Source organism: Urocitellus parryii, unplaced genomic scaffold (assembly GCF_045843805.1).
Source record: "Urocitellus parryii isolate mUroPar1 unplaced genomic scaffold, mUroPar1.hap1 Scaffold_91, whole genome shotgun sequence".
Classification (NCBI taxonomy): Eukaryota; Metazoa; Chordata; class Mammalia; order Rodentia; family Sciuridae; genus Urocitellus; species Urocitellus parryii.
In genome coordinates, this window is record NW_027554225.1 from 283,106 (window position 1) to 344,053 (window position 60,948).

General features: G+C 36.5%; 2 pseudogenes; one reads left to right on the forward strand and one right to left on the reverse strand.

Annotated features, from left to right (window-relative positions):
* Nucleotides 1-19,020, forward strand: part of LOC144253094 (protein Spindly-like) — a 20,646-nt pseudogene extending 1,626 nt beyond the window's left edge.
* Nucleotides 19,021-40,522: 21,502 nt separating this feature from the next.
* LOC144253085 (cadherin-2-like) lies at nucleotides 40,523-60,438 on the reverse strand (annotated as a pseudogene).
* Between the last annotated feature and the right edge of the window lie 510 nt (nucleotides 60,439-60,948).

Sequence of the window (60,948 nt, forward strand, 5' to 3'; positions counted from 1 at the left end):
CAATACCTAATTGTAAAGCAAAGCAAAGAATTAAAAATCTAATAGTAGAAAATAAAACCATGTTATATATAATTATTTGGAGAAATAACTTATCAAAAGTGGAAGTACTTTTGGAGAAATAATGTTACTTGTTTTAGGTCTTTTTTCTAGTTTCATTTTATCTTATACTTCAAAGCTTCATGAAGGAGTTTGAACTAATACTTCTCTGTCAATGCCTTCTACAGGGTAGTGAAGCAATTACCATTTCTCTATCATGGACTTTACCATACACTAGGCCCCCTCCTTATTTCTAGTTTCACTTTTCTTAGTGTGAATTACCTCTGGACAACTGTAGTCTAAAAATATTACATAGACAGTGCCATAACTAAATAATAAATTTTAAATTGCATGCCATTCTGAATAGTGTGAGGAAATCTGGTGCCATCCTACTTTATCCCACCTGCTCCACCTCACTTCCTCTCCTCACCTAGGCATAGTACAATGAGATTTTGAGAGAGATCATATTCACATACTTTTATTACAGCATATTATTATAATCGTTATTAGTTATGTTACCAATCTCTAACTTACCTAATTTAAAATTAAAACTCATCAAGATATGTGTGTGTGTGTGTGTGTGTGTGTGTGTGTATATATATATATATATATATATATATATATATATATATATATATATATATATGGAGTTTGGTTCAATTTGTGGTTTCAGCTATCCACCCAGGGTCTTGGAACATCCCCTGCATATAAAATGCAAATGATATCTGATCATGTGTGGAGCTCAGACACCTGAATGATCTGACTAGTTAAACAGTTATTCACTTTATGATGTTCTCTGCATCAGAACGTAGTATGTAAGCATGTGTCCTAATACTTTAAAAACCAATATAGACATTACTTCCTTCAGGAAGTGTATTCTGAGCTAGCACTTACCAGTTACTGTGACTTAATGTAATTGCTGAATTGTGTGTTTATTGTTCCTTTAGACATTGATCCTCCTTGAAGTCAGGCATCATTTTTTATATTTATCTGAGTTTCTCTGTTACCTGGCATATTTGCTGGGTTCTTAGTAAGTATGTGTGGAATAGATGGAAGGTTGAATGCCTAAGACCTTGTTTCTGGTCTTTTGTTACCAAAAGTCCCCTTACTTTTTCATGTTCTCTCTCAGATGGACTCCAGATTTGAAGGTTGTGCTATCAAACTGTACGAAATAATAAGTAGCTTATTTTCCTAATCGTCAAACAAATGCCTAGTTTTGGGTCAGCATGAGATAAGACATGCTGCTGTGACAGTTGATAATGCAGCCAAAATCAGGGACATTTTAACGTAGCCTGATGGTACTCATCATACAAAGTTTTATTCAGATTTTGGAATCCAGAGAATGCCTCCCCAGTTACATTTTGCATTGCGAGTTACTAGGGCATCAGAGCCCCAGATTGGAAAGTGGTAACCTTGCATCTTTTCTAGAGTTGATGCCTGTGCTAACTTCAGCCTGAGTGTTTTTGACATTACTGTACTTTCAGAATATACCTTAGGGATTCACTAAAACTGATGAGCTACAAAGTTATTCCAGATTTAACATGTGGTTGTACCTCAGAAAGCAGCAAATGTATGAAACAGGAATAAGCCAGTTGAAGGTGAGAACTGATTATATGTAATAGCTTTAAGTGATTTTTTATGTAATTGAATTGTAATTGAATCTATTTTCAGAATTATGAACAAGAAAAATATACTCTTCAGAGAGAAGTTGAGCTCAAGAGTCGCATGTTAGAAAGTTTGAGCTGTGAATGTGAAGCTATTAAGCAACAACAAAAAATGCAGCTAGAACAATTAGAAGAGCAGCTAAACAGAAGCCATGGACAGGAAGTGAATGAACTAAAAAACAAGGTTTGAATATATGTATGTTTTCAGAGCAAAAATACCCCATGTTGATGCAACCATCTGTTAATGTAAGGTGATAAAGATTTTTCTCAAGTACCACTGTGAAAATAGCATAGATCAGTTTTCTGTCATTTTAATGTTGAGAGTAGAAACACTGAGAAACAAAAACTTATAAAATGACTTATAAAAGTGAGACTTGTATCAATATAGCCTTCTAATTACATATAATTTTCCAATTTTGATAACAGCAATTTTCTTATGATCCATTTATTTAGTCACTACTGAGGCATCCTTGGTCATAGTCAAGCAGTCTCCTTTCAGAAAGAGTGGTCCCTTAGCCTTTACTGCAGCTAGTGGTGTGCTTTGTAATTCTGTAGAACAAATCAGTAGTTCCTTATAAATTACTATATATTAGTATTGATACCTTATAATTTATTTTTTGAGGAAAAACATGATCCAGTTCTCAAAATATATTTTTAAGGGAAATCCTATTTTTATCTCCATATTACTGATGAGAAAACCAATGTTTAGGTAGATCAAGCAAATTGGACAAGGTGAGAGCTAGAAATTGTCAGTTGTGAATTGAAGCAAGTCTTCCTCACACCAAATTCTGTGTCACTGAGTGTGTACATAATCTGATGACACATTACATACTAGCTCCACTTCATACATAAACACGAAATAGACAACAGCTGTTCATGAATGCCCATTCCTTTCTAGCACCCCCACCCATCCAGCCTTCAGATTGCTACTTAGGAATCCAGAACTTCACCATGGCTCCTCTTCGTGTGGCATCCAGACTTTTACAAACCCTTTCTTTCAAAACTTGCTTGACTTTTTATTGTCTTCTCAGAAGTCTCTTTCAATTTTTAGATTTTTTTATGTAACTTCTTCTAAGATTTTTTTCCATGTCTGTACTAGCTATACTGCTGCCTTAATTCTTTATTGATTTAGCTCTAAGTGTTTTTCTATTTTTAGTAATGAAATCACATATTTGAGTTGGTTTATTTTTTCCCAATAGATGGTAAAACAAACAAATAATGCTTTTGTGAAATACATAGTCATCCTGCATATTACTGACAAATAGTCTAGCTTGTCTGGAACTAATCTGGTTTTAGACAGTAACCACTGGTAATGATGCATTTTCATTTCTCCTAGTGGGTTTTTTTCCCATGTAGCTTTCATTACATGAACAAATGTAGCAGTATAGGGGATATTTTTTCAGGGCCTGAAGTAAGGACCAATTGTAAAGATGGCTTAGGTGGTAGAGCAAAGAGTATATCAATACAAAATTTTCAGTCTTACTGATGTTCTTAAATCACTTTTGCCAAAAGTTGGGCTTTTTTTTCCCAGTATCTTCTCTTACTTCTCATGTTGAATTCATCAGCCTGTTGTGGGGATTTGGCCAACAGAACCTTGTAGGCTACTGTGGCTCTAGTCCCCCCCATCCCCTCTCCCCTAGACTGTTGTGGTAGCTTTCCAATCAGGCTTCTGCTTCTGCATGGCTGGTCACAGCATCATTTACACAGCTACATAGTGCTTCTGGTAGCTTTAATGCATCCAAACTACTTGGATGGCTAGAATGGACTATTTATAAAACAAGGTGGGTCACTATTGGAGTGTCCTTGGAAGCTCTAGTAGTCTCTTGTACAAGTTTGGATCATTCAGTGATATTTTACAGAAATAAAATACCTTTTGATTTATAAAATTGTGATTTTTTATACTTTAGATAGAAAAACTGAAAGGAGAGTTAGATGAAGCTAGGCTTAGTGAAAAGCAGCTAAAGCACAAAGTAGACCACCAGAAGGAACTCCTGTCTCATAAATCGGAGGAAATACAGATGATGTCTGAGCGAGTCCATGAAAGCATGTCTTCAGAGATGCTGGCTTTTCAGGTTGAGCTGACTGAAATGGAAAGTGTGAAGGTAATTTTTATGGCATGTGTTTTCTTAGATTTTTAAATTTTTCTTTTGCATACATTTTATGTGTTTTTATAATAATTCTAATGAGCTAGTGTGGAGGAAGAAAAGTTTTTTTTACCTACTTTGATCTAACTATCCAAAAAATGTTTTATGTAGTTTAGGAGAATTACTTTATTTTAAAAAATAGTATTAGGTGACCTGATTAAATAAGGCAGACAGTACCTTTAGATTAATGAAAGCTCTGAAAGGACATAGACATTTTCTGATCCTAGTTTGTGTCATAATATAAAATGTTAGTACAGTGGAAGTTGAAATTTGTGTGAACATAGATTTTTCATTTCAGACTATGAGTCATTAAAAATTAAAGCCCTGAATTCACAGTCAGAAAGAGCAGTCTCTAGAGCCTTTTGTTTGGTTCCCTGCTGAAAAATTAAGTAATTTTTAAAATTTTAATAGGTATCTGAAAACTTTGACAGGTTTTTGTAGTTTTAATTTGAATGTGAACCACTACAGATAAGTTAGCTGAGCAGCTGCTAAATGAAAGCATTTTCAAGAGAATTTTGTCTTTCGATTTCTGTTGAATAGAATGCTCTCAAGGAAGAAGTGAATGAACTACAGTACAGACAGGAACAACTTGAACGTCTTAGTACTAACTTAATGCGCCAGGTAGACCGACTTAAAGAAGAAAAAGAAGAGCGGGAGAAAGAAGCAGTTTCATACTATAATGCCTTAGAGGTATTATCATTACAGTAGTATTGTTTCCAGTTTTTAAATTGTTTTCATGCTAATTTAATCTCTACTAGCTAAATTGTTTTCTTTTGAATTTAGAAAGCTCGTGTAGCAAATCAAGATCTGCAGTTGCAATTGGGCCAGGCCCTCCAGCAAGCCTTGGATCCCAATAGTAAGGGCAACTCTTTGTTTGCAGAGGTACTTACAAGTATTCTAATAATTGAATTGGGTAAACTATTATTTCATTTAGTACAAGAACAATTAAACATACCAATGTTTTCCAGGTAGAAGATCGAAGGGCGGCAATGGAACGCCAGCTTATCGGTATGAAAGTCAAGTATCAGTCACTAAAGAAGCAAAATGCATTTAATAGAGAACAGTTGCAAAGAATGAAGGTGTGGAATTACTGCTCTTAAATGTTTGTTAAATCTACTTCATATTAGCATTATATAGGTAAATATATCACAAAATCCATCTTTTCCTTCAAGGGGTACACTTTTATATTTTTTTCTAGAACTGCATGATTTTTTTAAAAATTAGAAATTCCAGGTAGATCATAAGATACTTTTATGTTTTCAAAAAGTTAATCTTGGAAAAACATTAGTGTGTTTAACAACTACTAATTGTTTATTTTAATGATCATTCACTAACCTTGCCAGGGAGGTGTAAATCTTTATAGAATAGGGAAAAGGAATTTAAAAGTGTTTGTTTCTCACTTATTCTGAGTCTTTCTGGGTTCCTGCATCAAATGAGACTAGCTTTTGCCATTTCTAACTTCTCATAAAGGCTTATTTTAGATGGAAATTTGAACTATTTAGGGTTCCCTTTTCTTGCAGCTCCTCAAAGCATGTTATTAACCCCTTTAATTTTAAGGGTTTTGTTGGTTGTTGCTGCACACAAATAAGAAGTAACAGAAAACCTTAGGGCAATTAGAAAGATTCCAAGATTATAGCAGTCCTTAGAATTCCAATGTATGGTCTGTTCTGCCTGATGTTCCTAAGGTGGTGTTTGGAAGAAAGTTTAGATTTTTTTTTTCAAGATGTCAGTTTTACCAGAGAAATGGGAAAGGTCACTGATTGAACTTGGAATTATATGGACTGGATTGAAACATAGTTGTCATTTGCTAGTTGTGTTACCTGGGACATATATTCTGAGAGCATCTAAAAGGCATATCTCATTTACAAAGTAGAGGTGATAGACCTTGCCTCTCAGAACTGTCTTGGGGTTAAAGTGTAGAAAAATACTCATATGGTACTTCCCATTCTTATCATTGTGAATATCATGTTTGTGACTGAGCTGCTTAACAGTTTCCCCTACTTAAGTAAAGCTAATGGAGAATTTTGAGAAATCGCTTTAACAGGAGTTAGTATAGGTGGTGAAAGCAGGCCACATTTGTCCAGGCTTACTTACCAGTTAAATGACACCCTCTGGACCACAGTCATGCTGTTCAATTTTGTATCACAAACTAGGTAAAACTATATTAAAGACTTCAGATATCATTAAAAAGTAGAAGTACTCCAAAGTTATGTCTACAACAAAACTAACTGATGTATATTTTCCAATTATTAGACTAGAAATAACTAATTAGTTTTCAAAACAAGTTCTAAATAGTATTAGTACAAAATACAAATTGTTCCAGAAATATGCTTATCAGAATATCTCAATTTTGTTGTGGTGGGGGGATTCTAGTTACAGATTGCTACATTGCTACAGATGAAAGGATCTCAAACTGAATTTGAGCAGCAGGAACGGTTGTTTTCCATGTTAGAGCAGAAGAACGGTGAAATAAAACATCTTTTAGGTGAAATTAGAAATCTGGAGAAATTTAAGGTACGTATAATATCTTGAAAAGATGTGGCTGGATTTTTATTTGAATATCTTAAATTTTCAGTTTAAATAGGTTTCTCATCGTATAATTAACTTTCAGTTTCAGTACATATTGACCCAATCTTTAAATTATTTTTTTCTTGTCTCTGCTTTTCAGTATTATTGACCATGCTTCTTTTACTAAAGCAAAGACAAACCAATCTATTCTATTTTTGTTGTTATTATCTGGTTATTGTTTGTAAGTACCTATATCTTAGTGTACAACTTAGTGAGTTTTAACATATATATGTTTATACACACACACACACATATTTATATCTGTATATGTATATTCTTACAATTACTATCAGATTACATAAAATATTCCTAGCACTCCAGAAAAGCCCCATTGAAATGAAGTGCTCCCACCTCCTAACTTTGTGTCAACATTATGTGAATATTCTGTTGAACTTCATATAAATTGAATCATGTAATATATATACCCCTGTTTCTGTCTTCTGCTCAGTGTTATGTCAGTGAGATTTCTTGCCTGAATGTCATCAGTAATTATTTTTTAGTGCTATCTGTTCCATTATTTTTAGAGCTTTGTCAATTCAACATTGTATATCCACTGGAATTTATGGATGTCTTAAATAAATTCTAATAAATTTATTTTATTTTGCAATTAGTGCAACCTTCCAGGAAAGTGAAAGTACTCCTACATGCCTTTGACTCAGAGCTCCCTATTTCTTATTTGTATGCTTGATTTATAACTTTTTCTGTTTTTATATGTTTTTTCTTAAACTTTGAGAGTGAGTTCCAAACCAGATGTCCTTTTACCCCTAAGCACCATGATGTTATTGGAGATATAAGCAAATGGTCAAAATTACAAATTAACATTGACATGCATTGAACCATGCTATTAACCAAGCTACATTTTACATTTTGCCAGTTATCATTGATACCCTGTTATGGTTTATATGAGATGTCCTTCAAAAGCTCTTGTGTTAGTGCAAGAATTTTTAGAGGAGAAATGTTTGGATTATGAGAGCTTTAACCTGATCTGTGGATTGATCCACTTATATGGATTAACTGAGTAGTGTGACTAGAGGAGTTAAGTTACTGGAGGGGTGATTGGAATTTTGTCCCTGGTGAGCAGAGAGCTCTCTCTCTCTGCTTCCTGATTACCATTTTCTAAGCTACTTTCCTCCCCCACACCCTTTCACTATGATATTCTACCTCACCTTGGGCCCAGAGCAATAGAGTTGGCCATCTGTGGATTGAGACCTGAAACCATGAACCCCAAGTAAACTTCTCCTTACATTCTTCTTGTTAGATCTTTTGGTCACAGAGACAAAAAAAAGCTGATGAAAACATACCCTAAGCAAATTTTAAAAGAAAAAAAAATCTAGTGTTTTCAATTCTAGGGCCTAATCCAAGGTTGCATGTTTTACCATGAAGTCTCTTCAGTCTTCCTTAATCTGGAACAGTTTCTCTTTCTTTATTTTGACATTTTTGAAGAAAAATTTGTTTATATGACTTTATCTCTGTTTCTTCTAAAAACTATTAAAAGTATTATAATTTTAGCTAAATTTGCAGTGTGTCACTTGGCAGGTATATGTAGTCTATCCCTGGGGCTTTGTGGTATACTTTGAAAATTGTGACCTTAAATTAGGAGGATTTTTAAATGTGCAATCTCTGAAATTCTTTGCAAGTTTTTAAACATCTGCTTTTTTTCCAGTAAAGAAAATATTCAAAGAGTGAATCAGAATATTTAAAGCCTGGATACCAAAAATAACCTCAAGAATCTCCTCTCTTTTTCCTATTTTTCCATTGTATAGCTTTGTCATACCAGAATTCAACCCAAAAAGCATTTGCTTCTCTCATTCTAAAAGCCAGGAGAGTGAAATCCTAAGACAGGTATAGTTGGAGTCAGAGATATGAGTGTGAGTTAGATCTGGATTCACAATCTAGCTCTTGATTTACTTGCCGGTAGTAACTTGAGCCACTTTTCTTACCTGAGGAAGGACTGACTGGTGGTTCTTGTACCTACTGCACTCAGGTAAGTGGGTGGATCTTTGAAGAGTATTTGTCAAAGGATGAGAGATAAACATGTGGCTGCTGCCACTGTTAATAAGCATACAGTAACCTAATTTGTTATGTAAGTAATAAGAATTTTTGCTTTCTTTAGAATTTATATGAAAGTATGGATTCAAAACCTTCAGGCAACTCTGGTGCTCTGGAAGATAACACCTATTATACAGATTTACTTCAGCTAAAGCTTGAGAACTTAAAGTAGGTGTCTGGGTTGGCAGATGGAAGATAAAGACTTTTTATTTATTTTAATAGGTGGTATTCATATAATAACAAATTTTTAAGTTCAAATTGCCAAAAGAAATTTCCACAGTAAAGAAAGTCAATAACATGTCTTTGTGTAATACATGAGTTTTATGCAAGATTTAATAATTACTAATTACTGAAGAATACTTTCAGTAAATAATTTGTGTTTAGCTTTTTAGATTGGTAAGTAAAAAGGACTTTCATATAGAAAATATTCTTATAATCCAAATTTTTCAAGAATAAGTATCTCATAACTTAAAGGGAATTTATGCATGAATCACCTTGGAATAATGCATGAATTTTGGCAGCGGGGGATGCTATTGTTAAACTTTAATTATTTGTTTTTCTTTGTTACTAGAAATCCCAAAGAAATATATTTTTAATCAAGTGTTCAAATATAAAATTAAAGATTCATCCCACTAAGTTATTCACAAAATTATATATTAACATTCCTTGGTTCTTTTCTGTTACTGTAGCAAAGAAAATGAAAGCAGCAAAAGTGAATTGTCCATACAGCGGAGGAAAGCATTGTTTGAGAGCCAGCGGGCCCTGGATATCGAGCGAAAACTTTTTGCAAATGAAAGATGCCTTCAGCTTGCAGAAAGTGAAAATATGAAACAGAGCTAAGCTAGATGAATTAAAGCTGAAGTATGAACCTGAAGGTATGCAAGTTTCCTATGTTTTTGTCTTTTAAGTCCTAAGTAGCTCTGAGAAAGTGTATCAACATTTTTTTCAAACTATAGCTTTTAGCAAATCTCATTACAAACCAATTTTGCAGTTATCAATCTGTAGTTAATAAGGGAAATTTACAGCTGAAAAATTCAAAGGGAACTGGGTATGCATGAATGTGATATGTGGCTTTTTTTGGATGTCTAGGCTTCATCATACTGACACTTGAGGCTTATCCACTTAAAATCGTAGCATGTTGTCATACCAAAAAGTTAAATAAGCAGCTAATGTTGGAAGTTATGCTAATTCAGATTATTTATAGAAGATCTAAACATAGTTTAGGTTTAAGTGCTTGTGATTATTCTTCCACCGATGAAAGTCTGAGGAGGCATTGCAGGATTCAGACTCCTTTTGTGTTTGTCCGCCACCATCCCATTGAGCAGAAAGTTCAGAGTTGATTTATGTGGCCTTGCTGTCACAGCAAGGCAAGATTGAGAAAATTCAATCTTGATTCTCAGGGGCCATGTTCCAACTAAATATTGGGAATTCTATATTTTTTATTGACATATAATAATTGGATATTTATTATGTTTCTATTTATATATACATTGTGTAATGATTAAATGAAGGTAATTAGCATGTGATCACCTTAAATATTCATTCTTCATTGAGAACACTCAACTTCTACAAAATCAACCTAGTTTGGATTCCACAGATGAATAGGAACATGTAGTGTTTGCCTTTTTGTGCCTGACTTATTTCATTTAACACAAGATCCTTAGTTCATTCAAGTTGTCACAAGTGACAGGATTTCATACCTTTTTTATGAATGCATAGTATTCCATTACTTATACATATCACATTTTCTTTCTCCATTTATGGGAGTTCAGATATCTGGAAACACACACACACACACACACACACACACACACACACACCTAGTATTGGGATTGCTGGGTCACATGTTAATTCTATTTTTAATTTTTGAGAAACTTCCATACTATTTTCCATAATGACTACTAATTTATAGACCCACTCACAGTATATGAGAGTTCTCCTTTCTCCATATCCTCACCAGAATTTCTTTTTTTTTCTTTTGGATAATAGTTATTCTAACTTGGGTGAAATAGTTTCTCACTGTGGTTTTAATTTGCATTTTTCCTGATGTTTAGTGATTTAGTAGTGTTGAGAATTTTTTCGTAAACCTCTGTATTCTTAGAAAAATGTCTGTTCAGGTCTTTTGCCCATTTTTAAAATCAGATTATATGAAGGGTTTTTGCTATTGAGTTCTTTTAGTTCCTTATAGATACTACATAGTAATGCTTTGTCAGCCGTATAATTTGCAAGCAATTTCTTCTATTCTGTAGTTTTTCTTCACTTTGTTGATTGTTTTCTTTGCTATAGAAATTTTTTAGTTTGATATTATCTGGTTTGCTTATTTTTGCTTTTGTTTCTCCTGCTTTTGAGGGATTGTCTAAAAAACCTTTGCCCAGACCGAGGTCATGTAGCATTTCCCTACGTTTTCTTCAAGTAATTTTATAGATTTTAGTTGATTTTTGTATATGATAAGAGAGAAGTCTGGCACAAAAAGACAAACACTACACGATCCTATTAATCTGTGAAATTTAAAAAAGGTTGATTTTGTAGAAGTTGAGAATGTTCTCAATGAAGAAACAATGAATATTCATGGTTCTACATGTGGAGATCCAGTTTTCTCAGCACCATTTATTAAAGGACTGTCCTTTGCCCAGTATGTGTTCTGAGCTCCATTGCTCTCTTCACTGTTTTTGTGCCCATACCATGCTATTTTGGTCAGTTTAGCACTGTAGTATATTTTGAAGTCAGGTACTAGCATTGTTCCAGTTTTGTTCTTTCTGCTCTTTAACTATTTGAAATTTTATTGTTTAAGACAGGTTAGGATTATTTTTTTCTTTTTCTGTAAAGAAAATTATGGAATTTTGATGAGAATTGCATTGAATTTGTAAATTGCTTTGGGTAGAATGAATATTTTAACAATATTAATTCTAGTTCATGAATATGAGATATCTTGCCATGTTTTTCTGTCTTTTCAGTTTTCACCAGTGTTTTATGGTTTTCACTGTAGAGCTCATTCATCTCCTTGATTAAATTTTTTCCTAGGTATTTTATTTCACTTTTTTTAAAAAAAAAAAACATAGCTTTTATAAATGGGATTACTTTCTTTATTTCTTTTTCAGATAATTTGCTATTGTTGAATGGAAACACTGCTGACTTTTATATATTGGCTTTAGTATCTTATATCCTTACTGTATTTATTAGTTCTAATAGTTTTTAAGTAGAGTATTCAGAATTTTCTGTAAAAGATTGTATTATCTGAAAACAGGGACGGTTTCCTTTACAATTTGGCTGCCTATTATTTCTTCCTTTTATCTAATTTCTCTGGCTAGGACTTCAAGTTCTGTGTTGAGTCATAACAGTGAATGCTGGTGGCATCCTTGTCTTGTTCCAGATCCTAAAGGAAACTCTTTGATTTTGACCCTGTTGAGTATGATGTCTGTGGGTTTATCATCTATGGCCTTTAATATACTGAGATGTGTTCCTTCTATGCCTAATTTATTCAGAGTTTTTATCAAAAAAGGATGTTAAGTTTTGTCAAATTTTTTCTATTGAAATGATCGTATGGTGTTTGCCCTTTTGTCTGTAATGTGATATATCAGTTTGTTGATTTGTGTTTTAAGCCATTCTTAGATCCTAGGGTTAATTCCATTTGATCGTGGTATTTAATTATTTTGATATGCTGTTGCCTTCTGCTCTCCAGAAATTTTTTTTTCAGGTTTTCCAATTTGTTTGTATTTACTAGTTCTTAAAATTCTTTGTTTCTGTGGGGTCAGTTTATGTTTCCTTTTTCACCTCTGATTTTTTTTAAATTTATTTGAGTTTTTTGTTGTTGTTGTTGTTTTTGTCTGGCTAAAGATTTATTCATTTTGTTTATCTTTTCAAAAACCAATTCTTCATTTATCTTTTATTTTCTTTTTTTCCTCTATTTTGGTTATTTGTGCTCTGATCCTTACCATTTCTTCCTTCTACTAATTTTGGTCTTATTTTTTTCTAGTTTATTGAGATGAGACATTGAGATCTTCCTTCTTTTTAAAAAAAAAATTTAAATTGTTTTTGAACCTTTATTTTGTTTATATGCAGGGCTGAGGATTGAACCCAGTGCATCTCTCGTGGTAGGCAAGCACTACACCACTAAGCTGTTCTATTCCTTCTTTTTTTGAAGTAGGAGTTTATTGCTATAAACTTTCTTCTTAGAACTGCTTTTGCTGAAAGCATAAAGTTTTGGCATATTTGGTATATTTTCATTTTTACTTGTGAAAAGAAATATTTAAATTTATCTTTTAATTTCCTCATTGACTTATTGGTTGCTTCTAAGTATGTTTAATTTTTACATCTTTGTACAGTTTCTGATGTTCTCTTTTGTGGCCTGACATGATACCCTTGAGAACATTTCATGTGCAGTTGAGAGGAATGTGCTGCAGCTGGTACATGGAAAGGTCTGTAACTTCTGTTAGCTCCATTTGGTCTAGAGTACAGTTTAAATCTGATGTTTCTCTGCTGCTTTTCTGGCTAGATGCTCTTCCATTGCTAGAAGTGGGCTGTTAAAGTACCTTATCACTGCAAAAAAATTGCTGCCTATCGCTCTACATTTAATAATGCTTGCTTTATGTATTTAGACATATATTTACAATTGTTGTATACTCTTTTTTTTTGTTTGTTCTGTAATGGCCTTGTCTCCTCAGTTTTTGACTTGAAGCATATTTTATTTAAGTATAACCACTCCTATTCTCTTTTGGTTTCCATTTGAATGGAATATCTTTTTCCATTTGTTCACTCTCTGTCTATATTCCTTACAAGTGAGTGTCTTGTAGGCAGCAGAGTCAGATTTGGGTACTGTCATGTAATTACTTGTTTTCTGGTTGTTTTGTACATCTTTGTTCTTATCTTCCTGTCTTCCTTTGTTAAGTGATTTTTTTCCTATCAACATGTTTTGATCCCATGGATTTTTTTTTCAGTGTATCTATTTAAGGTTTTTGCTCTGTGATTACCATGAGGCTTTCACAGAACATCTTATAATTACAATAGGTTATTTTTAGCTGCAACAACTTAATTTCAAAAGCAAAAAGAAAAAAGCCTTCTACTCTTCAACTCCATTTCTCTCCCATATTTTGAGTTTTTGATGTTAAAATTTACATCTTTTTATATTACATATCCCTTAGCAGATTACTGTATTTGTATTAGTATTGTCCTTTAGGCTTCTTACTAAGGATATAAATGGTTTACATCCCCTAGTTCCCGTGTTATTTTGGTTTTATCTGAATGCTCATTTTTACCTGTGGGTTTTTATACCTTCAGATGTTTTCATATTAGACGTTCTCATCTTTTTTTTTCTCTTTGCATTTGAAGAACTCCCTTCAGCCTTTCTTATAAGATAGGTCTGTTGCCATTAGTGCATTCAGGTTTTGTCTGGGAAGGTCTGTCTTCCCTTTACTTCTGAAGAAGCTTTGGTGAGTACATTATTCTTGGTTGGCAGATGTTTTTCCTTCAGCAGTTTGGATATCATCTCATTCCCTTATGCCTTTTGGGTTTTTGCTGAGAAGTCCACCAGTCATATTGGAATTCCCTTCTGTGTCACTTGCTTCTTTCTTTCCTCTTGCTGCTTTCAAGTCCTCTTTGTCTTTGACCTTTGAGAGTTATTTGGGTTGAATCTGATTGGCAACCTTTGATTATCCTGTAATTGGGTGTTTGTATCTTAGATTTGGAAAGTTTTCTGTTATATTTTTGAATAAACTTAATTCTAACCTTTTGTCATTCTCTAGATCCTCTTGGACACCAATGACATAGATTTGCTCTTTTAATGGTGTCCCAGAGATCTCATGAATTTTCTTCATTCCTTCTCATTCTTTTTTCTCCTCTGTTTTCAAATAGCCTGTTATCAAGCTCACTAATTCTTTCCTCTTCTTGATCAGTTCTGCTATTAATGTCCACCAGTGGCTTTTTTATTTCATTTATTTATCAGCTCCAGAATTTGATTTTTAAAAATTATTTCAATCTGTTAAATGTCTCCTTATAAAATTTTCTTAATTGGTCCTCTGTTTTCTTGAAGTTTCTTGAGTTTTTTTTTTTAAACCAGATATTTTAAATTCTTTGTCTGCCAAATCATGCATATGAAGGTCTTGGGTTTATCTTTGCCAATATGTTTTGTTCATTTGATAAGGACATCTTTCCTTGGCTCTTCTTAGTCCTTGTAACATATATCTTTGTCTCTGCATTGATGAATTAGGTATCTCTTCTTCTTTTTTTTTTTTTGCAGTCTGGACTTGTTTGTGACTATTCTACTCCAGTAGGCTTGTTTAGACATTTTTAGCAGACTGACTATGGTATTCCATTTCAGCATTAGAGGGCACCCTGAGCTCAGGTTAGATGCAGGTTTTTTGACAACTCTGCTGCTGGTGCAGTTTCCAACCTGGATGGACCCATGGGAGATTCATGGAGTACACTCAAGGCATGTGGGAGAGTCAGTCAGTCTCTTGAGTCCAGAGGATCTATGAACCCCGCCTCCAGCAGTAAATATTTCTAAATATTCTGTCTGCTAGCATGTCTCCTCTGACAGGGATGGGGGGCCAGTGCCAAGTTCTGTGTGCTAGTTCGAGCCCTACTTCTCCTTCCTTCTAGCTGGTCTCAGGAGCATCCCACGGAGTATTCTCAGTGTTTGCTGTGAGCCCATACAGTGAGACTCCCACAGAGAGACTCTGGTGGTGAGGAAGTCAAATATCTATTTCTTGCTTACTTTTTTCAGTGTACACACTGAGTTCTGGGGGCTTTCTGCAGGTGGTACCATGAAAGCTTAGGGACAAGGAGTTGCAGTAACAGGGAACCTTTCCCCTTGTGGGCTTCACAGTCTAACTTACCTGTTCTGGTTTTCTGAGTTCTTGTGAATGTATTTTTGTGGCATATAGTTATTTAGCTTGGTTGTTCTGAAGGGTATTTATCACTGGAGATTTCTACCCGACCTCTTCTCTTACTCTAGCCTTTAAGGAAAAATGTTTGGACAGTTATTAGAGCAAGTCACATCACCGAGAAAAAATAGCCCAATACACCCTCTGCCTCTTGTATACTACAAAAAATGAACTTTACTATGTATAAATTTTAAAATAAAAAGCCAAATGTAAAGAAGTCCATGAATGTGATGGTCCTAACTCCCTCCCCTCCCCAAAAGGTATTGTCAACATGTTTTAGGTTAAGGATTCTCAACAGGTTTCTGCCCCCACCCTTTTGACAGGCTGAACTCTGTTCATTCTGGTCAATAGTGTGGAAAATGTCAACAATGAGAAGTTTTTTATATTGTTTTAAAAGACTTCTCTTTCTTTTGTCCTTTATCTCTTCCCTGATCCTAGTAAGCTCCTGTGAGTAAAAATTACCCATTAGGAATTTCAGGGGTAGTGTGCTGAACTGAACACAGCAAAGGGACAGGAGGATGGTTAGTAAATCCAGATGATCTGGTTTCAAAGGAGCAGCAAGGGATAGCCAATATTTAAAGTTTGACTTGTTCTTTTCATTTAATCCTTGTAACAGACAAAGCAAAGTAAGTATTTTTAATCCGCATTTTGCAGATTTAGAAACCTTAAAATGTAGGATGATTAAATACTTTCCTAAGGTCATCCAGCTGCTAAGTGCCAGACTTGATCCTAAACTCCCTGTTTGCCACTGCATCTTTATCTCCATGGCACCAAGGTCTCCCTTAGGAACCATCTCCCCTTAGAATTTTTTATCAAAATACCACAAGAGAACATTTTATTCATTCCTAGAATTCCTGTATTGAGTTCCCAAGGAAAAATTTATGGTCAAAATAACCTATAAAAGCTTTAATTAATGCAGTCTATGGAAAAGAAAGAAAAAGAAATAGATTTCAGTGAGGTGATGAGTGGATTTTGAAAGAATAGAAAAAAGGAAAAGACTTTATGTATAACTGCTCTCCCTTGGTCTGTCTTTTGTTCATTGACTGGATTTTTCTAATGGTTTTCATTCTCAGAGAAAATCGAAGTTCCTATACTCAAAAAGAGGCAGGAGGTGCTACCTCTGGATGTGACCCCTGCTGAAAACGAATGTGCCAGCGGTGCTGCCTGGGAAGGAACTTCTAGATTCCCACCTCACAAGGAGACACAGTCCTGTCCTGACCCTTCAGAAGGTGACTTGCAGTTAGAAAAGTCAGTGTCTGCAAACACTCCCACTGCCCCTCTCTCTCCTCACAAAAATCTGCCCGTGGATGTGCAGCCAAAGAAGGAGAAGAAATGTGTGAAGCTTGCTCAAGCCTTAAGTGAAAGAAGTGAGAACACGCCCAGCTCTCTCAGGTCAGTGTCCTCCTTTCAAGGCAGCCAGCAGCCCTCCCTTCTCTCCCTTCTCGCTGCATGAGCTATGCTCTTTGTCTCTTTATCTGTCTTCTCAATATTGCATGCAGTCTAATGCCCCAGTTTCATCTGCCCGCCTTCAACTTCTCTAAAACTTTGAGAAAGACTAAAATGATTGCAAGGGGAAAGGACTCCTGAAGAAGGGAGTCATTAGAAAGCCACACATCTCTCTTGTTGGTTTGAATAAATGTGCTATTACTTTTCTCCTGGTAAAGGAGTAGCCATGAAGGAACAATCAACTTACCTTCTCAAAGGTTTTCCAGTAGTCTGAAGACAGTTTAGTTAAGAAAATGTAGGTGAAGTTTTCTATGGCTTTTGATGATGTTTATACCAATCCTTCAGACATTACTTTTAATTATTTTGACATTTTTAAATATCCAAGGTAATTTGTTTCCATTTTTTCTAAAACATCAAAGCCTCCAATTTCTGCATAATTGAATTTGTGACTTAAAAGAGAAAGTGTCAGATATGTGTATCTGAAGGACCAGTTGAAGGGCCTTGTCCTTTAAAAGGAATAGAAGTGAGAAGGTAAGAGCAAGTGAACAGAGGGAAGAGGATGTAACTGGCTGCAGTTGGAGTTCTGGGCATGCACAGCAGGATCTGGGAAGGATAAACAGAAGTGAGGGAAATGGAGGGGAAATCAAGATGAAGGTTGTGTAATGCAATGGCAGGTATATTAAAAATAAATACTTTTAGACATGTAAAATTCAAACTTGTTTCTGTGAAAGTAGCCAGCTTGGGTTGTCTCCAGTGAAATGAGGTTTTTAAGGTGCTACTAGGGCTACTTTGTTCTTAGAAAGAAGGGAACAGAGTCAGGCATTTTCTGTGTGCATTTGATCAAAAAAGTAAAACAGTCCATCGTATGTAAAAGAACTTCCTTGTATGTTTTATCTGATTTTTCTTTAAATTTTCAGTGCTACTAAATGTACTCAACAATGATAAAACTCTAGCTGCTGTTGTTATTGTAAGGAAGACTAATTAATTATTTCCTTCCTTGACTTTTTTGTATAATGTTGTAAGTCACATAAAATAAGAGCTTGATATTCTTGAGGGAATGACAAATGGATGCTACCTGACAGTACCCATAGCGCTAACTGTTCTGAGGCGAGTTCCACAGGCCGTGCATGTGTGTGTGTTGCTCACTGTGGGAGTGTGCATATGACCAGTGCGGGTTTCCATGGCTCACGGTGTGTGGCCTGTATGGTCTTCCAGAGGTGGATTTCCAGAACCGATCAGTGCATATCTTGCCAGCTATGTGCCCTTCATTTCTTCTTCTGCCCATTTGTGCTTGAAAAAAATATTGCTTCAATGTATCTAATTAAATTGTTTGACTCAAATTGCATATTGGAAACTATTTGCCTTGCTAGTTAAACAAAAACAAATAAAATACCACAAAACACTTGATTTTTTTTTTTGCGTGTGTGTGAGTCCATCTGCTCACTGCAGACATTTCCAACCTTGTGTCTTGCATGCTTAACTTAGATACACAATCTGAAGATGATTTTATAACAAAAGTGGCTTTTATTGGAAACTTAACTGTTGCATGCTTTATAAATTTAATTGATGCTCTTCTTTAAAGTGTTCCCAGGCCTATTTTATTATCTCCCCACTGTTTATATTTTTCTTTAACTATTCTCCTAGTTGAAACTCAGTTTGAGTGTGTTTTCATTGTCTGAGACAGACATCTGTGCAGCCAGGATCCCATGGTGTTTTCATCTTGTGCATGGGCCTTTTGTGTGTCATGTTATCTTTAAAATACTGCTCCAGCATTTCAATTTTTGTGTTATGTGTACTTATCATGATAGATATCTCATCAGATTTAATTCTTTAATCTAGACCTTAACAGGCCTTTTTTATCAACCTTAACATATTTACTAGACATTTAAAAATTAAGTCTATTGATAAGAATAATTCCTTTCAAGAGTCATTTAGTATTTTAATGGTACTGGAGTCTGCTAATTTTTTTTTCTTATCAAAAAAAATAGCACCATTCCTCCTTAGAGGCTCAATATATTACGGGTTTGTTTCTCTATTTTTTTCCATAACTACATTTGAATTCAGAGTGGATGCTTTAATGCCTGGAGGTTAGCCGCTGAGTCAATGCTTCAAACAGACGTTAATGAAGGGAAAGAACCTGCAAGCAAATTGGAAAAAGAACCTTGTAAGAAATCATACCCTACTGTATACGTGTCCTCCAAATCCACTCCGGAGACCCAGTGTCCTCAGCAGTAAGGACTTCTCTCTGATCAGAGGGAGGTACTACTTGCCCTGAGGTTACTGAGGAGTTTAGTTAAGAGCTAGAGTGGTGCCAGAGTTCTAAATACTCAAGTCTCCTCATTGTATCAAGAGCCGGCATTTCCATGCTTCTCAACCAGGCTTTCAATTTTGATTGTGATTCTAAGGAGAGTTTCTTAAGTGATGACCCTTCATGGATCTTCTGTGATTCACACTGAATAAACTGTTAATGGAAGGAAGACTATACTTAATTTAAATCTACATGCAGTGTAGTGTCTGGATTTTTTTCAAGTGAAGTGAATATTTTAACCTACCTTCAGAGCCATATATTCAGAGAATGAACTAATATACTGTTATATTTTCATATGTAATCTTTTTATGAACTTAGTTTTTCATTATATTGTAAAAATAGGAAATTTGATTTGAAAATATATATTGTTATAGATTTTGTCAGTGTTTAAAGCACCTATATGTATCTTTATTTATATTCACTTTATGACTGAAGCATATGAGACAAATAATTTTTAAATATAAAATAAAATTGCAACAATTTCTCCTCTTTGTGTTTTCTTATTCTGTGTGGATAACAGGATATTATCAAAAAAGAATAAAGGTGTGGTCAAAAAAAGAAACTTCAGGGATTCTCAATTCCTTGATACCTATGATCTTACATATAAATATATGTATTTTATATATAACTTTATATTTTGTGAATATATACCTATATATTAAAAAGATTTAATGCTAAACTTTCTAAATGAATATAGATTGGTTCATAGCAATTTCATGTATATTTTCTATAGGTGGGTGAATTAGGGTTCTTCCATGTACATATACCTACATATTTTCACATTCATTCATATTCACAAGCATTTCTGAATCCAGTGTGCTGAATTAGAAATGTTTCATTTAGTAAATTAAGTCTGAATAGAAATCTAGGAGCAACACCACAAAGGGTTTGGGAAATGTTTTTTACAAAGAGACTTGCACACATATTTAAAGAAATTAAGCAGCCAATTGAAGGTTGAAGAACTGGGCCAACAAGGTAATCTCATACATTAGGCTCTGCCTTAATCCCTAGAAACTGAGGCAATTCTGTTGATCTTGAGTCTTCTAGGAATATATTGAAAAATCACTGCTGTAGATGATGGGAAACAAATAATGGATATAAGCAAAATAGTGTCCTCACTCAATTTATTTTAGTAAAAGCTTTGTGAAGTCATAATGGAAAATGGATTTAGAAAAAGCTAAGAATGGAGGCCAGAAGTGGCAAGGTTTGTCATTGGAGAGTACAGTTAAATACACAATCAGACTGAGGCGGTAGGTCAGTAATATAAAATGAGAGTTGGATTCAAGATACAGTTTAAAAGGAGCAGAATGGTCAGTAAGTGTTGAAAATGAGATGTGGGACTCAGATATTAGTGGATAAATGGTGGTGGTAATAGAATGTAGGAGTTGAGGTATTCAGTTCTGGTGGACACTTTTACTCAAGCACATGCAGGGAGCTGGGCAAAATGGCACACACCTATAATCCCAGCTGCTCAGGAAGCTAAGGCAGCAGGATTATAAGACACCGTCTCAAAAATTAAAGGAGCTTGGGATGTACCTCAGTGGTAGAGCACCCATAGTGTGTATGGTTTGCAAAAGTAAGTTTTTTTTTTATTGAAACTTAATTTTGAAAGGAAAATGTGAACTAACATATATATAGCCTTGTTCTAACAGGCACATTTCTCCCTCATCATTACTCCAAAAAGTAGCCTTGGTTTATTCACTATTAGACAGAACCTGGAGTACAGATGGCAAAACTATTTTGCCTCCTTGAGAAAGGTGTTAGTAGGAGGGAGCTAATGTTTGATTTGCTAGATATTTTATGTTCTGCTTCTCTTAGCATAATAATAAGATTTTAGCATTCTAGGATATCTGAACCCAAATCTCAACTTCTCAGCATAAAGTTAGATTTGGGCAACTTTGTCTCTGGGAACAGTTGCTTTGGGTATTGCTTTTTTTTTTTTTTTTAATAGTTGTAAGTAGACGCATTACATTTATTTTATTTGTTTATGTGGTGCTGAGGATCAAACCCAGCACCTCCTTACGTGCTAGGCAAGCATTCTACCACTGAACTATAACCACAGCTCCTGTGTATTGCTTATTTAATATTTTATTTTTTTATAATTATTTATAATATGTAGATCCATAGTCTACAAAATAAAATATATTTATAAGAAAGGTTGCTTTTATCCTTGTGTATGACTTACTTTTTCTCCCCTAACTTTTATGTAGACAATATAGGTAGACTTTTCACCTCCTTTCTTAGATTAAAAATAGAATACTGAGAGATGTCAGAGAAAAATGGTGTATAGGGAGCTTCAATGAACCACCTGTTCCTCTATAAAATTAGCCAATTAACTAAGGAATTGCAGAAAGCATAATGTGACTGTAGGAACTCTGGAGATTGATAGAGTGTATAGCAGTGAGGGAACAGTCAAGGAAAAAATCAGCCTGAGTGTCGGCATTGAAGGAGATCTCTGATGAGCTCTACCAAATATAAGTAGCAATTTCACAGCACACACTTAAACCACCAGTGGGGTCAAATAATCCCAAAGAAAATACTTTTAAAGATGAATTTTAAATACTTAAGATGAATGAAAGTGAAAATGTAATAGAACTTAGAAGGAGATGTAGCAAAGTCAGAAGGACTCAGCAGGAAATTTATGGCTGTAAATTCCTGTGTTTAAAAAGGATCTCAGGCCAATAACTCAACTTTAAGGAATTAGAAAAAAAGAAGATTGAATCCAAAGCTAGGAGGAAAGAAAAAATCAGAGAGACAATACAAAAATAATAAGATGTATGGAAACAAAACGTTCATTCTTTGAAAAAAATCAATAAAATTGGCAGACTCAATTAGACAAATCAAGGGAAAAGAAGAAAAGACTCTAATTGATGAAATTAGAAATGAAATTGGGACAATACTAACCATTTTATAGACTTAAAAATCATAAAAGAATACTGTAAACAGTTATTAATTAGATATACCAATGAAGTTGTCAAATTCCTAGAAAAACTACCAAAATCTAAGAAGAAACAAAATTATAATATGGCATAACAAAAAAGAGATTGTAACAGTCAATAGTTTAAATAATAATTTTAAAAATAAATAATATATTTTTTAAAACTTTCAGAGTAAGATTCTGGGACCTACTGGCTTCACCAGCAAACTCAAATGTTTTCCAAACGTTGCCAAAAAAGTAGAAGATCATTTCCTAACTCATTTTTTTAGGAGAGTATTAGCCTTATACCAAAACCAAACAAAAACTTTAGAAGAAAACTATAGACCAATATCAATGATGACTGTGGCTGCAGAACTCTGTAAGGTAAAGGAATAGATACCATGGCTGTCAGGGCTTGCATCTGAATTGCCCCCCAAAGGCTCATGGGTTGAAGACTGTCCCCAGTGCAGATGTGGGTCTTTGGGGAAGTAATTGGATCGGGAGAATTCTGACCTTCTATATGGGTTAATCCATAAATCTATAGCTGAATGGGTTATTGGACAGTGGTGGGACCTAGTTGGAGGGAGTGGGTCCTTGGCAGTGTGCCCTTGAGGGCTGTATCTTGTCCAGGGCCTCTTCCTCCTTCTGTGTTTCCCAGCTGCCATGAGGTGAGCAGCTTTGCTGTGTCATACCTTTCTGCCATGATACCCTACCTCACCACAGGCCCAGAACAATGTAGCAAGCTGACCATGGACTAAAACCTCTGAAACTGAGCCAAAGTGACTCTCTTCCCCCAAGTTCTATTTTGTCAGAGCAATGAAAATCTGACTAACACAATGACCAAGTAGGATTTGTTCCAGGAATTCAGATTGGATTAAAGTGAAAATCAATGTAATATAAATAGAAAGCTACCCCATGTTCAGGAATTGAAAATCTCAATATTGCTAAAATGGTAGTACTCACTGTCTTAGTCAGTTTGGGCTACTGAATCCTAGGTGGTTCAAGCAACGTTTTTCACACTTCTGAATGCTTGGAAGTTCAAGACAAAGGTGCTAATAGATGCAGTGTCATGAAGGCCCACTTTCTGGTGTGCAGAGCAATCATTGTATATTCTCATATGGTGAAGAACAGAGAAAGTAAGTGCATGTCTCCTTATAAGGTCACTAGTCCCATTCATGAGGACTCTACCCTCATGACCTGATTACCTCTTGAAGCACCCCCCCAACCCCATACCATGGCAGTAGGGGTTAGCATTTCAACATAGGACTGGGGAGAGGGCACATTCGGTCCATAAGATGACCCAAGTGATCTGCAGAATCAATGCAATTCCTATCAAAATCCCAATGGCCATTTTTTTTTGCAGAAAAGCCAATTCTAAAATTTAAGTGGAATTGAAAGGCATCCCAATAGCTAAATTCAACTTTAAAAAGAAGAAAGTTGGAGGTCTTTCACAAATTTCCATTTCAAAACTCACTGTAGAATTGCAGGAAACAAGACAGATACATGCTGCAATGTGGATGAACCTTGAGAACTGGCACAAAAGACATTTGTTTTATAATTCCATTTGTGTGACATATCTAGATAGGCTCATCCATAGAGAGAACAGCTTCCTGGTTGGCAGAGACAGAGAGGAGAAGGGAAAAGGGAAAAACTGCTTGATGGACACAATTTCAATTTGAAATGAAGAAAATGTTTTAACTAGATGGTGGTGATGGTTTCACAACGTTGAATGTACTTAATTCCACTGAACTGGACACCTTAGAACAGTTAAAATGATGACTTTTATGCTATGTCACAGAAAAATTCCTAAAATCTTGTAGAAAGCAGCTTTCAGAATGTGTAGTATGCAAAAAGAAAGGTTTCAAATTAACAGTTTAAACTTTGAGGAAAGTAAAAGAAAATCTAGCAATTAAACCTTTAAATTTTTTTTGAGAAAGAAAGTACATTAATAAGAAGAAATCAATGAAATAGTGTATAAGTATGTAGTAGAGAATCCACAAAGCCAAAAATTGATTATCTAAAAAGATTATAAAACTGATAAACTCCAAATCAGATTTATGAAGTCAAAAAGAAAATACAAGTTAATAATATCAGGAATAAAGAAAATACATTACAGAATTTACTGATTTTTAAAAGATAACAGGTGGATGATCAGGTTACACCAACAAATCTGACAATCAGGATAAACTGATTAAACTTCTTGAAAAACACTATTTTTAAAAAAACATAAGAAATAAAATTTGAATTACCTGATATTAAATTGACATTTTAACTAAATGCTTTTCCATAAAGAAAACTCTAGGCCCAAAACTTGAATGCATTCTTCTAATCATTTTAAAAACAACACCAACCTTAAAATTATTATTATTTTTTTGTATGTTTGTTATTGGTAGTTACGAGCAGTGCTGAACCACTGAACTACAGCCTTTTTTATTTTTTATTTTGAGACAGGGTCTCACTAAGTTGCTAAAGCTAGCCTTGAGTTTGCAATCCTCTGGTTTCAGACTACTAAATCACTGGGATTACAAGTGTGCACCACCATACCTGGCTTAGAATAGTTTTTGCTTTATATATAACTAATGCAAAAAGGAAAGAAAAAGAAAATTAAAATATACAGCTTTGAAAGGAAGAAGTAAAACGTTTTATAGGTGACATCATTGGGTAGAAAAATCACAAATAATCAACAGAAAAATACATGCTGACAGGGCACCATGGGACACACCTGTAATCCCAGTGAACCAGGAGGCTGAGGCAGGAGGTTCAAGCCCATCCTTACCAATTTATTGAGAACCTGTCTCAAAGTATAAAATAAATAAATAAAAATTAAAAGGCTGAGGATATAGTTCAGTGTTAAAATGCTGCTGGGTTCAACTCCCAGTACCCCCAAACAAAATCTGCTGAATCTAATAAGCAATTATACCAAGTTTATAGGATACTTCGGTTTTTGTAATGGCCCTTTAGATACAACACCAAAGGCACAAGCCATGAAAGAAACAAAAATTTTAATTAAAAATGGGTAAAAGATCTAAATAGACACAAAACTACAGATGATAAATAATAAATAAACATATGAGAAGATGCTCAACATTTGTATCATTAGAGAATTTCAAATTAAAACAACAATGAGATCCCATTAAACTTCTATTAGAATGGTTAAAACCCAATACACTGAAAACAACAAATGCTGGTGACAATTGGGAGCAATAGGAACTCTTATCCATTGCTGACAGAAGTACACAGTGACAAGCTATGTTGGAAGGCAGTTTTCTTACAAAGGTAAATACAGTATTACTACACAATCCAGCAATTGCTCTCCTTTCTTGGCATTTACCCAACTGAATTAAAAAAACAACAACAACAACAAATGTTCACAAAAATGTTTATAGTACACATACACCTACATTCAGTGCATCTACTCAGAACTGTGTTCACAGTAAATTTATAATCGTCCAAACTTGGAAGCAACAAAGATGTCCTTCAGAAGGTGAATGGATAAACAAATGGATATGCCCATACCATCCAGTCTTATTCAGTGGTAAAAAGAAATGTTATCAAGCTACAAAAAGACATGGAGGAACCTTTGACCTAAGGTTTCCTAAGGGAAGGAAGCCAGTCTGAAACTGCTACACACTGTGATTCCAAATGCAAGACATTGTGGAGAAGGCAAAACTACAAAGACAGACATCAGGGGTTGCCAGGAGTGAGGGGAGAGGGTAGGAAGTGGGATGGTGAGGTGGAGCACAGGGAGTTTTTAGGGCAGTGGAACTACTCTGTATGATACTGTGTGGGTGGACTCATGTCTGTCATTTGTTAAAACTCATGGAACTGCACAACATGAAGCTGAGTCCCTAAGGTCAACTGTGGACTCCATGATAATGTATCAGTATGGATTCATTAATTCTAACATGTTCTAACATGCTCCATGTAGCAATTACACAGCACACGCGAATTACGAAGAAAATACTTTTAAAGATGAATGTTAAATACTTAAGATGAATGAAAGTGAAAATGTAATAGGACTTAGGAGGAGGTGTAGCAAAGTCAGAAGGACTCAGCAGGAAATTTATGGCTATAAATTAAAAAGGATCTCAGGCCAATAACTCAACTTTAGGGAATTAGAAAAAAGAAGATTGAACTCAAAGCTAGAAGAAGGAAAGAAAAAATCAGAGAGACAATACAAAAATAATAATACTAACCATTTTATGGACATATAAAGGTCATAAGAGAATACTGTAAACAATCATTAATTAATTAGATATATCAATGAAGTTGGTGGAGGGCACCATTTTATAGGGAAAACTGCTTGTGGGCAAGAACATGTACAGGGGAACTCTATTTTCAGCTTAATTTTCTATAAATTCAAAACCGCTGCAAAAAAAGCAAACTAGTTTAAAAAAAAAGAAACAGTTTCCACCCAATTAAACAAGAGGGGCTTTCTTTTAGATTAGAAATACCCCTCAAAAGCAGATAAATCTTATTTACTCATGAGAACTGTGTACAGTGTTTCCACTTACCCAACAAGTAGAGCTATTTTTTAAATTATTTTTATTTATATATGACAGCGAATGCATTACAATTCTTACTACCACATATAGAGCACAATCTTTCATATATCCAGCTGTATACAAAGTAGATTCACGCAAATTCGTGTCTTCATACATGTACTTTGGTTAATAATGATCATCACACTCCACCATCATTTCTAACCCCATGCCCCTCCCTTCCCCTCCCACCCCTCTGCCCTATCTTGAGTTTGTCTATTCCTCTCATGCTCCCTTTCCTTACCCCACTATGAGTCAGCCTCCTTATATCAGAGAAAACATTCAGCATTTGTTTTTTGGGGATTGGCTAAATTCCCTTAGTACTATCTTCTTATTTTATTCTCTTTTATTGCTGATACACACACACACACACACACACACACACACACACACATGCTTAAACTGTGGAACCAACCTAGATGATGTGGCATATATGCACAATAGAATATTTCTCATCAATTAAAGAGAATAAAATAAGAAGATTATATATATCTCCAAGGATTTCTATATAAAGCCTTGGTATTTTCTTACTTTAAAAGGAAAAGGGGCTGGGGTTGTGGCTCAGTGGTAGAGCACTTGGCTAGCATGTGTGAGGCACTGGATTCAATTGTCAGTGCTACATGTAAATAAATGAATAAAATAAAGGTCCATCAACATCTAAAAAATATATTTTTTAAAAAAAAGTGAAAGGAAAAGAAAAGTGGTAGAACACTCACCCAGTATGTGAAAGGCCCTGGGTTTGATCTCCAGCACTGTAAAAAATAAAAATGTTTATCCTTTAGTTATAAAGGCTATAAGAAAATTATTTTATATATGTTACAAATCAGGGAATTTTGTAACCATAAACCCTCCTTGAGGGATTTCCTAGGATGTAATCATCTTTTGCAATAGGATTGAAAAATTGAAAAATAACTACACGTTATGGATAACAGGAGTCAGAATGTGCAAAGGAGGAAGGCTAAAACAAACTCTGTGGTGTTGAATTGGAATTGAGTTTTATGAACTCCTGGATATGTCTACTGAGAGGTCCTGGCAGCAGTATCACCTGAGTACTGGTGAGTACCCTTGGCACCCAGATCTTGATTTCTTAATATCATTCTCCACCAAAAAGGAACCAGAATTTTTTGAAAATTAGTGGACTCCAGGAGTATGGCTGGGAATGAATGAGATGAGCCTTGAGCATCTTATGCCAAAAAGTAAGAAAGTGCTCAGAGAATGGTGGGGCACATTGAAATGAACTTATCACCTTGAAGTGGCTCCCATTGGCCAAATCTGAGGACATTTTGAGCATGTAAGTTGACAATAGTAAAGGGTCATAACATTGAGTAAAATAAGAAACCACAAGCCCATATAATTATAAAAAAATTAAAATACTAATGAATAAATTAAGAAAACCTTTTGCTCACAGTAGAATTGCATTGCATGAGCTCAGAAGAGATAATAGATTTCAAAAATCTCTGGTACATATACTAGGTCATTTAGACAAGAATCACCAATAAATGCTATAATTAGTGGGATAAAAGTATAATAAGTTATAGGATATTTACTTAGCCTCAGAATATTTACTGAGTAGCATCTTTCCTGGCTTGTATACTTCAAAATGCAGAGCATGAATGATAAGTAAAGGTGGGAAACCTGATTCTGATTAGAGACCTATATCTGATGAATGCAATTTGTGATAGGAATAGTGGAACAACTGGCAAATTTGTACCTTGATTAGCTGATAGTATTATGGGAATGTTCATTCCCTGATTTTGATTCTTATACTGCTTTGTTTTTAAGAAATGTATAATGAAATATTTAGGAGTGAATATTACTTATTCTCATGTCTGCACTTTATTCACAAGTGGTCCAGGAAAAAGAAAGTAGTTTTATATATTGAAGGAGACATGAAAGCAACTATATTGAAATGTTAACATTTGGGAAAGGTACTTAAAGAATCTATAGGCTCCATTGTTCTTGTAACTTTCCTGTAAGTCTGAAACTATGTTAAAATTAGAAGCTTTTCAGTGTTACTATTTGCATATGCTTTGTAGAAAGTCTAAAATACTTTGTAGATAATCTATTAAAATTAATGATGAAATTTATTAAAGTTGCCTATCAAATGCAGGGTGAATTTTAAAAATCAGCTATAGCAGCTCTAAACACATGGAGAAATTTTTATTCAGTTTTATTAATTCTTTTTAGTTATGCATTACATTAGGATCTGTTTTGATGTAACTAGAAAAGTCTGAAATATAATTTGCTTGAAGGCAGTCCCTAGTATTTCCCCTTTTCCCTTCCATCCTCCCGTCTCCCATTCCCTTCCCTCTTCTCTACTGATCTTTCTGCAATTTACTTGTATTTTTTCTTTTCAATTAGTGCCTTATGAATATATGTAATGGTGAGAGTCACTGAGGTATATTCATATATGTACCTAGGAAAGTTGTTCATTCCACTGTTCTTCACTTATCCCATCCCTCCTGCTTCTTCCTAAATCCCCTTCCTGATCTTTCTCCTATTTTGATGAAATCCTTCCCCTTTTCTTTTCTATTTTTCCCTTATTTTTGACTAACTTTTGCATATCAGAGAAAATATTCAGCCTTTGACTTTCTGGGTCTGGCTTATTTCACTTAGTACATTAGTCTCAAATTCCATCTATTTATTGGCAAAGGCCAAAATTCCATTCTTCTTTATGGCTGAGTAATACTCTCATATGTATATAAACCACATTTTCTTTATCCATTCATCTGTTGATGGGCATCTAGGTTGGTTCCATAGCTTGGCTACTGTGAATTGTGCTGCTATAAACACAGATGTGGCTGCATCTCTATAGCATGCAGATTTTAGATCTTTTGGATATACTGAGGAGTGAGATAGCTGGGTTATATATTGGTTCCATTCCTAGTATTTTGAGGGATCTCCATAGTGCTTTCCAGAGTGGTTGTACTAATTTGTAGTCTCACCAACAATATTGGCGTATACCTTTCCTCCTATATCCCCACCAACAGTTCTTATTTGTATTTTTTATAATTGCAATTCTGACTGGAGTGAGATGAAATTTCAATGTAGTTTTAATTTGCATTTCTCTGATTGATAGAGATGTTAAACATTTTTCATATATTTGTGGGCCATTTGTATTTTTTATATTTATTCTTTTGAGAAGAGTCTGTTTAGTTCTTTTGCCAATTTATTGATTGGGCTATTTTTTTGGTGTGTGTGTGTGTGTATGTGTGTTGAGATTTTAAATTTCTTTTTTCTTACTGGATATTAATCCTCTGTCCAGGGAATGGCTGGCAAGATCTTCTCTTATTTTGTAGACTCTCTCTTCACATTCTTCATTGTTTCCTTTGCTGTGGAGAAGCTTTTTAATTTGATGCCATCCCACTTTTTAATTTGTGATTTTATTTATTACACTTTAGGAGTCTTGTTAAGGAAATCAATGCCTGTGCCAATATTTTGGAGTGTTGGGCCTACATTTTTTTCCTAGCAATTGCACATATTCTGGTCTAATTCCTAAGTCTGTGATCAGCTTGATTTGTCTTTTGTGTGGTGTGAGAAATAGGGGTAAATTTTCATTTCTCTGCACATGGAATATCCTGTTATATCAGCCCCATTGGTTTTTTTTTTTCTTCTAGCACCATTGGTTTTAAAAGGCTATCTTTTAACCAATATATATATGTTTTTGGCACCTTTATGTAGTATGAGATAACTGTATAACCAGGCATGGTGGTACATGCCTATAATCCCAGCATCTTGGGAGGTTGAGGCAGGAGGATCACAAGTTCAAAGCCAGTCTCAGCAATTTAGTGAAGCTGTAAACAACCTAGCAAGACCCTGTCTCAAAATAAAAAATAAAAAGGGTGGGAATTTGCTTAGTAGTTAAAGACCCTTGGGTTCAATCCCTGATACAAAAATGAAAAATAAAAAATGACCACTTGTATGTGGGTTTGTGTCTGTGTCTTCTAGTCCATTGGTCTTTGGGTCTATTTTAGTGTCAATGCCATGCTGTTTTTTTTTCTATAACTCTGTAATATAATTTGAGATCTGCTATTAAGATGCCTCCAGCATTGCTCTTCTTTTTTCAGGATTGCTTTGGTTATTCTAGGTCTCTTATTTTTCCAAATAAATTTTAGGACTGTTTTTTTTTTTCTATTTCCATGAAGAAAGTCATTGGGATTTTAACAGGAATTGCATTGAATCTGTATAGCACTTTTGGTAGTGTAGCAATTTTGACAATATTAATTCTGCTTATCCAATAATACAGGTGGTCTTTCCATCTTCTATGGTCTTCTTCAATGCCTTCAGTATTCTATAGTTTTCATTGTAGAGGTCCTTCACCTCCTTCATTAGATTAATTCACAAGCAATTTATTGTATTTTTGAGCTTATTGTGAATGGGATAATTTCCCGAATTTCTTTTTCAGCAGATTCATTATCACTAATGGAGTATATAGGAAAGTGATTGACTTATGTATGTTAATCTTGTATCTTGCTACTTTACTGTATCTTTTTTTTTTTAACTCTAGAAGTCTTCAGATGGAGTTTTTTGGGTCTTCTAAATATAAGATCATGTTATCAGCAACCTGATAATTTGGCCTCTTCTTTTACTATATGTATCCCTTTATTTTCCTTCTCTTGCCTAATTGTTCTGTCTGTGTTTCAAGGACTATGTTGAATAGGGTGATGAGAGTGGGCATTGTTGTCTGGCTCCTCATTTTAGAGGGAAATGCTTTCAGTTTTTCTGTGTTCAGTAAGAGGTTGGCCTTGGGTTTGCTGCAAATAACCAAGAAGAAAAATGTTTGATCATATAATTGTAAATATACCATATGCCTAGAGATAAAGCCAACAGAAAAAAGTATAAGACTTCTCTATTAAGAACTTCAAACATCCCAGGGATAAAGAAGATCTACTTGGTGGTATATATTAAACTAAAAATATCACTTATCTCCAAATTGTTCTAAAGATTCAATACAATTCCAATAAATTCCCAGTAAATCCCCCCTCACACTGGAACACAACAAGTTGATTCTAAAATTTATATGGAAATTCAACAAGCCAAGAATAGGCAAGAAAATCTTGAAGAACAAAGGAGGAGGGCTTATACAAACATACAAAGAACATTAGTGTATAAAGAAAGAAATTGAAGAAGACCTTAGAAGATGGAAAGATCTCCCATGCTCTTGGATAGGCAGCATTAATATTGTCAAAATAGCCATACTACCAAAACTGTCATACAGATTTAATGCATTTCCTGTTAAAATCCCAATGACATTCTAGAAAAAGCAATCATAAAATTCATTTGGAGAAATGAGACCCAGAATAGCCAAAGCAATCCTTAGCAAGTAGAGTAAAGCAGGAGATATCACAACATCAGAACTTGAAGTTTACTACAGAGCCATAGTAACAAAAACAGCATGGTATTGACACCAAAACAGACATGTAGACCAATGGTACAGAAGACATATAAAAAACCCCACATAAATACAGTTATCTCATGTTAGACAAAGGCACCAAAACATTCATTGAAAAAAAGACAGCCTCTTCACCAAATGATGCTGGAAAAACTGGAAATCGATATGTAGCAAAATGAAATTAAATCCTTATCTCTCACCCTGCAAGAAACTCAAAGTGGATCAAAGATTTAAGCACTAGAAAAGAGACCCTGTGTCTAAAAGAAGAAAAAGGAGGCCCTCACCATTTGGCTTAGGAACTGACTTCCTTAATAAGACTCCTAAAGTGCAAGAAGTAAAATCAAGAATCAATAAATGAGATGGATCCAAACTAAAAAGCTTCTCAGCAAGGAAACAATAAATAATGTGGAGAGAAAGCCTACAGATTGGGAGAAAATCTTTACCACATGCACCTCAGATAGAGCATCAATCTCCAGGATATATGAAGAACTCAAAAAACTTAACACTGAAAAAAATAACCCAATTAATATATGGGTTAAGCAACTGAAAAGATAATTCATAGAAGAAATACAATTGATCAACAAATACATGAAAAAATGTTGAACACCTCTAGCAACTAGAGAAATACAAATCAGAAGTATCCTAAGATTTCATCTCACTTTAGTCAGAATAGCAATTATCAAAGATAAAACAAAAAATAATTGTTGGCAAGGATGTAGGGGAAAAGGCACACTATTACATTGCTGGTGGGACTGAAAATCAGTACAACCACTATGGAAAGCAGTTTGGAGATTCCTCAGATAATTTGGAATGGAACCAACTTTGACCCAGCTATCCCACTCTTTGGTTTATACCCAAAGGACTTAAAATCAGCATACTACAGAGATGCAGCCATATCAATGTGTATAGCAGCTCAGTTCGAAATTGTCAAACTATGGAACCAACCTAGATGCCCTTCAACAGATGAATGGGTAAAGAAAATATGGTATATACACACTAATGGAATATTACTGTGTCTTAAAGAAAAATGAAATTATGACATTTGTGGTAAATAGATGGAGCTGGAGAATATCATGCTAGGTGAAATAAGCCAATCCCAGAAAACCAAAGGCCAAATGTTTTCTCTGATATGTGGGTGCTAATTCACAATAAGTGGGTAGGGTCTAGGGATGAGTTGAGGTACTTAGGGTTAGAGAGAGGGGAGTGATGGGAAAGAAGGGAATATGGGAACAGGAAGGACAGCAGAATGAATTGGACATATATGTCCATATATGATTACATGACCAGTGAGATTCTACGTTGTGTACAACCGGAAGAATGAGAAGTTGTACTCCATTTATGTATGATGTGTCAAAATGCATTTTACTGTTATGTATAACATTAGAACAGTAACAAAAAGAACCTTAGTGTAAATAGTAATTGATTCAGCGTGGTTTAAGAGCAAACAGAGACTCAGTCATAAAGAAGAATGTAATTCTGGCATTATTTGCCGGTAAAAGAATGGAACTGGAGACTGTCATGCTAAGTGCAATAAGCCAATCCCCAAAACCCAAAGGCCAGATGTTCTCTCTGATATGTGGATGGTAATACATAATAAGGGAGGGAGAGGGAAGAATAGAAGTTCATTGGATTAGACAAAGGGAAAGGAAGGTAGTGAGAATAGAAAGATAGTAGAATGAATCAGACAGAAGTTTCCTATGTTTGTGTATGAATGCATGATCAGTGCAACTCCATATCATGTACAACCACAGGAATCCTAATTAGAATAAGTTTTACTCCATGTATGTATAATATGCCAAAATACACTCTACTGTCATTTATATCTAAAAAGACCAAATTATATATGTGTGTATATATACACATATACATAATATATACATAATAATATATATGCCCCGTATATATATACATACATATATACATATCTATATATGCATACACAGAAATAAACCAAAGAAAGAATAGAGAACCTGTAAACAGAGTCAAGCATGCATATGCTCTCCTATTTCATAATAGACCACATAGTGCCAGAGGGACATGATAGTCTTTTTGAAAAATTGTGCTGGGGAAATTTGGGTAGTGCATGGAGAAGACCCTTGATCCCCTCTCCACTTAACACAGTTATATGGGTGTTACAAAGGCAAATGTAAGGCCCAGTCAGTTTACTTGAGAGCCTAGGCTGAAATCTAGACTCTCTGGCTCCACATGGACTGTTGCTTTTAGTAATGTTGATACTTCCTGTGAGCCTTGAGGGAAACAAAGAAAAAAGAGAACAAAGAAAAGGCAGTAAGGAAAATATAAAAGAGGCGAGCACACACAAAAACAATTACAAAGAAAATAAGGATAGTGAAATTTAAAACCTAAACAGGCGATTCCACTTAACTGAACAGGTGGCTCTTTGAAACCCTGCTTTTTTCCTATCTGGTTAGAATAATGCTTTACCATGAATCATCTGTTCTTCACATTTCCTCTAGATCTGTTCTTAAACTCATTCTTTGTCTTTCTCTGAAAAATAAATTTATAAGGAAAGGAAAGTTGGCATACCTGTTTTGACTACAAAATGGTTACAACGTTGAGAAATACAGAATCAACTTATGTTTAAATAGTATATTATTTATACTTGCAAATAATGTGTCCCACAAGGGTTGAGCAAGATACTCTTAAATTAATGAGTCTAATTGGCAACCTGGAAAAAAATCATAAAAACAGGGAAAAAGTATGACTGTATATTTTTTAAGATTAACAATTAAACCATTAAATTTAGAGTACTCCATCCCAAAAGGTATCAGAATGATAAAGAATATCATATTGAGTGTGTTATTTTACAAAGCAGGTAACAACTCTTGAACAATGTGCTTATCCTACCTTCAAGGACTTTGTGGACATCTTGTACGGTAAAACACTTTTCCACCTCACCTTTTAGCACTTTTCTACCTCACCTAAGCAGCACCGTGAGTGGTGACTTCAGGTGGCACTGCTGAATATCTATGTGGCCTTCTCTTATTTCATGGTTCTGTTTGCTGTTTGAATGCCGACTGGACACAGGAGCAGGGCAAGGACAAGAGTGGGCGTGAAAATTGCTAAGCCTAGTTCCATAGTGGAGCCCCAGCAAGTATCCATTCATGGAAATGCAGTCTCACTTCTGCCCTCTCATCAATTCTGCAACCCACTTAAAACTCCATAATGCTTGCTTTCCTACGTAAATTGGTTCAAGTAGATCCTGTTCTCTTTATCTGAACTGTCAGCACTGTGATCCTTTTAGAACAAAAACCACTTTAAGTCAATAGAATTCAGATACTAAACTCTACCTGGACATGGAAAAAAAAGAGTCCTTGGAGCAAAGATAATTCCCCTGTGGCGCTAACTGACATAATTGTTTGTATTGCTATTTGTTCAGTGGAAGTGGGCTCTCACAGAGGCCTCCCACTTCTGTTCTGAAAGCTTCTGGCCCTTGACTTACCACTTTTTCATTGTCTATCACAAAAGCCCTCAAGTTTTTCCTTATCTTAGATTCTACTCTCCATAATTAGCCCTTCCCTTCATGCCTGAATACTCTTCTGAATTTCCCTGGGAAGACCCCAATCCAAACTTAAACCCAGCTCTTCTCATGCTCTAGTTTGAGTTTAACTGTCCCCCAGAGGCCCATGGTTACAGGCTGGATCCCCAGCTTGACACAATTGGGAGGCAGTGAAAAGAGGCAGGTCTGCTAGGAGGTCTTCTGGTCACTGGGGTGTGCCCTTGAAGGGGAGAGTGGGAGCCCAGCCCCTTCCTCTTCTCTATCACTGACTCGCAGCCCTGACGGGAGCAGCTACTCTCGAGCATGCTCAGCTGGCCTTGATATGCATCCTCAGGACAGGTCCAAAGACAATGGGGCCACTCCATTATGGACTGAGACCTCTGAAACTGTAATTATAAATGGGTCTTCCCAGGTATTGGTTACAATGACAGGAACTTGACTAACACAACTGGGTATCTTCTAAAGTCTCCTGGACCCTCTTCCTAGATGACTGCAATCAGAATTGGGGTGTGGGGGGCACTGAAACTGAGATTCCAATGTACAGCCAGAGTGGAGACTCCCTGGTCTAATCCATGTCTGCACTGAAGTGATTAAATGTGGCACAAGAAAATCATTTGATCATCTTGAGTCCTTCATGTGAATCTTATGACCAATAAGCAGATGGCTTCCATGTCTTCAGGATGACCTTCGTTTCTCTTTCACTCTTCCTAGTCTCAGCTGATGACCTTCGTATTTTATTGAAAATATAATAATTTGCTTCATATTATGTGAAAAACACTAGTGTTCTAAATATATTTTTCAATTGGTCTGAACTCTGGAGTAGGTGCCACAAGATTGTTTGATCTTCAAGAAGTAAAAACTGAGTACCAGAAACGTTACTTTCTCTGACCAAACTCACAAAGCTTGTACTTGAAGGAATTTACATTTGAACCTGGAATCCATCTCTCACCCACCTCACACTCCTTTTCTGGAGTGCTGAAACAAGGAGAAAAAAAACACCTTTGTCTGATCTCACATTGACTGACCAATCTGTCTCTGCATCAATGTATGCTTTCCCCACCTTTAGCACTCTCTGTGCATCCATACACCTCCTCTAATCCAAGAATTGTTAGCAATAGTGATCTCATCCACTTTGAGTGGAATACTGCCATCATACTGCGTGGATCATGAAATCAGGATGAAAGAACACTCCAATGTGGCTGTTCCACACGGCAGTGCTAGCATGAACAGGATTCCAAAAAGAGCATAAATGAAAATTAAAGAGAGTACTGGGAGACACATATGAGGGAAAGTTGAAAGAGACAAGAGAAAGTATGAAGTAATGAGGATATTTGATTCGGGTAAGGGGAGGAGAGGAGAGAAAATACAAAGGGAGAGACAAAAGATAGAAAAAATGAAGGTGAGGGAGTGAAAGGAAGGAAAGAGAAAAAATTAAGGTAGAAAAGAAAGAGGGAAGTAGAGAAGTAGAGAACAAAAGAAGGTGGGAAGGGAATACAGAAGGAAAGGGAAAAAACGAGAGGGGGAAGAAGAAGAAATGAAGAATAGGTGAAAGGAAGAAAGGAAAGAATGGAGGATAAAGAAAAGTAGAGATATAGGAGGAATGAACAGGGAGGGAGAGAAAAGAGGAGAAAGGGAGACAGAAAGAAAAGGAAGAGACATGAAGAGAAAAGGAAAGAAAGAGAGAAAGGAACAGAAAACATACTAAGAAAGAGAGAGGAGGAAGAATGGAGGAAGGTGTTAAAAGAAGGAGGAAGAGAGGGTGGAAGGGTGGAGGGGATGCACGATGGGAAGGGTGAAAGGAGGGTGGAACGGTGAGGGAGGAGCGAAGGGGAGGATAAGGGAGGGTGCAAGGGGCCAGGAGAGGAGTAAAAAAAGGGTGAGGGGAGGAGGGAAAGGAAGGGTGAAGGGAGAGTGGAAGAGTGGAGGGTATGCATGATGGGAAGGGTGAGGGTAGGGAGGAAGGGTGGGGGAAGGAGGGATGGGAAGGGAGAGGAAGGGTGGAGGGGAGGAGGGAAGGGAAGTGTGAGGGAGGGTGGAAGGGTGGAAGGGAGGAGGGAAAGGAAAGGTGAGGGAGTCTGGAAAGGTGGATGGGAGCAGAGATGGGAAGGGTTAGGGAGGGTAGAAGGGTAGAGGGGAGGAGGGAAGGGAAGGGTGAAGCAGGATGGAAGGCTGGAGGAGAAGAGGGAAGGGAAGGGTGAGGGAGGGTGGAAGGGTAGAGGGGAGGAGGGATGGGAAGGGTGAGGGAGGGTGGAGGGGAGGAGGGAAGGGAAGGGTGAGGAAGGGTGGAAGGTGGAGGGGAGGAGTGAAGGGAAGGCTGAGGAAGGGTGGAAGGGTGGATGGTAGGAGAGATGGGAGTGGTTAGGGAGGTGGGAAGGGTGGAGGGGAGGAGGGATGGGAAATGTGAGGGAGGGTGGAAGGGTGGAGGGGAGGAGGGAAGGCAAGGGTGAGGGAGGGTGGAAGGGTGGAGGGGAGGAGGGATGGGAAGGGTGAGGGAGTTTGGAAGGGTGGAGGGGAGGAGGGATGGGAAGGGTGAAGGAGGGTGGAAGGGTGGAGGGGAGGGGGATGGGAAGGGTGAGGGAGGGTGGAGGGGAGGAGGGATGGGAAGGGTGAGGGAGGGTGGAAGGGTAGAGGGGAGGAGGGATGGGAAGGTGAGGGAGGGTGGAAGGGTAGAGGGGAGGAGGGATGGGAAGGTGAGGAAGGGTGGAATGGTGAATGGGAGGGGGGAAGGGAAGGGTGAGGGAGGGTGGAAGGGTGGAGGGGAGGAAGGATGGGAAGGGTCAGGGAGGGTGAAAGTGTGGAGGGGAGGAGTTAAGGGAAGGGTGAGGGAGGGTGGAAGGGTGAAGGGGAGGAGGGATGGGAAGGGTGAGGGAGGGTGGAAGGGTGGAGGGGAGGAGGGATGGGAAGGGTGAGGGAGGGTGGAAGGGTGGAGGGCAGGAGGGAAGGGAAGTGTGAGAGAGGGTGGAAGGGTGGAGGGGAGGGGGATGGGAAGGTGAGGGAGGGTGGAAGGGTAGAGGGGAGGAGGGATGGGAAAGTGAGGGAGGGTGGAATGGTGAATGGGAGGAGGGATGGGAAGGGTGAGGGAGGGTGGAAGTGTGGAGGGGAGGAATGAATGGAAGGGTGGAGGGGAGGAGGGATGGGAAGGTGAGGGAGGGTGGAAGGGTGGGTGGGAGGTGGTATGAGAACAGTGAGGGAGGGTGTAAGGGTGGAGGGGAAAAGGGATGGTTTGGGTGAGGGAGGGTGGAAGGGTGGATGAGAGGTGGGATGGGAAGTGTGAGGGAGGGTGAAAGGGTGGAGGGGAGGAGTGAATGGAAGGGTAGAGGGGAGGAGGGATGGGAAGGTGAGGGAGGGTGGAAGGGTGGAGGGGAGGAGGAAGGGAAGTGTGAGAGAGGGTGGAAGGGTGGAGGGGAGGGGGATGGGAAGGTGAGGGAGGGTGGAAGGGTGGAGGGGAGGAGGGATGGGAAGGTGAGGGAGGGTGGAAGGGTGGAGGGGAGGAGGGAAGGGAAGTGTGAGAGAGGGTGGAAGGGTGGAGGGGAGGAGGAATGGGAAGGGTGAGGGAGGGTGGAAGGGTGGAGGGGAGGAGGGAAGGGAAGTGTGAGAGAGGGTGGAAGGGTGGAGGGGAGGGGGATGGGAAGGTGAGGGAGGGTGGAAGGGTAGAGGGGAGGAGGGATGGGAAGGTGAGGGAGGGTGGAAGGGTGGAGGGGAGGAGGGAAGGGAAGTGTGAGAGAGGGTGGAAGGGTGGAGGGGAGGGGGATGGGAAGGTGAGGGAGGGTGGAAGGGTAGAGGGGAGGAGGGATGGGAAGGTGAGGGAGGGTGGAAGGGTGAATGGGAGGAGGGATGGGAAGGGTGAGGGAGGGTGGAAGGGTGGAGGGGAGGAATGAATGGAAGGGTGAGGGAGGGTGAACGGGTGGAGGGGAGGAGGGATGGGAAGGGTGAGGGAGGGTGGAAGGGTAGAGGGGAGGAGGGATGGGAAGGTGAGGGAGGGTGGAAGGGTGGTGGGGAGGAGGGAAGGGAAGGGTGAGGGAGGGTGGAAGGGTGGAGAGGAGGAGTGAATGGAAGGGTGAGGGGAGGAGGGAGGGAAGGGTGAGGGAGGGTGGAAGGGTGGAGGGGAGGAGGATGGGAAGGGTGAAGTAGGGTGGAAGGGTGGAGGGGAGGAGGGAAGGGAGGGTGAGGGAGGGTGGAAGGGTAGAGGGGAGGAGGGATGGGAAGGTGAGTGAGGGTGGAAGGGTGGAGGGGAGGAGGATGGGAAGTGTGAAAAGGGTGGAAGGGTCGATTGGAGGAGGGAATGGAAGGGGGCGGGAGGGTGGAGTGGTGGAGGGGAGGAGGAATGGAAGGGTGAGGGAGGGTGCAAGGGTGGAGGGGATGCATGATTGGAAGGGTGAGGGGAATGTGGAAGGGTTGAGGGCAGGAGGGACGGGAAGGGTGAGGGAGGGTGGAAGGGTGGAGGGGAGGAGGGAAGTGAAGGGTGAGTGTGGGTGGAAGTGTGTATGGAGGAGTGATGGGAAGGATGAGGGAGGGTGGAAGGGTGGAGGGAGGAGGGAAGTGAAGGGTGAGTGAGGGTGGAAGAAACAAATACTTTGATCCTGGCATGACTGGAGCAGGCTGCTGACTGTGCTTTGTATGAAGGAAAGTGAAGGAAAGCAATATACTTGTTTTCCTAAATCATTAACAACATGCCATAAATTCGTACTCAAATCATAAGATAAGTGCTCAAACTTAGGACTGTTTAACATTTTTCTATGAAAAGAGTTTTACAACTCCCCACGCAATCAGCATCAGAAAATGGCAAGAGGGCATGGAAGAAGTATTCTGGGGAGGCTTGTTATAAACCTGTAAGTGCTTGGAAGAATGCTCCAAGGCTTTTAATTCTTAGGTGGACTTGGCAGTCCTGTTTATGATTGAAGAGTCAATGCTCAGAGGTCAAGGAGAGCTTACTCCCAAGTCAAGGCAGGACTGAACATTGGGTTCAGTTTGTGACCACTTAGGTTACTTTGTAGGGCAACAGCAGTAAGTTCCTTTGCTGAAAATCCCAGAAGCCAAAGGAATTAACACCCAAGAGATGACACTAGTACTCACTGAGGAGAATGATGATACACAGCAGGATGGCGATGATGGTCTCTGTGCCAAGCCCTGCACCCACGATCCAGTCCACATCTGTGCAGTCTCCATTTGAGTCACACTGGCAAACCTTCACTCGGAGAATGGAAATATTGGACTTGGGAGGATTACCGGAATCTGTGATTATGATGGGAACTTCATCTATAGATCCCAGCTTCAAGAAATTTGATCTTTAAATTGAGCTGAGCAAAATCACCTGTACAAAAAGAGGAAAAATACAGTTTGATAATCAATACCTAATGCAACAGAAACACTGCCTTTTCCAGAATGTGTCTCCTACCTGAATGTATACATAAAGAGAATCACAATGCTGCTGCATTATGAAAACATTTTTTTAGCTTCAAGAGCTCTTAATATTTTACTTAAACTGTAAGTAGCTTTTAGAATATATTTAATGAGAAGATTAACTGCACATATATTCAAATAATTAACCTGTTCTTATCATTAAGTTGAGTGATGGTCCAATTTCTCTTAATAGTCACAGGAGATAAAGGAAGATCAAAAGCAAGTGGTCCAGCATTGGGATCGATGTCATAATCAAGTGCTGTGGTGTTATTTGAATTGGGGTCTGAAGTTTCACAAGTCTCTACCTCTTGAGGTAACACTTGAGGAGCATTGTCAATAATATCAAGTAAATAGATTTGCAGCATTCCTGTTCTACTCATAGGAGGAATTCCTAAAAAAGGGAGAAAAAATTACAATGGATGCTGAACAGTTCTCTCCAATAAGTCTCAATTACAGTGAAATTCTCAAACGTCCAGCCTTCTTGCCCTAATCACTGTGTTACCCTGGAAAAAATCTAGCTGTCACAGTATCTGAATGGACTGTTTCAGAACAAGTCCATTTCTTTTTTTTAAAAGAGAGAGAGAGAGAGAGAGAGAGAGAGAGAGAGAGAGAGAGAGAGAGAGAATTTTTTAATATTTATTTTTTAGTTCTTGGCAGACACAACATCTTTGTTTGTATGTGGTGCTGAGGATTGAATCCGGGCCTCACACATGCCAGGCGAGTGTGCTACTGCTTGAGCCACACCCCCAGCCCAAGTCCACTTCTTTCTTCCCTTTGGCATGACCTTGAACTGCCATGCTACTCTGTAGGGAGTGGGCATGGTGATGATTGGTCTCTATGGGATCCCACACTTTTCCTGGCCCTGTTGTCCTTTACTCAGGGTCTGTGCACATCACATTCCTCCAGGCACTGTGTGGAATGTCAGGTAAGCAAGACATAGGCTCAAGAGTTTGTGGACCCTAGCCTTTGGATGTAGAACTAAGACATGTGTGCATGAAAGAACACAAGAGTGCTTTGAAAGCTCAAAAATGGCTCTGACCTAATATAATACTCTACAGACAAATAATACAGAGCCACAGGTCTCATTTGGGGAAGGAACATCTTAGGGGAGAGAAGTGATAGGTATTGATCACTCAACTACTTAGAAAGATTGGGTGGATTTCTTTGTAGTAATTTGTTGTAATCCAACAAAGCATGTTTGAACAGATGAGGAACTTTAGTCTCTGTAAATTGCTCATGGCTACATACTATTATATATAAGTGGGTTATTACTAATGGTGGCTCTGCCTGGCCCCACATCCATTCTCATTCCACTATAAAATGTCTTTACCATCTCATATGATAATTAGGTTTTCTGCTCATATTATAAATATTCATGCATAAATAATAAATGATATGTATATAAAATAGTTTATTAATAGTAGTACATATTGAAGCCCAGAGATTACCTGACCTGCTCAGGGTAATGCAATAAGGAAGGTACACGTACACATGTCATTCTGAGCTGGCAATAAGTAAAAATGTCTACTACCCTCTGTTAAGAATATCACAGTTCTGAGAACACAGATAGCTTAGGGTGGAAGGCAGGGTATCTATTCCAATTTCCCAATACTGTCACCACCACTATGATATTTGACAGTTTGAAGAACGTTTACATTCATTATCACATTTAAGATTACTTAACACTTAAAACAACTTTATAGAATAAGCAACAGTCAATAATTTAATACTAATGAAACCACGGCCAGAGAGAATATAAGAACTCACCCAATCATTAAGGAGCAGAACTGAGCTCTATATCCAGCTTTATGATTTAAATTGAAATGCACATGCAGAATGTCCCAGCTATGTAAACTGAACAGCTCACTTCTCTCTCATATCAAATAACCTTCCAATTAGAACAAAAAGTCACCTGGGTGAATGAAAAACCTGGCAGGCACTTACAACAAACATACATGTCACTTTATATATGTAAATATTTATATCATGACATTATGGTTCAAGATACCTTACTTTAAGTTCTAATGTAGAGGACAGCTACTATTTCCATGCAATGAGGAAGCATAAAACACAATAGTGCTCAGAAAAATCAAGAGTCAAATGTTTTATATGTAGGAGCTAGAGCAAAATAAGGGGGAAAGGTGGTGGGGAATCAGATATTATAAAGATATAGGAAAGGTCAGTGGAGTAGAAGAAGGAGATCGAGATAGAAGGAGGAGGAATGGGAAAAGGGAAGAAATGTGGAATGATTTAACAAAAATCACACCATGTGCATATATATAACAATACCAGAGGAATTCCACCTTTTTGTAGAAAGCACCCACCAAAAATAAATAAATAAGCAAGTGAAAGGAAGAAGGAGAATAGGGGGGAAAAAGGAAAGAGAAATTTGGAGGGGATGGGAACAAAAATAAAATAAATTCCAAGGGTGTGATTTTGTCAAAATGCACTCAAATGTATAAATATAATGCTCCAAAGGGGGAAAAAAAAAAAAAACCTCTAAAGCAATGTTCTGAGGTACACTGGCAGAGGCTGTTTCTACAGAGATACAACTCTCAACATTTGAACAGTCATTTCTCATTAGAAAGGATAAGAAATAGTGTTTTGGCTCTGTCACCACATGGATTTACTTCAGATTGAAATCTCATTGAATCTTATTATACAGGATTTGGAAACGTTCATTGAGATAGGTCTTATCAAAAGTGTTGACAGGCAATGTTTTTCCAACGGGACATCCTGCCGGCCAATTTAAAGGTTATTTTTATTAAACATTCCTATTACAGAATAACACTAAAATATTTTAAAACATGGTTGTGATTCAGTTTTGAAACCACTCAAAAATAAAAGAAATGTTTATTGAAGTCGTTAGTTTGTGCTACTTACAATTTTCTATGTAGAAGTCATTCTATTTTCCTCAAAACATTACAGAGTGAATACCATTATGTGTATTTACCAGCAAAAAAGTCAGAAGAAAAGGAAAGAGATTAAACCCCATCACCAGTCATATGCTAAGACAGTTGGAGAGGTGAAGATAGGCCCTGGAGATCAGGCAGAACTCCAAAGTTTCCATTCTCAAGCACATATTAAACTGAATGCTAACAAAACAAGAAAGTTCATCATCAAGTTTCATACATTCCTTTTATATTAGATGTCTAAAAATGAGGGCTTACCTATATATCTCAACCAACTCAAACCCGGCAGAGATCCACAAAAGAAAATACAAAAGGTGTCAGAGTATCTGTTCTAAAATCCAACACCCTAATGCTCAGACTCTCACTTCTCTCAATTTGCACCCTAAATTAAGAGCTTCCTGATGCATGGCACACAATGGTGGAGAGTCAGAAATAGGACAATTGCTATAGATACACATACTAATGGCAGTAAACAGACTGACTACAAGAAATATAAAAAGACCAACTCAAAAAACACAGAGGCTGTCGGGTGTGGTGGTGCACTTCTGTAATCCCAGTGGCTTGGGAGGCTGAAGCAGTTCAAAGTTCAAAGCCAGCCTCAGCAAAAAAGTGAGGTGCTAAGCAATTCAGCGAGAAATTGTCTCTAAATAAAATATAAATAGGGCTGGGGATGTGGCTCTGAGTTCTATCCCCAGTACAGGAAAACAACAAAAACAACCACAAAACAGTCTGGGGACACTGATGGTTGACTGGAGCTATAGTAAATCAGGCATCAAAGTGTAGCAGGACAGAACAAGGAAATTTCATAATCAGTATGCCAGGCTACCATGGAAGGTGTGCGGCCAGAGAACATTCAGTAGACACAAGAAGGTCCACAGGAAATGATTTTTTTTTTTTTAAATTGGAGCCTAAGAGCAATAAAGGTCTATTTTTTTATCAATATGGTATTATAGAAAATCTTGGTTTGTGTGCATGTCTGATGAAGCTCTAGTCTCTTTAACCAATGTATAGGATAATACCACAAATATATTTAATTACACACCAATGTCAGAAGCAAGAAAAGTAGCATTATATATATTGTTTTACACATTTGGTGATTCTTTGTCCAAAACAGCAATTATAGTGATTTGGGCATTCACAGGATCTATTTTTAGCCAATTGGCAGGATCAGATAATTTTATGTATCTACAAAATGAAAGTGCAGTTAGGTTAATTTTTGGGGGTGTGAAGCTTGAAAGATAATACATATTTTATAGGTTTAATTGCAAAAATACAACCAGCTCATTAACTTGCATTTTTGTAGATGATGGTTAGAAATAGAGCTTTAACATGGAAAATATTTCTGTGGCAGTGATTTTGGGCGGTACATAAAGGTTGTGTTTGGTCAGTCATGCAGGAAACATTCCATAGATATTTGATAATCTCCCTAGTGTGTGTTAAAGTAGTTTGGACAGATTTCAATGGAGGTTCTTGTCTATTTCAACAGATATCAAATGTGCAGATAAACGGCTCAAATATACTTTCCAAATAAGCAGTAGATCTAATATATAGGACTTAAGAGAAATTTATGAAATAAATTGAATTTGATATCACAGATCACTCCTAATTGGTTTCACCACCTTATCATGGCAGAGATGAATCTCACTGAAGAGATCCCTTATAATTCCATTCCTACTAGGATCTCCCACTCTGGGCCAAGCTTCTGAGCTATATCCTTTCAAATTAAGTCCCAAAAGCTCCAGTCTGTATGAGCAGAGTGGTAAGCTTAAATTCTATTTTTACTGGAGGTAGGAGGTGAATATTTCATGGTCAGATAACCAATGTACAGTTTGAAAGAATGTGCTATATTTTGAGAAGTAAAAATTGTAGTATTTCAATACAACTATTAATGAAATATTTAAGTATCTTGATGTCAATGTATAAAGAAATAGAAGATAAATGCAGTTATCTAGCTAATTTTAAGAATTACTATCATGAGCTACAGAAAACAGTTTCATGGGGTATGCTTTGCCCGTCATCTATTCATTTATCAGGAAGGACAAATTAGATTTTGCTGAGGTTGGAAATCTTTACAGATACATTTTATAAGTTCACTGCACAGGTAAGGAATAAAAATAATTAGCTCCTAGATTTTAGTTTGCGCATAAGTTTTATTTTCTTCCCAACCTGAAGGAGAGATAAATGTCATGAGCTTCTAAAAGTTCTCTGTTCACTGACTGTATAACTTTTTGAGGTGTTCAATTTAAAAGCACAGGCTAAATAATTACCTTCTCTTTAAAAAGGAAATGGGTAGAAATAAACATAGGAAATGTTTTCTCTTCAATTGATACATAAATGGTAAATTAAATAAATTTTACTCATGACACAGGATGGAATATAAATTATACAAACAGCATAAGCAGCATTTCATACCTAATATTGTGCTGCATATATCGATCTAGGTCCTGAGCAGTGAAAGTTGTCAACGTGGTACCTGCATGAAGACCTTCTTCTTGGCGAATAATCTTGGGATTGGGGGCAAAATAAGGTTTTCATTTACATCGATAACTGTGACAGACACAGTTGCAGTGGACTGAGGTGGGTGCTGGATTCCTTTGGCTAATGGCGCTTGATTTTCTGCAGCAAAAGTAAGGACAAACATCCTATTTGTTTCAAAGTCAATTGTTTGGAAAAAGAAAAGATAAAAAGAAAATCATATTTTTCAGAAATAAGAATATTTACATTCTTTGCTTCATTCTATTAACTCCATTTCTCAGAATTTGATTTTTTTTTAATTCACTGCACAGTGAAGTTCCTCTCAACTTTCTGGAAAATATGTCTTAGCCTGGTCAATGAATGAAATACTTATGCAACTTTAAGCTACTTATAAATCTTGGGTACTTCAAAGATTTATGTTCACCAAATAATGTGCATTACTGCTGCATAGGTTTATTTATTTAGGTATATCTAAACAGTAATTATTTTTAAAAATAGCATTGTGGATCAAAAATACCAACTAATATGAAGTAAGATAAGAGCATAGGGTCTCCACTCTCAGACATTGGTATAAGATCAGTCCTCATCTAGGGAAGCTTTCCCCAGTCTGTGATAATCAAAAAACAAACAAACAAAAACCCCAGGAAATCTGGTCTTTTTTCATAACACTGGAATTTATGAATAGTTTAAGTATATTTCATAATTTGAAGTATAATTTGAAATACAAATGTGTACATACACATCTTCCATTTAAAATAAAAGTAATTTTTGGTGGAAGGCCTTTTCCAATTATTTAGCAAACTAAAACATTTCTGAGTGTTTTACTGGTCTGTAAAAATCACAAATCTAAGGACAACACTCAAGATTAATGCAATGCACAAATAACCCTTCTTGTAAATATTTCCTTCCAAAGTCCCATTGAATTCCATATCAGGTTCAAACAGAAGAATGGGAAGTAAAACTCTTTATATGTATAATATGTCAAAATACATTCTACTGTCATGTATAGCTAATAGGTAAAAACAAATAAACTAAAAATTACAAAAAACAAAGTCCCATTGAGTCCTGCTATCACAAGAATGTTATGGGAATCAAATGACTAAATGGAAATTTCCCTTAATTTCCCTTGATCACCTTTTAGTGAAGGTGCAAATAGGAAGAATGATGTAATAATAACATGGAAAGAAAGGGCACAGAGAGTATTGAACCTTGCTGGTAGCCCAAGAATGATCAAGAGCTGCAGGTCACGAAAAAGCTACATTATTAGCATCAACTGTACCAGTTTCTTAACCTAGATCACTTCCTCACATCTTGAAACACAGTTTGCTTCTCTCACTCCCAAGTCCCCAGCTCAACTTCCCTTTCCTCAAGTATTTCCAACAAGACAGAGAAGAATCCAGAAAAGAAGACTGCAGTATCTAGAGGGATCACATGAACCACTCCACTGTCCTGACGTGACATTTATTTGTGCTTCCTGGCATCTGCACAGTTCTGAGTTCTTCAAAGCATACAAAACTCATTCATCCCTCACAAAAGTGCCATGACTTAGGTGCTGTCATCAAAGCCCCGCTTTCTGCATGAGGAATTTGAGGTTAACAGAGGTTAAATAACCAACCGTGATCACACAAGTGTCAAGAGCAGAGCTGGAATTTGAACACAGACAACTGGGTTCTGGTAGTGGTGCTCTTGATCACTAAGTTTCAAAACCACATCTCAGTCGACTTATGCATATATAGTACATGGTTGTTGGCAACTGGTACTTTGATGCACATTTCCCTGTGAAGCCAACACCTGGCTGTACTTACAAACTAAGAGTGTTTAGGTGAGAGGCAAAGTAATATATTTCTTCACTGAGTAGGGATGCTCAGAGGAACCAACTTATACATTACATCTATGCATTATTATACCTGAAGAACATCCCCTCTGCATTTGGCACCAAATCGTTTTGTTTGGGGTCCTCTCTTTCTCTTTCTTTTGTCAATTAAAACAGAAGAATCAGTTTCTTGAAGTTTTGAAAAAAATATTTAAAATAGCAATGTAAACACAAGACCTTTTTAAAACATAGGCTCTTTTCTTTCCTGATCATTCCATGTTACTTTTGTGATATTTTCTGGTTCATTCTCTACCTGTCAATATTTTCAATATCTGTAACCAGGAGGAATGTAGGTGTGGTGCCTCATTCATCACAGGTATCAACTGAGGATCAGAACTAATACATCAATTACTTTGATAATCAGTGTTGTTGAGGTCAGTCTCATCTTCAGATTGGTAAGTCTGTCCAAATTGATCTTGTGTTTTTTAAAAAAATCTCAGTACAATGACAATGGGAATACCTATATTGGCCTCAACATCAGCATATATTAAACCATAACACATAGGCTACCAAATAAATTTGAATTCCAGATTTAGAGATGTTTTGGGGGAAAAAAGACCATAAGATTGAATAGCAAAATGATACAGTGGGGGAAATCTAGTGCTAACAGCTAAGAGGCTGTCAGAGATCAATGCTCTGAGGAACACTTACTTTTACCACGGCGACTAACCCGTCATTGCTGTTTGGGTCACTCTGAATGGCAAACCATCCTGCAGGATCTCCTCCACTGATTCTGTACACTGCATTCCAGACTGGTGTATGGGGCTGATCCTTATCAGTCACAGTTAAATTAGCTACAATTACATCCACCCTGTTTTCAGGTACTTCACCATAGAACTACAAGAAAGACAGATGTCAGTCAGAGGAGTGACATGGACCACTGGAGGACAATTTATCTTGACAAACACATCACCCAGAGTTAACTGCTTTATTAAATCTTAATTGTATACACTAAATGGGGAAATTGGTAATGCAGATAATCATGAAATTTATACTTGGCTTTAAAAATACTATAACACTTTTTAGTCCCCATTTTTATTTTGCAAATTATGTTACAGTTCCATTACTATTAAAATTAGCAACCATTTATGAGTATCTGGATGATTAATGTGGGGTTAGGGGAAAGGATTTGCCTATGGAAATAATTTTACTTTGATATAATTACATGCTCAAGAAGGAGCATCAATCAGTCATTTAGTTCACACACCTGAAAATGTTTGTAAGTATTTTGTTATAACAGCACCCAGTCTTTTAAGAATGTTTGTTCTAGGCAGCATATTTTAACATTTTTAACAATGATCTTGAAGATGAGGAAGAAAACTACTGAGATGCCTGAGTTAAAGCCCTGGTGATAGGAGCCCCTGAGCCAGTGGCCATTCTATTCTCAGGTTAAGCAAGTTCCACTTCTATTTAACACATTTATTATTCATGACAAAACTTCTCCATAATGGACCACAGACCTGAAGTTCCTTGAGTGACAGGCCATACTTACTGTCATGGCAGTAAACTCTGGAGGATTTTCATTGACATCTGTCACTGTGATGACGGCCATGGCTGTGTTTGAAAGACCGTATGTGGGATTGCCTTCCATAACTGTAGCTTGAATTATTAATGTATACTGTTGCACTTTCTAAAAAGACATAAAGATAACAACCTAAATGAAACTAGTTCCTCAAGAAGACATAACAGTTGTTCTGTGAATGGCTCTTTATTACACACAGAAAGCACAGCATCATTCATTCTGATGAGCGTTGCTTGAAATTCCCCAAGTGCAGTTTACTTTAACTTACAAAGCACAGGTCTGGTCTTTGTCTAAAGAGATTTAACTGTGTATATGCACATCTCCTCACAGTGAAGAATGTGCTGCAGATGTGTGAAATTCACAGCTAAGCTAAAACCTCCATCTGGTTCAACCTTTCCCTTTTCTTCACTAGTCTGTGATCAAGCATTCCAGTCTTTTGGTTTGTATTTACTTTCTTATGTGTTAAATTTCTACCCAGTTTAAGACACCACAGAAGCTCAAGAGAGGGGGAAGAAAGCATACATAATTTACAATATATTCGGGGTTTCCTTTTACATATTTTTATATATGCAACTTCTGTTATAAGAGGGTTGATAGGATATTTCCCTCTAATCCTCACTAATGCATACTATTCAAAACTACATAGGAAATATATATTCTTTTTTTCTAGTTGTCAGCAGACCTTTAATTAATTTATTTGTTTATGCATTTATATGTGGTGCTGAGGACCAAACCCAGTGTCTCACACATGCTACCACTGAGTTACAACCCCAACCCCATGGCAGATATAGTCTTAAAATCAAAAGCTAATTCAAACTGGGCACAGTGGTGGTGCACAATTGTAATTATGTAGCAAAAAATGTCAATAGTTCTCTGGTTGAGAAACCCTGGCCAGAATATCCTTCTCTCATTCTGAGCCTGCCAAACAAGCAGCTTCAAAGTCATTTTGTTAGTGACTTCTGAAAATCCTTGAGGCAGAGTTCTCCAGTCCTCAAGATTGTGATCCCACAATGCATCTCTATCACGATTTCTAGTTTATATGGCTGTTATCATATTGCATGCTGTTCTTGCCCCACCATGCTTGTGTGTGTTGTGAACACATCCTCATACCCTCCCATCCCCAGGGCTCTGTTTGTCTCATCAGTATGTAGCACAGTGTGTTATAGACAGCAAGCAAGCCATGGATGCTTTTGACTTTGTGGATGGATGAGTGAATGGAGAAAATACCTTCAGCGTTGTATTACCTTAGAAAACTCATTCCAGGATAAGGTAAAATCATCTTCTTATTTACATGGGTAACTATAATTATTTATTAAAATATACTGAGAGCACAAACTAGCTATTTCTCAAACCACAGAGCCAGAATAAAGCCTGGCACGTAGCACTTACTTTAAAAAAACGTGTTGAATGAATGAGCGGAGGGATGGTTAAAAAAATTTACAACAGTATGTTTCATAACCTTGAGCCCAAATACTGATTAAAAACACAGTTTGACTCAAGAGTCATCATAGTATCAAACCTGGCCTAGTAGGATGTTTTCAAACAGAAGAGAAACCACAGGAAACACACTCATGAAATGTCTTTGCTTGCAGTGACTACCTAGTCTTTATTTATGGAAGGCTTAAGTGGAAATTCATGGTCAAATGCATAATAAATGCAGTTCCAATGACTTATTTTTAGTAATCTAGGTGAGGCAGTATATTTTATCAAGTTTGAAGTATTACAAGAAAAAAAGAAAATGATTTTTAAGAACAAAATTTCTACAGCCAAAAAAGCCCAAGGTTTTTCTATTTTTGGTATATGTGTATAATACATGTTTGAGTAAGGATGTGTTTAACATGATTCAATTATTCTGTATTTGAAAACATCAAAGAAAGTTACTCAGACTATGTGACTTAGAAGGAGCCACTGATGATGGGTTATCCTGTCTAGCCCCTTTTTTCCCCCAGGTGCCCTCCCTCCCATTTCTTTACTGAGGACATAGAGAATTGCATTTGGACTATGAAAAAATGCTATAAACTTGTATGGATGACCAACGTATTATGAAACAGAGTTTTAAATGAAGTTTTATAAAATAAAAAAATATAGCTATTTAAATCTTTTCAAACACCAAAATGGTTCAGGAAGGCTGGCCCAACACTTACCTTCATAATGCCAGCTTACCATCTTGTCCACTCATTTTTCAGACTGAATAGGTCTTTCTGGCCTGGCTATTCTGCTGTAACTGAGTCTTCAGTGTTTTCAGTACAAGAATCTAAAAGCTTCATCAAATACCAATTTTCAATGGTGAAAGGGCTTCCAGCAAGGTCTGTTTCTAGGCCAGGACATTTTCTATTATGATAGTTGAAAAGAGAGGTCTCCAGAGGACATTAGGGTACCCTGGAAATAAATAGCTAGTGTAGCTTGAGGACAGTCACAGCTGTAACTATGTCCATGCCCTGCTTGGGGTGTTACTTCACCAATTGGTCCCAAGAATATACCAAGCAGTTCTGAGGCTTTCTGGTTGGGTATGTTGGTGACTGTTTTTTATGGTAGAATTTGTACTTTACAAGCAGAAAGCCTCTTTCAGGGCTCACTTTCAAGTTGCTCTAACTGCATCAACTGTAGCACAATGAAAGGCTCCCAGAAATTCTATATAGTAGCAGAATCTAATACTGTAGTATATATTGTTTCCAAAGAGAAAAAAATTGTCATGTGAGCAGTAAGAGGCATATTTTTTTCAATTTTCATCCTACAATTTTTTTCCTATGTTACCTAAAAGCATATGAATGAAAGAAAATGACACTAAAAGGCTCGTGTGATTTCTCCTTTTCTTGCTTATATGATGGTGCTGGTTATATAGCATTTCCTGAAACCATCTTCAAATTTTTTTCTTCAAACTTACCAGGCTTTGATCCCCCAGGAATGGTCTTATTCCACACCTGGTGCAAAAACTCAGGTCTGTTATCATTCATGTCAATAACATTGATGACAATTTCAATGGGGTTCTCCACTTGGTTGCCATTAATATCTACTACATGTGCCCTCAACTGCAAAAGTAATTGAAAACAAATGTACTTAATATATTTGTCTAGGAGAACACATATTGCACAATCACAATGCTACTAACATAGCAAGAATGAACTGACAAAAGCTATTGGAAAATAGCTAATGGAAAAACAGAAGCTATTCTTTCTTAAAAAAAAATATAGTCAGGAGCTGGGGCAGTCACTTGCCTGGCATGTGCGGGGCGCTGGGTTTGATTCTCAGCACCACATAAAAAATAAAATAGAGATGTTGTGTCCACCGAAAATTAAAAAATAAATATTAAAAAATTCTCTCTCTCTTAAAAAACAAATTGTAGTCAACCTGACTCCATATAATTACAGTAGATACAGCAGCAAAAATCCATCCTTTACCTTATGTTAGACATTGTGCCAATCCATTTTAAATGATTTAAATCAATATGTAAAGAGTGAGCCAGAAACTGTCAACATTTGAAGTTCGGGGCACTGAGCTTCAGAAATGCTAGGTAACTTGTGGCGGCCCAAATCCTCAGTCTGTTGACAGAATCTGGATCCACAGTCAATTCTGCCAGCTCCAAAATCCTCTTGTTGAACCAGTATATATTATAAGAATCAGAGTAAGGATAGATACAGTACCACCATAGAGTGCTTGTAAAGACCAAGGGAACAGGAGTATAGAAAGTGAGTGTCCATAGGAAATTTTCATAGTAAGCTTTTACTGTTTTTCAGTTTTAAAGTAACTCATACATATTAAAATATGTGAATATATGTATTTATGGTTAGCTTTATAGGTATTTTTCAAAAAATTATCTATGTCTTTTTCTGAAAAGCAAGTATAATCAATCAGCTACTCTTTGTAGAATATCTTCAAAATCTTTCAATCAATTCTGCACAAAGAGAGGCATTCCATTTCTTTTTGGGGTGGGTGAGCACTTGACTACTGAGACATATTCCCAGCCTTATTTTGTATTTTATTTAGAGACAGGGTCTCACTGAGTTGCTTAGTACCCGGCTGTTGCTGGGGCTGGCTTTGAACTCTGAATCCTCCTGATTAAGCCTCCAGAGCTGCAGGGATTACAGGCTTGAACTACTCCTCCTGGCATGGAACTGTTTCTTTTTGACTGGAATGCTGGTCTGACACTGGCTGTTGGCTTCCATCAGATATGTTCTTTAAGTTAAAGAAGCGTCAACACAGCCTCTCTTTATTTAGAGGTTATTAAACACAGAAAACAACCTAAATTTTATTACTAAATTTCAATATTATATAGGTATAATTTTTCCTTGACTTATTTTCCCCTTAACAGATTTTTAATACGGAACTTTAATTACATTTATAATTATGTAAAATATTAATACTGATCCCTTTTTTTTTTTGGTACCAGGGATTGAAATCAAGGGTGCTTAAACATTGAGTCGCATCCTTTTTAATTTTAAAACAGGTCCTCACTAAGTTACTCATTCTTAATACTTATAATTCTATAATAAACTCTATTTTGCTATGAGTATTGCTCTTTTAATATGCAAGAATCGAGCACTGAAAGAACAATAATTTACCATAAAATGGACCTGGATGTAAATATTTTCTGAATTTTAATGACAGAAGATCAGGAAATGAGAATTCACAGAGAAAAAGATTGGAAAATTTTTTTGTATCAATCTTAATAATCACAAATCTGACTAGTCCACAATCTTTTATTATATGTGATTTTTTTTTTTTTGTATTGGGGCTGAATCCAGGGGCACTTAACCCCTGACCCACATCCTCACTTCTCCAGCATTATTTTTTTAATTTTAAGACAGGATCTCACCAAGTTCCTTAGGGCCTTGCTAAGTTACTGATGCTAGCTTTGACCTTGGGATCCTCCTGCTTCATCCTCCTGAGCCCCTGGGATTACAGGCATACTCCACAGTGCCCAGCTGTATTATGTGCTATCTTAATCCACATTCCCTAGGAATGCTATGCAGTCCTTGTGAAAAGTTCGAAGTTGTATTTCTTTCTCTGCATTTTAGGACAATATAAACAACATTAGAATAAACTGTTCCTTCAAGAGTTTTAAAAGAATGGGCTGATAAAATAATCAAAGTCTTGAAAAGAAAATACAAAGTAATATTGATCCTAAAACATTTTCAATTTTTCATATGCTTATTTGTCTGTTTAGATCTAGGGGAATCTACTGTAGTTTAGAAATTTCTATAACTTTAAAGCTTTGAGCAAGTCCAAGAGTTCAACAATTGTATAAGTGAACAAAACAAAAACTTTGTAAGCACATGATTATGTGGGAGGAAGGTTTTAAACCACTTTGGGAATTAATTCAACACATGGTAGTGGGAAAACAGGCTAGCCACAAAGGAAAAGAAAAGTGGGCCTGTATCCCTCTCTCTTTTTATTAAAATAAATCCACAGAGATTAAAATTTTAAATGTAAAAAGTTAATCTAACAGATAAAAATTGGGAGATAAGCATCTTGGAGGAGGGAAGGCCTTTATCAATAGCTCTGGAAACCAGAAGGTATTATAAAATGTTTTCAAAGATCAATTTTACATTATTAAAAGCTATGTTATATTATGGCATAAACATAAAGGATTTTAGAAGCAAACAAACAAACAAACAAAAAAGAACATGTAGAACAAACCATGCATTAACATCTTTCATTGATAAAAGGTTCTGAGTAATAAAAAGAGAAAAAAAATTCAGAAGAATATTTAACAGAAAATAAAAATATGGGATTAACTTTGATTATACTTCTATGTATCCATGAACAATGGTATGATCTCTGTATTTTATGTTCAATGGGTTTGACCCCATTCATAATTTGCTCTTATAGGTTTTCTTAACCACATAACTGAACGCAAGTAATAAAATGTAAAGAGTAATGAGAATTGGAGCAATTTTCCTTTTTTTTGGCATTGTTTTGATTTACCAAGAGCACTAATAAATTTTATAAAGACATTAGAATCATCAAAATAAAACAAAAACTACAAATTTCATTTCTGGTGTTGAAACTCTCAGTATCCAGGTTTTCAGACTCATATGAGGCAACGACAAATTCCACACACATTTAGAAGAGTACGAACTCATAGATTTATAAGCTGGTTGCAATTTTACATGAAACTGGGCTACCAGCTCACAATCCAGTGGCTTTGTCACTGACAGCTGACCTGAGATGTGGTTGATAATGAAGATGCCAGTAGGAGGTTGGTCAGCTCTGGGCCTAGTGACACTGTACTGCAGTGAAAGGTTTTTGTCCCTATCAGATCTGATCTGAAGACCAAGAAAACAATGACATTAAATGAGAGACTAACTGAGCTCATTATCAGAGATAGCACATACCACACTTCCTACCCTTGTTCTGTTACAAACTTGCTCCTTCTCTTTCCAGAATGCCACTAAAACTTCCCCAGTGCCTGCCCCTCCTCTCTGCTTCTTGGTAACAGCTTTCAAAAAGAGATGTCACCTATCCTCAGAAAGACTGGGGGCAATGTTCACCTTTAAAAGAACGCTCACTAGGAGTAGTGCAAAAAGTCAAAATTTAGGAGCATCAGTTTTTAGACAGAAACTCTGGGCTAGACTGTTTAACATAGTAACAATTTTCCAAGTTAATTGAAATAAAAGCTGTTTACATTTTTTCATCAGTTACAGTAAGCAATAATTATCTATTCATAGTATGAAATATGTTTTCACAGAACTCCAACTTGATAGAGCCTGGACATAATATTTTTTACTTGCTTTGCACAAAGACTCTTAATTGCAAGAAAGCTTTCCATATCATTTTTAAAAAGCAACTAATACTACAATTCTTTATTAATAAGGAGCTTATGAGAAAGGATCTCAAGATATATTTTTATACTCCAAAACTGTATAGTCACTATAAGCACATTTCCTTCTCCTCCAAATACAATGGTTCTCAGAAAAATTAAGTCAATGCATGAGTAGCCATTGGAGGCTGAAAAGAATCTCTGGACAGAGAAGAAGGCAGGCAGGCATAAAAAGGGCTGACTGGGAAATACCATTTAGAGGTAATAATAATAGATCTTTATGTGTTGGATAAATAAACTAAATTGATTAGTAAAATCTGATTGTGTTTTTATTAAAAGTTAAAGCATCATTCTCTATTTTCTCATATTCCACTGAAATAGAAAAATAGCACCTTTGTTTGGGGGTCATGCTCATTGTAAACTGAATTACAATGTACAAAGGACAGAATATACAACACAAATAAGTGGTTTATTAAAAAACCCACATCTCTCAATAAATATGAGTCCGCATGCTCAAATAATCACCCATAAGAACATTTACATTTTAACAAATGGAAATATAATGATTTTTGTCTTATTGTCCTTTAGTCATGAATAATGGGCTGACAATTTTACTAAACATGTAAAAAAATCTGTATTTTTAATTTCTTCATCTTAAGGTATGCATCTGGAGTAACCAAAAAAAAAAAAAAACTAACTTCAGATTTGAAAGCCTTTGGTTTTACACTGCCCTAGGGATTCTGATAATGGTATCAGAGGTATTTTTTTCCTTTTAAAAAACTTTCAAATGCACTTGGTGCTGGCATTTTTAGCAGTGATTTCCCCCCCCCTTTTTTTTTTCCTTTGGCCTCGAAGCTGTCTGTGGAGGGCAGAGATCTCCACAGAGAGCCCAGCTCCCAGCAAGGCAGCTCCAGGGTCTGTACTGAGAGTGGGTAAGGAGTGCATGGAGATGCACATAGCCTTAGTATTCACCTGCAGAACAAGCACCACATCCATAGAATCCAGGACCACAGTGGGGGCTGCCTACAAATAGTGCAAGAGATAACCAAGGAAAACAATAATAGGTTTCTACAGTGTTATAGAAAACCTAGCTACAGGAAAAAAAATGTTTTCCATACACATGTCATAAACTTTACTTTGCAAAAAACCACAAAAAATTTTCTAACAGATAATTACCACATGCCATGGGAATAATTAAAATTGCACCATCTTACCCTGACAAGCTCTTGAGGAAAAGGTCCTCTGGAATTTTCTGGCAAGTTGATGGGAGGGATGACCCAGTCTCTCTTCTGCCTTTGTAGGTATCCACTGTGTTTGGTGGATTGTCTTGGAAATACTATCTCTTCAATTTCATGGGACTCCTTTGCATTAAAATATAACAAGATATTCCTGAGTACTAGGAAAAACATTTTCTGAAAGAACATCAATATTAATGGGTACCTGAAAGTGTAGGAACCACAGTTTATTATGAACAGAAAATAACTCTGGAGGCCCTTTTCTTGTCCCCTTATTAAAATAATAGAAAAAAGCATAAAATTTATGAATTGCACTGTTCACTGAAACATTGAATTCTGAACAATTTATTATTGGGCTCAGGTGTGTAAACTATTTGCAGTTTCTATAAACCATCTTAGATAGTAGCTTAGTACTGAGCAAAATTTAATAGTACCCTTTTATATATTTTTCATTAGTTTAAACCACAGTTCAGGTAATGTGCTACTGTACATTAAATTTAGATCTTGATGTGCTAAAATATAATTTGAATTCCAAGGGAAGTTTAATACATACTACTTAGGAATGTCTCAAACATTTATGACCCTATTAAATCCCACAGAATTAATGCTGTAATTATTCTAAACCTTTGTCAGCCATGATGGATGCTGGAAATGACTTTGCACTTTGCACAGTAGGTATTAATCTTTGCTAGATGTCAACATTTTCTTCTTTTTCTCCCAATATCTGTAGACATTTTAGCCATTAGCTCTTCCTGCTTCAGTGCAAATACCCAAGTTAGTTTGTTAGGACACAGAGCATAAAAAACAATAAAAGTATCTTTTTACTCCTTTAGTCACCATGTTCTTATTTTATATTACGCACATGATATGTTTACCTTTAATAGTTAATTGATTAATTAAAATTTCACATAATGAAATCTCAACAAATAGCACAAGAAAAAAAATGACATTTTTCTTACATATATTCATTCTCATTTGATTATGGTTGTGTATATCACATTTACAATTATATACCAGAACTGATTTTGTATATTCTTGTCTCTCACAGTACAATAAATGTGCAAAATGTAATAGTCACAGTTCATCAAACCATGAACTTTAGAATATATGAGTGTGCTCCTTTAGTAACTGTTTTTAATTAAATCAAAGAACTAGAAATGATATTACCATAACTTTACTAAAGAATTTATTGTATCTTGTTCAAAGTACTTAATATAGTGACTTATACAAAGTAAGTGCTCAATAAATATTTCTGAACTGAATTGAACAGTACTCTCTTGGAAATGTAGCTCACAGCAGCTTCAACCAGAGGGAGTATATCATTTCTAAAAGTCATATCAATAGTATAAATAATTCACACTCCCAATTTGATTATTAAGGGACAAAACATATCCTAACACTCATTGCCAGAAATGCTTTTCTGTTACTACTGTAAATCTGTATTTCCCATCTAATAAATTTGACTGGTGATGACATGCAAAGGAATTGTTTATTTTGTGGTTTATTTAACAGCTTATAAAGCTTCTAAGATGCAAAACAAACTACTTCTAATTTTAATTAAATTATAATCTCAAAGTATAAACAAATCTTTCAAATATAATTTCTGGTCACTTGAAATATACTTGTCTAAGAATTTTAAAAGATTAAAAATACTGGTAAAGTAACTGCAATTTATAAAAAAATTCAAGTACTGGCCATCTATTTTATGTGATATGAAGCAAAATGTGTACACACACACACACACACACACACAACACTTTTTGTTAACTGTATTAATTTTTGTTTTGTAGACATCAGCTCCAATATTATACCTTTGCCAACTCCTGGGTTAAGGTTGGCTTGAGACTCAGCTTTACTGCCACTTGCCACTTCTCTTGGGTCTCCTTGTCTTGGGCACATATCAGGAATTTAGCATGCTCAGAAGAGAGAGGAAATCTTCTCACGGCATAGACCATGCCATATCTTCATCCACCTTGAAATCTGCAGGCTTGCTGCTTTCATACTGTACTTTTCTTTTTCTATTGCAGTTTCTAAACTTCACTGTAAAAGATAGCAAATATATGTCTAACTACACAACAAATACAAAGTTAACTTATACTTAAATCTATTTTAGGTTAGATGATAAAATGCAGTAGCATGAAACACAAATTTTAGTTGTACATGATTAGCAGCATTTTGCAGTTTGACCCTCCACATCTGTAGGTTATGCATCCCAGATTCAACCAACCTCAAATGCAGGTTGAAAGTATTTGAAAAAAAAAAATATATATATATATATATATATATATATATATATATATATATATATATATATACATACATACATACATACAGGTATGATGATGGACAGAACTCATGCAAACTTTTTTCTTGTCATTGTTCCCTATAGAAGATGATAAACTACTAACTGGACATGTACATTGTATGAGGTATTATAAGAAATCTAGACAATTTAAAATATGTGAGCGGAGATGCATAGGTTATATGAAGAGTTTATGCTATTTTATGTCTAGGACTTGAGCATCCCTGGGTTTTTATATTCTGTGGTCTTGGGATGAATCCCCTATAGATACCAAGAGAGTAGTTTCAGGTTGTGGCCTGGCATCTCTCATTTCAAAGCCTGCCCCTCCTCTCCACAGTCCCCTGGGTACCCACTGTCAGCTACACTTGCTGTTCACTCTGATGCATTTCAAGGAAGCTGCTTTCCACTCCTAATCTCTTTGTCACTGAAGGTAGAACAAACCCCATGTTTTCCAACTTCATGTAAGTTATCTTGGCTCTACTACCAGTTTCACAGCCATGCCTGACATCCACTCATAGAGCCAATAAAGACAAATTTTCTTAATTATCTTGGATATTCTGTATATTTTTTGCACATCATCTTAATGCATAATTTTTTAACAAATGCTTAAAGCAAGAAATAATACTGCTATGTTTCTTTTTCTTTATTGATGTTGAATGTGCTCTATGCACTAGAAGTACAAGACTTCACGGTTATTGAAAGGTGAATAATTAGCAATTTCTATCCTTCCTTGTACTTGTAATAGTTCAGTTAAGCAGCAATTTTATAAAATTTCCCCAAACATGAAAATAAAAATGTCCTCAAAGTAAATTTTAAAATTAAAAAAATGTATGCCTTAAGAATAGAAGGATCAAAAAGATTTCAGGATCTTAATTATCTAAATCTCAAGTGTAATGACTTAAGATTGAAGAAAATCACTGATTTTTAAAATGGAATATCAATCCACTGATGTGTCAAAAAATAACAAAAATTAAACTGTTTTTATGAATGAAGAATTGGACATATTCAA